General features: G+C 47.6%; 1 protein-coding gene across 1 annotated transcript; it reads left to right on the plus strand.

Annotated features, from left to right (window-relative positions):
• The first annotated feature begins 3,826 nt into the window (after positions 1 to 3,826).
• Positions 3,827 to 35,101, plus strand: LOC119386890 (uncharacterized). Its single transcript, XM_037654166.2, has 6 exons — positions 3,827 to 3,894; positions 17,878 to 18,138; positions 19,340 to 19,559; positions 26,735 to 27,099; positions 30,638 to 30,986; positions 32,466 to 35,101. The coding sequence occupies exons 1-6, from the start codon at positions 3,841 to 3,843 to the stop codon at positions 33,917 to 33,919; spliced, it is 2,703 nt and encodes a 900-aa protein (XP_037510094.1). The 5' UTR covers positions 3,827 to 3,840; the 3' UTR covers positions 33,920 to 35,101.
• The last annotated feature ends 36,988 nt before the right edge of the window (positions 35,102 to 72,089 follow it).

A 72,089-nucleotide genomic window follows, 5' to 3' on the forward strand; every position in this document is an offset into this window, starting at 1 on the left:
GAAAGCTAAGCTCTTTTAGCCTATGACCCGCCCATAGCTGCAGGCACCCATGCCTGTATAGTGCATACCTGCCCAGCGCGCCCTATGCGTTTTGCTTCTGTCAGCGCTTCCTTTATGTACATCGGCGAGGCTTCGTGCTTCACGTCACACACGCCCACTCGTTGAAGGCTGAGTATGTAATACGTATTACCGCATCGCCTGTCTTTTCTTTCTCTAAGCGCCGAACGTTCTTTTGCTCAGACTTCCTCGTCCAGCTCGTGCATTCCTCCGAGTGCGGCTGTCTGGTTGACCTGTGTCACGTGGCCTGCGCTTGCGCCGGCGTTTCAGAGGGGCCAGCAGCCGAACTTGCAGGGGAACGCGTGCCGTACGCGAAACTCCAGCGGAAAGAGCTGTCAGGTTGCCTGCTCGGCCGTGATTATTGATCTCGAATGTGAGTGGAGTCGACCGCGAGGCGGAGGCCACAATGCGCTCCATAAAACTGCAACGCGGCCCCGTTGTTATGCGGTAGAGGACATCACGATGTGACCTTATATGTACTGTCTCGCTAAAGGGCAAGAATCCCGTGCTATATGCATATATTACTTTAGTTTTACACTCCGTTGGAGCGATAGAGTAAAATACGACCTATATAACAATTGTTGGCGCTTATACGACATGCACTACGCTCGCAATTTCACGAAAACAAAGCATAACCGAACAATTTCGGGGTCGGAGGTTCACAGAGTTAGTGTTACAGCAGTTCTTGTATCAGCTGCATTTGCTTGCAAGGTTCAGGGTGCTCAGCCCCCCGCTATAAGTGCGGGTGCGATGGCGAGGTGTATGTGAGGGTGGTAGGGATGGTGGTGATCTTTATTTTTATCCGCCTTCGAAACGGATCGGTGAAAAACAATCTCATGTAGCCTGTTTGTTTAACAAGGCTTCATTAAATCTACTGCAGTCTAGCATTGACCATCTCTTTCTGATCGTTGTTGTCTGAGCTCACTCCAACAATTTCGGAGAGAGAGAGAGTTTATTTACAGAAAGGCAGGGAGGTCGGCTTGAGCTATAGTTTGCTCTGGCCTGCTACTCTACACTGGGGAGGGGGGACAGGGGAGCGAAAGAGTGATGAATAACGATGGTAAGTTAGGGAGATGATAATATAGTTCATGACGCTGGGGCAAATCTAAAGACGTGCATCCAGTCCAGTGGCTTGTAAGAAGGCTACGACTGCTTCTATGACCACACTTGTGCTGCTGACGTCAGGCCAAGGACCTAGCACAACCTCATCGGTTAATGGTCTACTATGGTATTGCCCAATCGATGAGATCAGTTTCTGTCGTTCTCGGGCGTACCCTGGACAGGCGCAAAATATATGTTAAGTGTCTCTGGTAACTGACAATAACCACAATCGGGACCTGTGTCACTGCAGCCGATCAAGTGGGCATAGCGTCTTGTGAATGCCACACCAAAACGAATGCGGTGAATCGTTTCACATTTATCTCTTTAGACTCTAATCAGAGTGATAAGTACCAGTATTGAATACATCTATCGATACAAAAAAAAAAGAATTGTCGGTTAAGTGCATCAGTCGATCCCAATTTCTACCTACACTCTCATTAACACAGCGTCTCTTCTTTAACGGTAAAAAGACCTGTAATTGCGAGGGCGCTGTTCAGCAGAAGTGACGCCATGAGTTTAATGAGTTTACTCTGGCTATAGTTCCCCCAAAGGAGGTTAAAGAAAAACCTCCTTGGTTGCGCCGAAAACGTGTGCTCATATGCTCATTGCGAAAGCGTTTGTCTGTCACTATTTTAAACTGTTAACGCCGCCGCTTTCTATCTGTAACTACCAGGCGCACGGTGTCAATTACAGCGAGTACACGAAAACAATTGTGCGGATGCTTTCCGCGGTCCATCTTCATTTTTTTATAACTTCACTTCGCGAAAGGCTGATAGATCGTTCGTGAGCTAATTCGTGTAACAGGCCTAAACGGCGATGCGTGCATAAAACGAAAAATAAGATCACCTAGAGCGCTCTCAATCAGACGCACGCTCGTCTTATTCGGCGCAACCGCGAACTGTACAACCCGACGGCCGGATGATGGTCCAGCAACACGAGGTGTATACACAATGTGCTATATAATCTTCGCGTCACCGTTTGCCGAAGACGTGAAAGGAAGTCGACTGCGCCGACGACAGACGAGCCCATCAAGTCATCACGGTCCCTCCGGCTCGGCTATAGACTCGTCTCGGCTTCGCGTTTGACCGACCGGGCACATGCCTCGTTTGGCCTCGCGCACATGACGTGGCGACCTGCCGGCGTGCATACTTGACCCCGCTAGACGCCGCGGGCACGCAGGTCGCGCGCCGAGCACTTTTGATCTTCCGCTTCAACTTACATACACGCTGACAGTGTCCGCCGTACAAGAATAAAGGTGTAGCGAAAATGTATGCGGAAAAAAGAAATGAAATCACGCGTATGCATGAGCTGCGGACCACGGCGAGCACCCAACGGTCCTGCCACGGAGTTGCCGTGCGGTCTGGCCGACAGATTCAACGGGACCGGACAGCTTTATTCGTGGTAGCGAATTCGAGCCGTCACTTGTATCCGTTCGCGAAGTGATGGGAACGGAGCTGTGACGAGTGCGCCGAGCAGCGATAACGAGGCGTTTGAATCTACTTCTCTCACAGGATGTCATGCCTGGTTGTCAAGATGCCTCAAGAAAGAAATAAAGCAACGCTTCCTAGCAGCTGATGTACTTTCTTACGTCTTATTTTTTTATATGAGAACGTGCACAGTATCGCTAGTACTGCTTCAAAACCTTTACGCGGCTCTATAGTTCCAATGGCAGAGCAGCCGAGTGTTCTTGCGCTTGAGGTTTTAGTGTCTTCTTTTCAGCTGCTTCTTTCGACAGACTCGTTGTTGTTGTTGTTGTTGTTGTTGTTGTTGTTGTTGTTGTTGTTGTTGTTGTTGTTGTTGTTGTTGTTGTTGTTGTTGTTGTTGTTGTATTCGACGTTGGTCTTTGTGACCAAAAATTCGTAGTAACGTTTTGTCAGCATACCCACCTTACGATGATGCTCTAACCTCGGCGATACGTAGTGAGGACGGTGAAACGAGATATTGTATATTCCTTCTACTAATGTCAAACTGAACAAAACGAGCGTCCCAATGAAAAAACTGACATGGTAGCTTACGCAGTCGCCTAAGACGACTCAAAGGCGAAAGCAATTCCCAGTCGATGTACTGACCCTCCACCGCCCCCTCCCTTTCCGCATGCTTTCTGCCCCTAATGTAGTTTTGCACTGCCTCCAAGATCGGCCAACCTTCCAAGCGACGGTGTCATGGGATGACCTCATCGTGTGACGTCACGTCGCGATCACTTCACGACGACGCCCCGAAATTTCGTGATCTTCGACGTCATGATTACGGCATATGGTGACGTCATCACGTAATGATGATTTCTTGCATTGCTTGTGTGGACGCCGCCAATGACGACGCCGACGGTCAATTTTCGCGTTTGTTGAGGCATCTAAGACTTTAGCCTTAATAATTCATCAGTCTTTCTTGATTAGGCATTTATATTTCATCCCTGGGGAGGTGTGGACTATGACGACCAATTTACTTTGTGTGTGTGTGTGCGTGCGTGCGTGCGTGCGTGCGGTGTGTGTGTGTGTGTGTGTGTGTGTGTGTTTGTGTGTGTGTGTGTGTGTGTGTGTGTGTGTGTGTGTGTGTGTGTGTGTGTGTGTGTGTGTGTGTGTGTGTGTGTGTGTGTGTGTGTGTGTGTGTGTGTGTGTGTGTCCTGCCTCTGTCCATAACGATTGTTTTCTTCTCTCCATTGCGCAGGTTCCCCGAAGCAACGACATGCGGTGGAAGGGCATGACCCTGGCGCTCCTCGTTCAGCTTTCTCTGTGGAAGGTGAGAGCACTTACCAAAAAAAAGAAAAGCGCATCCCCCTGTCCTCTGTTTAGCGTCTTCTGAAAAAACTTTCACTTTTTTGCGACTTGAGTGGGCCTTTTGTTTTTTATGTCATGCATCGACTCTTCATTCGTCTCCTCGTATGCTTCTATGCAACTGCGAGTTTGTCACTTGAGTATGTGATTCCGCTCAGGCATTTGCACCATTCTCTTACATACCAAATCGCATCGATACAAGAGCGCTTTCATCTATTCAGAGCCCTTTTCTTGAGATCTATGGCAAAATTACCCTTCAGAAATGTATCGTATCATCGCGCCAAATGCAGTTCCAGTGAGTGTAGCGTGGTTATGTCTGAGAGCGGTGATCTGAACATGGTAGTAATGATAACCAGGTTTCAGCCCAGATGCATTCTTCGACTACAGTTCCCTTGCCCGTTCAGGGCCTTTTTTGTTTAGTTTTGTGATATAGACTGCCTCGCTTAAAGTCACGCAACTAAGTTCTCGAAAGATGACTTCTCCTGCATGCGCATAAACACTGCGGAGAAGCAGACATCAATGCGAAGGGAGACGGACGTCGCCGAGGCGCAAAACAAAGGAAGGAAGTGTTTTATTGCGGTTCGTCATGTGTGTTCGTAAGTTAAACTGAAATATCGGCATCACTATACACAAGCCGAAGACTTAACATGTAACAATGAACAGAAAAGACCGACACCCTAGAAAAATCGCTAAGATGGCTTTTTCGCATTGCGGGATCGCAAAAAGGTGAAGACATCAGAACAATCTTAAAATGGAGATTATCGCAATGCTGCAGCGGTCGTCTTGAAGTTGCGCGTCACAATAGATGCATAAGCGATACGACAACCCACCAGACGCACATTATTCAGCATATATGTTATGTGCAGGTAGTGAGAGAGAGATAGACAGAACAAGAGAAGAAAGGTGGCGTGGTTAACCTGTTTATCACGCTGGCTGACTGCTCTTACTTCCGCTAAGGAATGATGTGCATAGCGATAAAAATAGCCTGGCATGTTGCCCATTTATTTGTTTGTATGTCGGGGTTATTATTGTACAAACCGTCAACGTTATTTACCTACTTTACCCCAACATCTTTTCGTCAAACAAACAAGAAAAATTGTAATGCAGAAGCATGGAGAGGGAACAAAATTTTCTGTATAGTTTATTGCTTAGGAGCTCATGACTTCAAGGCAGTGCTTCTACTGGCAACCAACTAGTGATATCCACTCAGAGGTCTCTTTCCCCGATTCTTACGTTAATGTTATGAAGAATGCAAGAACGTTGCAAATTAGGTTTCCTGCGTTCTAGCCAATGCAGCACATTTATAAAAACGTACATTTTCGCGTATGTGGGCTAAACATCCCCACTGTTATATCTAATTGTGTATAACAGACATGCTAGTTTTGATGGTCATTTTTCGTACTGAAGTTAGAGCGCAAAGAATGCGCGAACAGAAGAAAAGGACACGACACGTTTGTTATTTTTTATTTACTTACTGGTGCCAAGAAGCCCTGATGCCCACAAGTCGTAATTTCCAGGTTAACCACTGTTTCTTATCCTGCATTTCGGTGACTGGGACGATTTAGGGAAAGAAAGAAAGAAAGAAAGAAAGAAAGAAAGAAAGAAAGAAAGAAAGAAAGAAAGAAAGAAAGAAAGAAAGAAAGAAAGAAAGAAAGAAAGAAAGAAAGAAAGAAAGAAAGAAAGAATCCGCATCGGCGGGAGCTGCTCCCTGTCTTACACCACCAAATATCATCTTGACTCATCTCTGTAGCAGTGGCAGCGGAGCAATTTTTCACGAATGGAGGCCAAATGGAAAAGCGGCGAGAGTATCCGGGTCATCGAGAGTATCCGGATGACACCCACTTAGCGACATAGTTTATCGTTCGTACGCCTCGAAAGCGCACACTGTCATGCACTGTAATTTAAGACAATCTATACATCTTCCATAGATTGGACTCGCAGGCCGGCTAGGCGTTCGCATTAAATTTCCTATGCTTTGCACAATGAACGAACGACGCGCTTTCGTTTTGTGTCGTGTCCAGGTTACGGAATAAGCTCATGGAAAAGAGCTCTACACCGTAATAGAAAAAAAAAGCAGGGGGCTAAGGAGGGTGGTCTGATAAAGAAGGAGATTAACTCGTTAATTGCTTTTCTTTAGTTTTTACGCTTACCAAGTCGAAAGTAACATTGTTGCAAGTTTTGTAAACTGCTCTGAAACACGCTACACTTAAATATTGCCGAATCGTTTCACTAAACACACTGGTGCGAAGAGACTATAAGCCATCGTGACCTTCACTAACGTGCGTAGCAATACCTCCCGCTTTCTAATAAGTGCTCAGTAGCGGCTATAAAAATAATTGCGGTGCATGGCGTGGCGAATAAGGCTCTTCAAAAAAATAATAATTACTGAGTCACGTGCGGTTGGTAATTGGATTAAAGAAGTCGCTCTAACCTGTATTAGCCTAGCTATCGTAACTAGACACAAGGATGCTCTTTGTGTGTGTTTTGTGTGTGCTTTTTTTTTATTCGAGTGCGAGCAACCGCAAGCGTTCTGCCCATTACCAGGACTATACAAACTAAAAAAAATTAACAAAGTCGAGTTTGTTTCCGGAAACTGGCTTTTGACGGGTAGGGAGAACCCGCACGAACGCGGTCGACGCGGGTGGTCAGGTCGCGCTCACGATGTATGGGTACACGCGACGCTATTGATCTTTACCGATAAAAGAAAAAAAAAAGGAAGAAGCGATCGGTAACCGAAGGCTCGACGGTGCTGCATACACACACTGTACTCCGTACCCACCCGACCAGTGCTGCTCCCATAACGGTCCATAAAAACGAAACGGACGCAGCTCAGCGTGTGGTTGTAAGCGCGCGCGGCTTTCTTAATGAGCCCCGTTTGTTCGGAAGGATATAGACGATCAGCGTGAATCGCTCCCCTTTACGGTGATGTAAAAAAAAAAACACCACCAGCGATCGACGAACGCGGGTGCTTCGATCGCTAAGCACGTTTGCGGTCGGGTTGCCTTTTGTTCATCATGTTTCACGCAGAGCACGCTGCTTAGTAGGCGCGGCTTTCTGTTATTTCCTGTCCGGAAAGAATGGCCCTTCTCTTTCTGCACTGCGATGGTGCCGCGTTTGTTTTACTGCTATGCCACGACGCTTCTACACCGAAGCTCTTGAGATTTACTTCCTTCGACAGATTTGCCGTGACTCTTTGATTTACGTAATGTACCTATATAGGTTATTGACCTTAAGTTTGTCAAGTTGCATTTAGGCGGCGTTAAGATTCAGATTCAGAATTATTGGTTTCAAGGAAGCAGTTACAGGATCACAAATCTACACGAATGGCGGAAGTCCACGACTGGCGATCGAGGAGCTATTCACGGCTACCGATGTTAAGACAGGCGACCGCACCGCGCCTTTCGTCAAACCTGCGGTCGCTTCTTTTTACGTCCGTTCCGTCGCTTCCACAGCCCAAAGCCGTAAAATAACAGTCAACGTATTGCCGCGGGTATTCCGACGTCGTGCTCCTGCGCCGCTGATTGGTTCAGAAATTTTGCGCGTCCAGTCACGGAGCTGGAGAATCGAACAGTGAGCGACTTCCCCAGAAATGCCGCTTCGCGACCAATTTGGGCACACGACCCCTGTCAGTCACTGGTGTGAATGCGCCCTTAGATTGAATGTTTGGAACGAGATTGCACGGCTTTAATTTCTACCACCTGTCAGTGAGAATCTGGGAAGGAAGAACTTACGTTTGCGTATCGCACACTGTGGGAGCGTTGCTAACTTTCTGTGTTCCGTGTATATATATTATAATTCCAAATAGCAGAGCGTTACCAGATGGCGCTACATATATCAATATGTTAGGTGAGCGATTATTCGCATAACGCGAGCTCGTATGCCAGAGAGTCAAGCTAATGCCGAAGTGATGATGCGCAAGCAATAATGCCACATTCAAACCTTGCACAAAACCATTACAAGACATCCGGCCGACTTGCTTCTCAAAACAATGCACGCCTGCTTCACGGCTGTCAGAGCCATTATGCAGTCAACACCGGCCTCTGACCGTCATATGCATTACGGCTTAAAGGGAAGCTATAGTGCTCTTAGAATTCGGTATCTATCTATCTATCTATCTATCTATCTATCTATCTATCTATCTATCTATCTATCTATCTATCTATCTATCTATCTATCTATCTATCTATCTATCTATCTATCTATCTATCTATCTATCTATCTATCTATCTATCTATCTATCTATCTATCTATCTATCTGTCTGTCTGTCTGTCTGTCTGTCTGTCTGTCTGTCTGTCTGTCTGTCTGTCTATCTATCTATCTATCTATCTATCTATCTATCTATCTATCTATCTATCTATCTATCTATCTATCTATCTATCTATCTATCTATCTATCTATCTATCTATCTATCTATCTATCTATCTATCTATCTATCTATCTATCTATCTATGTAATATTTTCTAATATATCTAATAACTGTCTTGCAAGAAGCAAACACTGCTTCCCACTTACACAAAAGAGCGAGAATAAACGCTGCTACGGCTGCACAGGAAGGCACGGAGAACTTGGCTGACCTGGGATCAGTGGTGAACGGGACCCTGCAGAAAGAAGAACGACTCTGATGGGTGAGCGCAGCCACGATGGGGACGCTGGTTCAAGGGGGACACATGTCCCACCGATGGCGCTTCCAGGCGAACATCCGCGGCTCTCCGTTATTCCGGCGCCCTTCCTCTTCGTCGCTCCAGTGGCGGGCGCCTGCGGCGATGAAATACACAGCCTGTGCGTGCGTATTCGAGTCGGAGCACGTCCACGGGCGCGATATCGCGAGCTGCACGTCCGCGTGCGGAACGGCGTGACGTGCTCAACGTGGTATATTCGACGTGCGTGTCGCATCTTGGGCTCCCTCCGACGCTCCCGGTGACGCAATGGAGGGCACTGTGTCGCACCTACATAGCGTGTAATGGGTTCCCTTTAAGTGAGAACTAATTAAAGCGCTATTTTTTCGTCGCCGTCGTCATTGCTTGTCACGTTCTTTTCCTCCTCCTTCTCTTCTTCCTCTTCGTAGAACTTCGTAATCTTCCTCCTTACCTTGTTTTCTTGACGATGGTTATGCCCGTGGTAACCTTAAAGCGGCTGTGTCATCCGCGCCACTTATACGCATGGGAATCAGCCAAGTCTTGGATATATTTCAGGCGTATATTCGAGGTGCGCATTTATAGCTGTGTATATTATTGTAAATGCACAAAATACAACTGGAAGGGAGAGATTCCTTTTATTTCGCAGCCACTAGACAATATTGTGGTCATAATCATTTTCAGAGATAGGAAATCTGTGAAAGGTGAGGGGAATTGACCGACGAGAGTACGGGCGAAATCGGCTGGATAGGCGAGAACTATTTCATGCATGCCTGCACACACATGTTTGTAAGCGAGCGCCCGCACAGAACTCGCGAAAGACAGCAGCATCACGTGTAGCTGTCAGCGTGTAATTTAACGAAGCTTTTTTTTTTTTTTGCTCAGCTGGGGAGGCGATTGATCGGTTAGCTGCTTGCCTTTCGTTTCTTTTCCTTCTTGTTCTTCGTTTTACTCGTAAGACACTCGGCGATACTATATTTAAGATTAAACCTTAACCCGATTTCGAACATAGGACCACGTTGCTCTGATATTGTTCAGAGCATGTGGTTCGGACTAAAGCGCTCTCCAGCATTTTAGCATGCTGCGGGTCCCGTTGCCGACACCACTTGACGCAATGAGCGCCAACATCACACCCAGAAGCATTTCATGGAACTCTGGCATGCCCTCCCGTCAGTTCTCCGGGTCCCGGCAGCACCATCGGTTGAGGACTGGTCTAGCGTGCCGTGTGTAACGGTGCATTCGGCTGATCGTTCTACAACGCTCAAGAGCGCTCTGGCCACACGCGTCGCATTTGCTTGGTAGAAATAAATCGCACTGAGGATGTTCGGCTGACTCTCAGCATCGCGATCCAGATGAGCAGATAAGAGCGCTCTGAGGCACTCTCAGCTTCGACTACGAAGTGGAACCGAGATCTGGCAGAGTTCTGGTCACGGGGCCCTAGCAGATTCCGTTGTTGGCGCGACGTCAGCCTTGACACAATGCGCGGCCTATGTGCGCAGCTGTTCCTCGCGCCTTGTTTGTTTGTAAGGTGTTTCCTCTTCCGACCTCTAGTGCTCTTGCCAGTGGCTGCACCTTCGACTTTGTCACGCTTTCTTACGACTCGGATCAATATTGGGCTCCGCATTGCTGCAATCTCAGCCAAATGTACCATAAGCAAGACAGGGTACCCGATTGGTTCCACGACACACTCGTGCTTCCGAGCCCACTCAAGAACGCGGAGGTAGCTTGACTCTGCCTTCCTCCGCTCTCCAGAACGTAAGAGCGCAAATCGGTAGAATAAACATGCTGCCAGTTGAACTCCGTATTGTGGGATACTGCGCAAAAGACGTCCTGGCGCGGAATGACCTCACGGCGAAACGCAAGCACACTTTCTTTAGTCGAACTTTTGAGTGGATTGTTCCAGCTGCGCTTTCACATTTCTATCCATAGACACTTTGTCGAGAAACTAAGTATACAGGCTATTGAGAATGGAGAGGCGGCGCACGTCGGTGATGTATAATTAGAAGTACAGCGCAGAAACACAAGAAGGGCCGCTTCTGCGTGTCTGTCCCGGCCCGTCCTGTGTTCCTGCACTCTGTGCGTTTAATTAGCGATTCAAATGAGGAAATGAAGAAGTTCAAGTGCGCTAGGCTATACACGCGCCACGCCCCCTGCATGTTGTTAAAGAAGCCAAAGAAGCTAAGATAGAGGAAGAAAGGTATTCGTAAAAGTTAAAAGAAAGAGGGCTGTACCATCACACTCGGCGCCTTCCAGTACTGCACGCTAGAGTACCGTGTGTCTCCTATTAGATTTACTGTTAGGATTGTGCTAGCGTTGAACCTGCGTCTGAGCGAAAGTTAGTGACGAAGGGAAAATTACTTTAAAAGTTCGTGTTTAGTGAAAAAAAATTCACATGTTACGCACGATTTTCATTCTTCGTCCAGCGCCTTGAAACGATTCTTCAATATCTTCATAAGCGATGCGCAAGGAAATGTATGCCCGTCATTTGGTAGTATCGGGCGTTTGCCAGTAGAGTAGTTTAACGATGATGTTTCTAACAACAAAGCTGACCATCGCGACTATATGACTCCTCCTAAATTCAGTTTTTTGTTTGTGCTATCCTAAATCACCGGAACACATTACATTGGAGCCTACAATAAATGTTTGCCGTGGCTGAAACACCCACTGCCTGAAATACGCAGCCACGAAGAGGCGTTACTGTTGCAGATATACGGTATTCTTGAGAGAGGAAGGCCATTCGAGTAATAACGCACAAAAGAGCGAGTCCCGAATAGCTCTTATCCGATGGCAACGCTCGTACGAGCACTGCCGTGGGATCACGACAAAACCAGTTGTCAGCAGCGGCCACACCACCGCAGTATAACTCACTTAGTTCAGTTAAAGAACTTTTCCGAGTCGTGCCTCGTAGTCAGCCGTGCGGCAAACCACAATGAAGACGTTGCAGTCACGCTCCCGATTCGATGGTGCAGTCATGCGCCGTCGTTGTTGCATGGCCACAGCAGAGTTAGCATTCACATAGTGGGCTTCCGGCGGCAGGGCTTGATGTCTTCCAAAGGGATGCCGTAGAAGCACGTTTGGGAGTGCTTCAAGGCCTCGAGTAAGGAAACAAGTAAGCCCTCACGTGGTTGACAGCCGCTTCTACCTAGAGCCTTCCATCGCTGCCCCGTGATATCACGTGGCAGCCTTAGTTAGATCTTCGGCGACTGGTTAGTAAATAATAATATATGGGGTTTAACGTCCCAAAACCACGATATGATTATGAGAGACGCCGTAGTGGAGGGCACCGGAAATTTAGACCACCTGGGGTTCTTTAACGTGCACCTAAATCTAGGTACACGGGCTTCAAACATTTTCGCCTCCATCGAAAATGCAGCCGCCGCGGCCGGGATTCGATCCCGCGACCTTCGGGTCAGCAGCCGAGCGCCATAACCACTAGACCACCGTGGCGGGGCGACTGGTTAGTATCCGTGCATGCGTTGAGAGCCATTAGAAAGCTATGGAAACACTACTAACTCAATCTTTTATTATTATTATTATTATTATTATTATTATTATTATTATTATTATTATTATTATTATTATTATTATTATTATTATTATTATTATTATTATTATTATTATTATTATTATTATTATTATACGGTTGTTCCTGGGCACGTTAAATAAATGATTGATTAAATGATTGATTGATTATTATTATTATTATTATTATTATTATTGACGTAATGTAAGCAGATATTGCCGCACAAATAAGGCGCCGGCTACTCCTTAGCTCTTAGAGGTGTCGAACACAGAGAATACAGGATCCAGTTTCCGAACATGACAAATCTGCAGTACATACAATATGCAACTCGAAGAACACCATGACACTATAACGTCTCAAAAATACAAAGAATAATGACCCCTTATATGAAGTTCTGAAGTCATACATCGTGTAGATGAATTATCACATCGTAAAGACATAGCATAACATTCAGTACAGCAGAGTCAACAATTGCATGCATATATCGATACGGTGATATTAAAACACATAAATATGGTATTATTTGCCTTTACCAGCGCATTTAAGCATTGTTTCGTTTTAACGTCACAGTGTATATTTATGTGACTGTTGACTATTTTTGTCTTGAAGCTTATCTTATATATGTTAAATTTTATTCTTCTCTTCTTAAAGCAAATAGGCGCACTATGGGAACAAGGACAAAAGGAAGGAACCGACGACACAAAGCGCACACTCGCAACTGAAGGTTTATTGAAAGAGTACACATAAATACGTTACAAAAAAGGGGCACGTGGTGCAATTTTCCTCGCCGAAACAAAACTAAACAAGATGAGTATCCCCTTAACAGATTATGAAGGCGCATGCGTCTATACACAAAGGAAGTTCGAAGAAAACCGGACTAAAGAAAATTCAAACTGCGTGGGGAGGGGGGGGGGGCGGAGGAGAGGATTCTTCTCAATGTATCGTTATATAGAACTAAAATAAAAAATAAATAAGAAATAACAAAAATCCAAGTCTTGTAATAGGTGAAGGCGGCAAGTATAGATAGTTTATGCCAAATATTTAAAAAAAATAACGAACGCTCATTCGCGCTAACATCCAGGCCCGCTGTTACCCGGTGTAACGATCCGAGCTTGCAGACTAAGCCAGTAGACTCAAGAAAGGTAAATAAAAAGTGCGGTGCTTTGCGCTGTTTGGATGTTGCGATGCTTTTTTTACACTTTTTTTCTGCCCACATTCTCCTAGGGCCTTCTTTTCCCTCTTCATCCTATCCCCAGCGGAATAGTATGTAGTCGAATATAACCTGGCTAACCATTCTGAGCTTCAGTAATAGGCTTTCTTTCTCTCATTATGTAGAAAAGCTTCTGCATTCTAGTGCTTTGATTCTTGAACTCAACGAAAAAAAACAGGCATACTTAACACGGCGCTAATAAATGTGTTTCGTGTGTTCTCACATGAAACAGATTCATGTGTTTCATATTAATATACTGGACTTCATCTCCTTTTTTAAATTCCTTAATTTTCTTCCATTCCTCCTTCCCCAAGTTCGGGATAGCTAACCAGGCTCTCCTAATCATGCACCCTGTATTTAATTTATTCTTGTCCCCTATAGCTCTACGCTATATCGTTTTCGACATGATTTACTTAAGATATACTTAATTTTCAGGGTGGCTGCGCTAGGTACACGTTGCTTCACACGTTGGTTTATATACTCGTCTGTGTAATCGTATGCATGACACTCGAGCCCTTGAACTCTATATATCGTGTTGCCCGTTTTTCGTCCACTCTGCTACAAGCGTTCGGAACAACTTCAAGGCGTTAGGATGTTAAAATTTTCCGAACAAACAGAAGTTTCAGAGGGGCTCTTTATAATAAGGCTTAAATTTAATCTTGATGCCGGTTGCCTTCATCGCAGGAAGCGGGAGCGCAGAAAAGGGAAAGGGGAAGATGAAAATTTCCTCTTTGGTCAACAACGCGACGATCGACGTTAGAAACGAGAGAGTGAAGTGACACTGAAGGCAAATAGCATTTTATGTCACAGTAAAAAGTCAATGCTTGCGAACGTCCGAAATGTCAGTATTATGCCTAGCAGCACTTTAGTAATCGAGAAATTGTGATAAACATAGGAGACAGTTCGCGCCACCAGTGGAATATTATGGAATACAAGCGTGACGACGTAGTAGGGCGGTAGGGCATCGGTACAATTAATGACAAATGTTCAAACTACCAATGCCAAAAAAAAAAAGGTTTCAGTGCATTACAAGACGAAATAAAATGCAACTTGTGTTACTAAGTCTTAATTACGCAGAAAAGAGCTTGTTGACGTTACTTATGCTTAGCTAAAGCCACTTGCTCCGCTGCGCCGGCTGTCGGGCAGTGAAGGGCGGGCATGGCGAATGCTCCGTCAGGAGGCCGTTCTCGAAGGCCGGTGGTTTAAACTGCGCTAACGGTATGCATGCGTACCACTAAAACGTGATTTTCTTTCAAACTAAGCATTTCCTTGGCACGAAACAAGCACTACGGGGTTTCTGAAACGCTGTTTCTATAATCCACGTCGTCGTAATATTCGTCTTCAGTGTCCCTTTAAGGGAAAGGCTGTGCTGTTTTCTCTTCTCTCATTTTTCTTGTGTCGATCGTCGCGCTGCAAGCCAAAGACGCAACGTTACCAACGTTCGTCCCCCCTTGCGAAGATGTGTCGCTCCAACACCCCCCCCCCCCTTATCCTGACCCCCATTCCATTCTTCATCTTTCTAAGCTTCTCCTTTGCCGCCATATGAGGATGTCCCGAAGATGAAGCGCGTACTATCGGGTCAGCCCGCAGCACGCCGTGCTGAAGCGATCGACGTGTGAGCTGTTCGTAGGTTATTTTTGTTTATGAAAGAAAACACGCCGTTTTGCTCGAACAGGACCATAAGGAGCACAACCTCCGGAAAGCAAAGCACCCTCGCGAGCCTGCTGGGCGGGAAAAAACGCGACGCCGTGGAAGCACGCGAGGCGTGACTTGAATGGTCGTCAACTGTCGCGCGATTGCGATCTTCCCGAGAAACGATGGTTCTCGGGTGGAAATCATGGGCGCCTTGCGCCGCCGAACGCCCTGCCCCGCGGCGGCGTACTCGTGAACTACACTGACGAAAAGAGACCTCCCGCCGTGCAGCGATGGACGCGTGAGGCGCATGTATGGGCCTCGGCTTACACCTCAGCTGCGTGACCAGCACGTATCGAGTGGTTGGGGAAAAGATGACAGGCACTCGCCGCCTTAGATCGAGAAGGCCTGTGGGTGCTTCCCCTGCTCACAGCGGGTGCATCGTGGAGCTGCGGGCGTAACGGGTTAGATAAACTGACTGCCCGTAAAGGTGCAGTAAAGGGGTGTGCGCGTGCGCCCGCTATTATCGTGACGCTATCCGCGGTGTCCTTTGTGTACAATGTTTGTCCTCTCGTGATAAGGGCATCGTTATAAAAACTACCCTTCCCATTTTTTCTCGCGGCTTCGCTTCTGTTGGCGGTTGTTTGGGGTGGTTATAATGGTGTTGCTGTTGTTGCTGCTGTTCCAGTGTGTGCGTGTGTGTGTGTGTGTGTGTGTGTGTGTGTGTGTGTGTGTGTGTGTGTGCGTGCGTGCGTGCGTGCGTGCGTGTGTGTGTGTGTGTGTGTGTGTGTGTGTGTGTGTGTGTGTGTGTGTGTGTGTGTGTGTGTGTGTGTGTGTGTGTGCGTGTGTGTGTGTGTGTGTGTGTGTTTCTCGCACTACATTTATGTAGGCATCCGCCGTTCGCACTGCAGGGCTGCCGATGATGTACTAAGCTACACAGATGGGAATTGTGAATCCACGCAGCGCTTCGAAGTGCGGAGCACTTTAGGGGCCCGGGCTGTCGTATGCTGTCGTCGCTTTGTCAAAACAGTGTTCCCGAGCTCGTAAGCTCGTGGTCACCCTAGGTGGGAGGGTTCCTCAATCGAGGAATCCTCTGGCCGCGATCGCCTCGCGAGCCCTGGCGACCAGTCCTCCTTGGTCGTCTAGGTCCTTCCAATTTTTTCTCTTTCTTTCGCCCTCGTGGGAGGCCAAGAGAGAGAAAGAAAGAGAAAAAAAAAGCATTGGAAGGAAAATAGAAATAAGTAAGAAAAGAGACAGAAAAAACGGAAAAAGGGAAAAAGAAAGAAAGAGAGGAGGAAATAAAGAGAAAACCGAAGAGAAACAAAGAAGGCTGCCTAGCTTCGCACTTTCTTCAGGCTTGGCACCACTAGGGCGAAGCTGCCTTACCTTTTTTCGATGTTACAGTTAAAGAAAGCCTTGGGAGCGGACTTTGCATTCCATGAGGAGAGAAGAAGCGCGATATTGCAACAAGGTGATAGGAACGCAATGTTTGCGCTTGTCCGTGTAGGTTATGCCCGTGTCCTTGTTGCAATTTTGTTGTTGCTTATTCACTACTTGTTTTTTCTTGGGCACCATTACAGAGCGAATTTCTGGATTGGTTACTGACACGCATTAGATTTGCTTGTTCGTCTTCAGGTACCTGTCCTTACTTATACTGTTCGAATTTATACACGACTGCAGTCCGTTCAGCTTGCAGTGCCTGCTCCGTCGAAATTTGTCGCGATGACATAAACCATGGTCTTACGCGAAACACAAAGGTGTCAGCCTCAAAACTAAAGTTAGTCAGCTACCGGTATTTCCCGCGGTAATGCATCGGTGCGAACCGTTGTCATTGCGGAAATATGAAAGAAAAAAAAACTTTATTTCCTTTGAGCTATGGTGCTGGCGTAAAGTTTCGAGGATCCCATGGACAAAAACGAACAAATAGCTCGGTCACACAAGAAATCAATATAACGCTCGTTCTTTCGAGGAAAAAACTATCCTGAAACTGAAACTTTCTTATTTTAGTCATGCCATACGAGCCACCAGTTCAAGGGAGAACAAAAAATACTGCCAGCCAAAATGAGGGGAAGAAAAGAAAATCAGATGATAGCTTGTGGCAACGCACATCAGAAATAAGGACGACTCACACATACGAATATATAAACACCAGCCGCTGAAACAAACACAAGAATTGTATTTTTTATGTCCTGTGTCGTCATTGTGTCTGATTTGCACGCTGCAACAATCTATCGTGAATAATCAACGAGTACATCAGTATGTCTTAAGCGATAAAAAGAGGCTGCCAGTGCATAAGAGTGATATATGGTATTCACAATGCCACGTAAGGACGTTTAGATGAGCTCACAACAACTGCATTAAATTAAACTGACTGACGGCCATATACTACGCTCTCGGTGCTCTGCCAGTTCCGACAAGTTTGGGCAGGATGGACGACTTCTATATCCAAATTTAAAGGGAAAATAAAAGATTATGACTCCCGCTACGGTATAAATCACGGTTATTTCGAATTCATTGCAAATAAAACGAGCGAGCAGTGAGTATATTATGCCCTGAAGGTGAAGTTCAGCAAAATACACCACGGTAAGAAGCTTGACGACAAGATAGCCTGAAGGACCACTCAGTCCTGTCTGTGTCGTATAGCGACGCAACCTTCTCTGTACGAGTTCGTCAATCACTCGAGTAGTTGTTAAACCGAAACTTTTTACGGCTACAATCTGCTGGATTAGGTCGGGTCAGTCGGTCATCGTTCTTTCGCCGAGTAGATGCTTCCCCTATTAAAAAAAATCTCGTCCGGAGGTAGGATTCAAACGAGATGCGCAACGTTCTTATCGCCGTGTGTCATAATGCCTTGTATTCTCATCAAAGCTTATTGTACACAGACCCTCTCAGCGAACGTGATGTCTTTTATTAATTAACCGGCTTTGGGCCTCGTTGCTGTGGTGCAGGCGTCGTCACAGACGGAGGCCCCCTGGGAGGGCAAGGACCTCTCGCTGCCGGAGCCTCCGAGCGACCTTCCACGCCTGATCGGCGTCGAGGTGGCCTGCGGCAAGCGACACATGCGTGTCCAGCTGCAGTTCAGCGCTCCCTTCCACGGCATCGTGTTCTCCAAGGGACACCACGGGCAGCCCGAGTGCGTCTACGTGGGACCCCGTTCGGGCATCACGGCCGCCAACTTTGACGTCTTCTACGACCGATGCGGCACCAAGGTATATAATGTGCGAGACACTTCTTTGCATAAATGCGTCGAAATTTTACACGCATTGCGACAAAAACGCTCGCACGCACACATTTGTTGGTCTCTATTTGTTCACTGAGTGAAGTGTCATTGAGACTTCTTTCTTTCTTTTTTGCCACTTTCTTCATTATATTTCAGCCCAGGACCACATGAGGCATCTGGAATCGAGCTGTAAATGCGCGCACTGGGTGAATTAAGAGCATATTTTTACACGACTTAATATATCAGTTGAAGCTTTAGCAGTACTCCTTCCAACTTCTCACCAATCGTTGGGCGACAGTCATCCGCCATTTTACCATTTTTAACCCCAAATTTTACGAAACCAATCACCTTGTGCAGACTCGCTCGATTGCGGAAGCACTCGCGATCATAATCACTGAGTTCTTTCTTGCTATCTTGAAAGTGTTTTTGCTCTTGTTGCTACTGTATAGTGCACCTCTTACAATTGGAGGTCACTCAATCTCTTTATTTCATTTTCAATAAAAGAATACATCCTTCGCAACTCTAGGCCTACCTGACAAATGGTGCATTAAAGGTAGCGAAGCTTCAAAAGTAAATTTCCACACCCTTTGGAAGTATACTATAGCTGTCTCATCCCTGGTTAACCGACCCTCTCGAACGCAACCGCAGTTATCGGTAAACGTTCGAACACGGCAGCGGCTGGCTGTTCTTAGCGACGGCTCCCGAGAAGCCTGTGTTGCAGCACAAAGCCGTGCACATATAAAATGCGACGTGAGCCACTACAATATTACGAATTACTAGTCAAAGGAAACCGCGCATATAGATCTTCACCCGTACGCACGAGACTTACCCAAGCTAAACTTTGTCCTATAAACATGAGTCATTACGCTCCAAAGTAAAATTAGTGTTCAAACACGTCTTGAGTTGCGCCTCCATTTTCGTTGCATTTCCGTCGCACGCATGGCGGCATTCACCATCACACGAAAACGTTTACGAAAGTTGTTCTAAGTTGGATTCTCATTTTCGACACAATAGGAGTAATGACGTAACCGTAATCAGCAAGCGGAGGAGTAATGACGTAACCAAAGCGCGCACACGGTAATGACACAAACAAGCGCGATCCGTTGCAACTCGGTCACGTTGAACATGCAGCGTTTTACAAGCCGCTTACGCGTTCACTGCTTTTAAATGGTTTTCCTTGCGGTCCGCAGCCGGACCACCACGGCAGCTTCTACGAGAATACGATCGTGGTACAGTACGGCGTGGACATCATCGAGGCGTGGGACGAGGCGAAGCGGCTGCGCTGCGAGTGGCACGACGCGTACGAGAAGTCGGCGCTGCGCACGCCTTCCATCCAGCTGGCCGACCTGGACGTCCAGGAGCTCAACTTTCAGGGCGACAGCGTTGGATGCTGGATGGAGATCCAGGAAGGCGAGTCTCGAGCATTTATACATATTCGCTCGCGAAATCTTAACTGCGCTTCTCGGAGGAACACGTCTCGAGTTGCAAGTGACGGCAACTACAACTCCACTTTTCTACATTTGTAAACTATTGCAGAAATATGGTGAACTGAGTGAGCTGCAGCATGGTATAGGTTCATATTATAAAGCAGCGCAAAGGAAACGGGTCACAGAGAAGACAAGTTCGCGCGTTGGTACTCTCTCTTTTTCTCTGTGCCCCGTTCTGTTTGCTCTGTTTTCCTATATCTTACAGAAAATATAAGGAAGGTGTATAATGCCACATCATCTCATTGTAACAGCTTGTTATTTTCAAAAATAGTTGAAAAGCTCTAAATAAAGGTAGTTAAGCATAGTTACAGAAACTCCTGCGAAAGCAGAACAGCGATAGCTTTCACACATCGTGAGAAGGGCTGGCGGCATCGCTATCAATTCTCAGCGTTACTGGAGGAAAGGTGCGTCCGTGTTTAGGGCCTTTCAGATCGAAAAATACTGCTTGTAAATTAACTACGTGCTTTTCGGATTAACTACTGCAGCTGCAAACACTGCGAAGAGTGATCTTTCTGTCGAGCCATAAAAAAATGGGTCGAGAAAAATCAGTTGTTGGTCCCTTTAAGTATGAAGGAAGCGTGGTGCGCCATTCATGCACTGTCTGTGCTTTTTTTTTTTGGTAGGAATATAGGGGGGGGGCGGTAAAACGCACACATGAAGGGTGAACTTGTCGGCTAGTTGGTTGAACATATCGTAGGGGGAAACATATTGTTGGCTGATACGTGAATATGCATTTATTTACGTTGTTCGCCGCAATAAACTTGAGTTGCCAGTCAGCGCTACGTGTGGTTATATGTGTGCCTATTTTTGTCCTGGTCCTCGCACTGTTTCCCCCTACGATATGGGCACACATGAAATAATGCGGCACATCCCACGTACCGTGGGAATCGATGTTATATGCGAAGCGTTGCAGCGGGAAGGTGACTGCGGCGTAATTTTTTACATTGACCGAAACGTTACGAAATGACGCTAAAGACATGTGCAAATTGTACACGCATACAAATATGTTGCAGAGTCGCGCATGTGTTATGTAACCAATTGTTTACAGTTGCGTAGCGATGCCAACAGCAACATCGGTATTAACAACACCAGACGCGGTAAGCTGATATGTGATGCTCATACTTCTCCGTTATGATGGAGAACGCAGGCACGTTTCACGAACTCATGGGCATGTGTGGAAGGAGTGCTTGAGAGTTCTCAGTTAGACGGCGGCTAGCGCAATGTCTTTGCTATTGTAACTGATGTGTGCAACGCAGACCTCGCCGATTACGCTGCTTGTCTGTGTGTGTTCGGTGTCTGAAGGCCGGCGAAGTGGGATGCGGCCTACGTTGAAGTAGCGCATCGCCGTGTTCTTATATGTGCCCACGCCTTCGCACCTGCAGTGAAGCCGCTTGCTGTGGCCGACACAGTGGGCTCATCGCTCTATGTTTCATATAGTGCTAACACGCCGCTCTCAACGCACAGACTGTGCGTTGAGAGCGGCGAGCGTGAGGTGATTGTTGTGGTTGTGGCACCGAATGAAGATGGTAGCCCGGTCTAAGACAGTGTCTAGATACCTGTTTGCTAGACGGATCATGTCGTCGACAGACTGTCTGTCGATAGAGCCGGCGACATGTCGAAACCTCAAGTCACCTTTTGCGTTGGTGAGGTATAGGGCGTCGAGGCTGGTAGCCCTGGAAAGTGCTACGGGGACCAACTTTAGTGGTTGGCGCTTATCGTATCCGTAGAATACCTGGGCGTATGCGGCCTTTTGGGACTTATGTATAGTTATAGAGTTTGCTTGCGCAAGGGGAAACTGTCTCCCCTTACACGAGATATTTTTCTGGCGTGCATCGTGGCTGTGGTGGTTCGCATTACCACGGGCATCCATTTCAATTCTATTGAGGAGTGTGCGGTAGTGATGTACTTCGTCCTGGCTGGGACGATAATGCCTACCGTGGACGTTGGAAGTTCAACCCACAGTCGCACGAGGTTGCCGTGTCTGTCACGCCCGATGTACCACAAGGTGACCATATTTCCATTAACGAGGCCGTCGTTTACGTCGATGTTGGCCGTGATCATGTACGGCTTGCCGATGCTCAGGTGAATTGAGGCCGGCAGGCCTCAATTCGCCTGAGCATCGGCAAGCTGCCCATGTCGCTTGCGTTCATCTTGGCCACTTTGGTCAGGGCATCCCTGTGTCCCTGCTTGTTCTTATAGCCAGTTATCTTAACGCATGCGGGATGGCATAACACGTCCGCAGCGTCGAGGCGACGTGAGTTATAAAGGTCGACGAAAGCATTGCTGTAGTAAAGCCGTATGCCGTCAGGGCACTTAGCGGCGGCTTCTTCGCGTGTCACATAGCGGCTCTCATTCAATCTGACGTCATACTCGCTCAGCATGAGGCCAGCATCGAGCCTCATAAGAAATGCACATTCTGGTGGACCACGTTGACGAGTGGATGGCAGTCGAGCGTCTTCCAGGGTAGAGCTGCCTTCAGCTCTCTCACTTGCCTTGCGTTTCAATATGCATGTTCGCGGCTGCTGTGTTGATTGAGACTGTGAATCACCTGTGGCACATGACCGCATATTCGGGTATGTGCCACACGTGACTGATGAGAAAGGTTTCATGACGTACGCGACAGACGTTTTGCATTATGTATGTCATGATCAGTGAACCGTGTTCAATGAACCGAGAGTGTCATATTCGTTCAACGAGGCTGGTTGATTGTAGAAACAGCACTAGCGCCTTCGTCCCTTCCTGGTGGGAAGATCGTATCTTCAATAAAATTGCAATTAAGCGAGTACGTCCTTAAGTAGAAGATGTCGCTGCGGCGCACACTTGCTCAGTCTTTTTCAGTGCGACTGCAGAGAGCGCGATTGGTTTGTCCATTGTCCGTCCCGTTGGTTTAATGGTGACCACTGTCCTTGTCGACCACGGTCCTTCACCATCATCGGGGCAGTTTTCGTATTAAATGCGAAGCATTTCTTAGCGAACCTCAGGCACTTTGGGCGTTTCTATCAACGTATCTATCTATCTATCTATCTATCTATCTATCTATCTATCTATCTATCTAGCCGCCTACGCCTGGACGCTCTCCTGGTCGTCTCCATAACTTGTAATATACCAAAATTGGCACAGCAGGGGATCAGGGTATGACAAACACGATTCACTGGTCACGACATGAATAGCGCAAAATACCTGTCGCGTACGTCATGAAACCCTTTCTCTCAGTCACGTGTGGCACATACCCGCATACCAGAGTTCATGTTTTGCGGGTATGTGCCACAGGTGATTCACGGTCTCAATCAACGCAGTAACCGCGAACACTCACACCGACACGCAAGGAAAGTGATAACAATAATAATTGTTGGGGTTTTATCTCCCAAAACCACGATATGATTATGAGAGACGCCGTAGCGAAGGGCTCCGGAAATTTTGACCGTCTGGTATTCTTTACGTGCACCGAGATCGCACAGTACACGGGATCTAGCATTTTGCCTCCATTGAAATGCGACCACCGCGGCCGGGATCGAACCCACGACCTTCGGGTCAGCAGCCGAGCACCTTAACCGCTACACTACCGCGGCGGACGCAAGGAAAGCGAGGAAGCTGAATACATAACACCCCTGGAAGACGCTCAACTACCATGCACTCCTTGACGCGGTCCGCAACGTGGACCACGTTGATTACGCAAAGACCGGGGTCAATGTTTCCTACAATAAACCTGCCGAGAGAACCAGGCCTCTCATCATTACCGGTGACATCAACATTGATTTATCAAGACCCAACAACGCCTGATCTTTATACTAGCTGTGTCAAAGACGGCTTGAATGTGTACAGGGCATCAAGAAACCTCCCTGCCACGTCCAGGACAGAAGGCATCATAGATCATTTCATCGTAAGAGGCATCCAGTATATTCACCAGCTGTGCTATACCTCGCTACACTTAGACCCCTCGTAGCCGCGATCACGAACGAATCCGAATAACAAGTCCGGTCCAGCTGCTGAAACTCACTGATCACAGTGATGATGACCTTGTTCAAGAACTGTCAAGGACCTCATCTACACATAGGCACAGGTTCGTAAAACGTGCGTGCCTTCTCCGTCGAAACGGAGAAGTGTAACAACTGTAACGCAACTGTAACTGCAATTGTGACTGTAACGTACGTGCAGTGCGCCTGCGCGTGCCACTCGGCTTTGTGTATATCCAGGGAAACTTTCCTGAATGAAGCTTCGTTGCGAGTAACGCCAGTCCTGTTCAGATGTGTTTCTTTGTGCTGTTCGGATTCGCGCTATCCGATTTTGAAGAATATAAGCACTACATAGCAGCTTACCGAGTCCGGTGATGGTAACACCGATGTTGCTGTTGGCATCGTTTCGCTACTTTAAGCAACTGGTTATATAATTCATATGCGACTCTTCAACATGAGTGTGTGTATACCACTTCCACGTTTCTCTAGCGTCATTCCGTAAAGTTTCGCTCAATGTGAAAAATTACGCCACGGTCACCATTCCGCGCATGCTTCGCATAACACTGATTCCCACGGTACGTGGGATCTGCCGAATTTTTCATGCATGTAGCTTCGCCACTGCCAGAGTGCAAATCAAAACAAGTTTTCTCCGTAGCTGAACGGAGACTCGAACCCATGCCAGTTCGGCAATATGAATTTGTATAGCCTAGCACTCTAACCAATGAGCTTGCTCAGCAACGCTTCGGAACAATTGCCGCAAGCTCTTGTGAACATGCAGACAATGATATCTGAGCAACTGTATAGATGTATTTCTGTGATCAGAGTGGCGCAATACGGACGAAGGTTATACTCTAGTTATACGCTGTCGCATTCATTTTTTCACGTGACGTCGGCTTGTTTGCGTCACACAGGGAAGTGTTCCGACCTTTATACGGAACAACCAGAATCCGTCGTGCTAGCCGAAGAAATGCAATTCGAACTTAAAAGTAGTCGTTGGCGACAGCACGTTTAATTCCTATCACGTGCATACCTGCATAGCGGCGGCACAAGATCGCCGACAGCACGTCGCCCATGCCTTTGTGCGTGGGAAATTCTGGACGACCTGTTTCGCGGTGTTGTTACTCTTTTAATGATGTTCAGGCAGACCCTTCTCGTAATCTTAGGACTGGCTTTTCCGCAAGGCATGTTTGCCCTGCTAGTCTGTTTTGCGAGTCGGCGCGTATGTGAACGTTTTGTAGCATGTTTTACGAGGCGCAAGACGTGTACACTGGATACTCAATGAAGCTACGTTCAAAATATAGAGACAAGCGTTTGCACTTCTCGCATCGGCTTCATTTTAGCGACGGCGTGGAACCACCGTTGATTGGGTCAATGTACGCATTGCAGAGAAGCGCCCTAACTGATTAGAAAAATAGTCCTACGAGACAGTTTTACGAGTTTGTAAAAGTTGTGCGGAAGGTTATACCGAATTTTTCTCAGTAACTATTGGTAATTCAGAAACACACGAAGTTTCTTCCTGTCTTGATCATTGTTATTACCTCTCGCACGCGATTCGCATATTTTCATAAGAACGGCGAATTCGCTGCCTGCATAGCGGTACGAATTCTACTGCAGGTCATCGTCTTCCCATGTGAACAAAATTAAAAGGACAGCGTATACAACATATGCTTATATCCATACGCAGAGAGTTGCCTTAATGACCGACTCTCTAGGGAATTACGCATTGTTAGGCGTTTGGTATGGACTTAATTCATTGTTTTATGGTAAACATACTCAACTGCGATCATTCTTTAGGTATTGTTTATTTGTCATCATTTCATTGCTACTTTTTCTTCCGGGTACAAATTCATAGATGATTTATTTCAACGAAATTCTTTGATTTGGGTAGCAGAGGTTTCGGTGCAATATACTTAATAACACTCCGCGACCTGCACGCTGGAAAGTAACTGTGACGGTAAACATTGCTCGTATTTCACTTCTTGTGAGGCAGCAAAGTTCTCGACACCTGCTAGACGGGGTCCTTCGTTATATTACAAGAGAGACCCTGTTTGACGGTAAGCGGTCGCTCATGCATATATTGAAAGGGTTTGCAGCGCAAGCATGGTAGTGCTGAAGGAAAGGCGTAAAAGCGAGGAACGGAAAGCCCAACTAACCCAAGTAGCCGTTCTTCTTCGCTGATGTATACCTCGGTATGGAAGCACCCAAAATGTACGGCTTTACGGCGAGTTGGTGCGGAAAATGAGAAAAAAGTAATTTTTTTTCTTCGTTTTGTCTCTTAAGGGGCCCCTAAACAACCTCTCAAAACACGAAGAATGAGCACATTACCCTCTCCTGGCGTTTCCCGTCTTTTCGGCCTAATTCGTGACGCCAGCAGCCTGTTCAGGTGACGTCGTAAAGAAATAACCTCTCGATTGGTCCACGTACAATGCATATCAGCTGTGAATAATAATAATAATATCTTGGGTTTAACGTCCCAAAACCACCATATGATTATGAGAGACGCCGTAGTGGAGGGCTCCGGAAATTTCGACCACCTGGGGTTCTTTAACGTGCACCTAAATTTAAGTACACGGGCCTCAAACATTTTCGCCTCCATCGAAAATGCAGCCGCCGCGGCCGGGATTCGATCCCGCGACCTTCGGGTCAGCAGTCGAGCGCCATAACCACTAGACCACCGTGGCGGGGAAGCTGTGAATTGTCTCCTACTCTACTTTGCCATGAAGTCGCACGCACGTTCTGCCTTGTCTCGCGTGACTATCGCCCTCGAGCTACTGATTTCACTTCGTTTTTAATGTTTTTTATTGTTTTTTTTTTCGACTGCACAAGCGGAGATAAAAGCGTGTAACCAACAAGCGCGTAATTCTGATTGGTTCAGCGCTTAGTGCTGACGTTGTACACGTGCTTTATGAAGAAATAAGTGGAGAGGAGGTGATATCGCGTGTAGGAAGGGCAGCGAAGGCGAGAAAGAAATCACTCTCTCGTATTTGAACTCGGAGTGGCTTAGGGGCCCTTAAAGGTCTACTAAGCATCCTCTAACGGGAAGAGAACTTGCTGCGGCAAGACACAAATGCAGCGTCGTCTTTAATCTTTTACTGCCATGCCACATACCTTGATCTAAACCTTGACTTTGCTTTCTCCCGTGCAGGCAAGGGTCCGTGGGCGAAGCAGGTGTCCAGCATCGTGCCGCTGGGCAGTCCGCTGACCATGGTGATCGCCATCAACGACCGGGACAAGCAGTTCGACATGCGCGTCAAGTCGTGCGCCGCGCACGACGGCCTTCGAGGCCCGATCCAGCTGACGGACGACCGGGGCTGCGTCCTCCGGCCCAAGATGCTCACGGCTTTCATGAAGGTGCGCGACTTCAGCGGCAAGGCGAGCGTGGTGGCCTTCTCGCACTTCTACGCCTTCAAGTTCCCCGACACCATCGAGGTGCAGATACAATGCGTGGTCGAGATATGCCGCCACGGATGCCCCGACGACTGCCCCGGACACGAGCAGCACCCGCCTCACGTGCGTCCTCGTTTTGATTGATTGATTGATTGATTGATTGATTGATTGATTGATTGATTGATTGATTGATTGATTGATTGATTGATTGATTGATTGATTGATTGATTGATTGATTGTATCACTTAAGTATACGTACGCCGCGAGTCCATGTCTGTGTACGCGGCTCGAAAGGCTTGATTGGATCAGTAATCACCTGATTGACTGACCGAGTGATTGAAATGATCTTCTGTGCACGTGTTCCACTTCTTGTCCGCGTGCATTCCGCGTTTTGTTTACTCATTTATATATTTGTTTAGTTAGTTAGTTAGTTAGTTAGTTAGTTAGTTAGTTAGTTAGTTAGTTAGTTAGTTAGTTAGTTAGTTAGTTAGTTAGTTAGTTAGTTAGTTAGTTAGTTAGTTAGTTAGTTAGTTAGTTAGTTAGTTACGTCATCCGCTTGACTTGATCAGTTGGATTCATTTTTGGTTCTGTCAGAAATGTTGGCAGAGACCTTCATAGGCTACTCCACAAAGTCTTGTTCCGGGAATCAATAGGCATCACGAGGTGAGGTTGTGTCCTTACGGTAATTACGGTAATTATTTATTAATTGAACGTGTTTTGGCTAACTGTGTGCGGGAAAGGAATAAACAATTTATTTGGATGTTGTTTTAAACGCGGCTGTCCACTGCAGCCGGCGTCTAACGAACTCCAAGGGGATGGATGGATGAATAAACTTTATTTCGGTCCCTCGGAACGCGCCCTAGCACGTTGCGGGCCGCTCCCACGTCGGAACAGAAAGACCAAGTCTCTGTGCTGCGTCGCGGGCCCGTTGGACTGCCCATAGTTGTGCTTCGAGTACGGAGCTTGTGATAGCATCTTCCCATTTTGACGGAGTGATGACTTCGCCGCCGTGTAACGCGGGGCACCGCCAGAGCATATGTTCGAGATTAGCGATATCTGCGCATAATGAACATGCATTAGTTGGCTGTATTTCAGGATAGATTTTGTGCAATAGCGCGGGGTTAGGGTACGCCCCGACCTAGTAGCCTGAGTGTCAGAGCCTGTGGTCTGCTTAATTTTCTGTGTTGTGGAGGGTACTGTCTCCGCCCCAGGTAAAAATGCTTGGTGATTTCGTTATACGAGGTGGGAGGGTCCCGATTCTCCAAAACCTCAGCGCGCCCTCCGGATCAATAATTAAACAATAATATACAATAATATAAGCTGAAATAGGCGTGTTCCGGCGGTAAACTTATTTGTTTAGATTTGAGAAATGTTGACAACTCTGTTTAATTGCTGATTTTACTATTCAATCATTCGAGGAATTTTCGGAAATGCGAGTACCGTAAAATCCCGAGCAAGCCTCCCCCCCCCCCCCCCCCCCCAACCGGTGAAAAATAATCGAACAAGATTTAGAGGGGGCCCTTGCTTGGTTGCGTACCAAATTCAAGATGGCGGCTGGAGAACCTCAAAAAGAATGCGCACCTGTGCTTCTCATGAAATGCTTTATTGAATAAGCATGCATTTAGTGTTGTTATTGAACCGGAGGGAATCCTCGTGTGAAGTTTCATGTGTCATGACGAGGGGGGAAAGACGTTCTTCAAATGTTTTTGACAACTCAAAATGCAAACCCGAGGCACCGCACTGTAAAACAACTTATATATCAATCATGCACATATCTAAAGACTTTCAGAACTTGGGTTCCTAGGAAACGCTGCTGCAAGATTCTATAGCGGAGAACAGGTTTGAAAAAACAAATGGCAAGAGGAGAGGGGGGGGGGGTGCGCTTGCTGGGTATTTTATGGTAATCGACTGAAAAAAATCACAACGAGAAAACTGCACCTTCACCGGCTTCTATCATCAGACACAATTCGCAAAAAAACTAAGTCGGAGGAAATCATATTTTGTATCATGTAAGCTAACAATAAGAGCGGAAAACTAACGCAAAGTATAATTGAGAATATACAAGAAAATACTAAAGAAAGCTGCAATGGTAGATTCCCCTTCGGGAGAGCGATTTATGAAGCACTATCGAGTGGTTTCTGTGGCCACACCTCGGCAGTCATCGGTGCTGCACTTCTTATCGAAACCGGTTACACAGCCTGGGGCACACTTGTGTACTTCATCTCACCGCTTTCATGTAATGCAGTGAAGGCTTACGCTCGCATCAGCCAAACTGTAAAGAGCAAGCTGGCTACGTGTTTAAGAGCCAAGAGAACGGCTCAATCACCCATTGTGTGGCACTAATCTTTCCGTGGAGTTAAAATTCCGGCGGCATCGTTTAATATCGCCATGCGGGGAGGTATCTCATTCAGAGCACATGCTCTAGTGATGCCCCTCGTTACTGGGCAGCGATCAGGCCAACCGAGCCAAGTGGTGCTCCGCCATCAGAAGGCCCAACAACGGGTGTAAGCTTTGCGCCGTCCAGAGGACTCACGATGTGGCGGTCAGGCTTAGCCTGCCGTCCCAACGTGGGAGGAGCCCACTGCGCGCTAGTCGCGTCTCTCGGGACTACTGATAAAGTTTGACCAACCAATCAATCGTGCAGAGGGCGATCAGTAACGGGCAATGCAGGAAATTCCTACTATTGCGTATCTTCCTTGACTGTTCAGATAACTTACTTAATATCCGAATACTAACGACAAATAATAATAATAATAATAATAATAATAATAATAATAATAATAATAATATAATAATAATAATAATAATAATAATAACTTCTTTATCTCCATTGCGGGTAAAAGTTGCTTGAGACACAAGCAGCTTGACAGAGGCCGCAGCCACCTTTACAATGGAGGCAACGATAGCATACATATTCAGAATAAAAAAAAAACATTCAAAATTAATGTACTTTCATATCAAAGAAGGAAAGAAGATGGCTTTTAACGGCTCGTTTTCCTTATTAGACACGATATTAATCAGAACTAACAGACAATAATGCCAAAGAAAGTATAGGAGATGTTATTTGTAATAATTGGGATATAAATGTGAACAAAGTCAAGTGGACGAAAAGATAACTTGCCGCCGGCAGGGACCGAACCTGCGACCTTCGAATAACGCGTCCGATGCTCTACCACTGAGCTACGGCGGCGGTCATCCCCCCGTCCACTTTATAGGGTATATATGTGCATTTAAACCTAGGAGTAAGGTAAAAAGTTGGGCGAGTTGGTATTTTTCATCATGAACCTAGGAGTATTAAGGACTCTTTTAAGGGCTCGTTTTCTTTGTTAGACACAATATTAATCAGAACTAACCTATCAAAGAGTCACAGGAGTTAGAGAAAATGAAAAAAAAACAAACAAGATAATACGCTTATTTATGACGTGAGCATGAATTGGAGCAGTGTTTACGCAGTGCTCACGCAGATGTTATTCGCAGCTCAAAATATAATTGATGAAATGAATTTAAAATGGTTGGCAGCGCATATGATATTCCCTGCGAAGAATAATTTGCCCGCGCAGTGACCACCTTCCGCTGTTCGTTGCAACGAGCGGCATAAGAGTGCGCGCGTTTTTATCAAGATTCACAAACTTTTTGGCCACCTTAACGCATCTGCTTGCAGGGAGGCGGTGGTGACTTGCCCCCACCAAACCACTTGGAGGAGCACCCGCCACCGCCCGAACACCACCACCACCCGAGACCGCCGCATCACCAGCGGCCGCACTACGCCTCCTCGTCGTCCCAGCAGGAGCAGAAGCTGGAGAACCCACCATCACAGCAGCAGCAGCATCGCCACGATCCCCAGAGGGAAGGGGTAGCCGCGGGCAGTTCTCTGCACGCGATCAAGCGCCAACCGCAGCCGCCACCTCAGCAGCAGCCGAGCAGCAGCGCCACCCAGCCCACGGTACAGCGTCAAACAGTTCCCTTCGGTCTCCCTCTACTGTCCGTCAACGTCCTGCCCGATCATTACTGTAAGCACCCAGTGTTTTTTTGTAAATGAAAAAGTGTAGAAAACTGGGCGAGTTGGTAGGAATTCATTATGGAACGTATTCAATACACAGACACAACAACAAAGACGTAAGGGAAGAAGACAAACAAGCGCCGACTCACAGCTCAGTTTATTGGTGAAACGGAAGACATATATACGTATATATACACCCACACTAACTCAAGAGCGCGTGTGCAAGATATTACAAAAATTTCACGAACAAAATGATCAAATAGTGTGCGCAGAAAAATGAAACCTACACCATGCAGCAGAGAGTAGAAAAGGATCAAGTAGCACTCAAAAAGGCGAACTATTTGTCAGTTAGTACTATCGATGGCTCGCTTACGCAGTTATCTGCGCATGTCTTGATGTAAAAGGCTTCGGTGATTTCGCGTGCTTTGTGAACGCATCATGTAAGCTATACAGAAACGATGGGTCTGTTAAGAGGATTTTAAACACGTGGCCTCTGCGTTTCTTTGCACCATATGCACAACACTTATGTTACGTGAGTGACGTCCGTGAGGGTCTCAGCTGGGATTTTATTTCATGGCTGGAGGGGGGAGGTTGCGAGTCTAACCACCATGTGCGTGCATGTTCGTGTGTTTGCATGCCACTGCCCTTCACACGCGAACGAATCTTCCGAGAACATGTGCTGAAGCGAGACATCATCGGAGATTTTGTGCAGTAAGGTCCCGCAGTGCCAACATGGCACCTGGCGGGCTCAGAACAAAGCGTGAATAAATCAGTTTTATAAGGAAACAGTGATGAGCAACACAGACAACATAAATAAATAATTTGCGTTATCAGTTATTCTCGGCCTTGTTGGTACGACATACTTTTTGAGGTGTGTGACGCAGAATATATATCATAGACGAGAATAAAACATGACACAGCCAAGCGCTTGAGGAACCTTGCTTACACCGAGTCAAGACAACGACACGTGCACAGATGCACCTCGATGTCTTCGTTCCGAAAGACGCGATGTTCAATCGACAGCAGTTCTGGTGTAGAGTGCCCCATCTCCATCGCGAACTCGGGTCCGGTTGAAAGAACGTGTCGAACGTTACCGAATACGTCCCAGTGCTGTGCGTGAGCGCGCCTTTCTTGCCTTATTCACATGTCTGTAATGGATATGGCGCGAAAGACGGCAATTTCTGTGCACCAAAAGTACAAAGAAAACCGTCTTTCCGGCATAGGTGCGTGCTTTAACGCCATCCTTAAAGAGATTAATTATTTTCCTCAAGGATGCTTTGGTCGCGCCTACATACGTTGCAGTGGTTCAGCAGTCCCCGCGTAGTGACCATGTTTTGTCTGCACCAAAGCTAACACTGTATCTAGAGTCACTGCACTTGACAAGCGTGGTTTCACTGTGTCAACGTTGCAAATCGGTGCGAAATACATATTGCATGTTGGCTGATTCGGACATATCGATTCACAGTGTTGTCTCCTCGTCTATTCCCAGATCCACCGACGCCGCCGGGTGTCCACATGGGTCCACTGCACCCTCACAGCGTGGCCTCCGTGCACCAGGCTCCTCCGCCGCATCTGTCGTTCCCTCAAATGAACCCCCATCTACAAGTGATGCCCCGACGCCCTTCGTATGAAGAGGCGGATGAGCAGTTGCTGCAAGAAAGCCCACACAAAAGCGTCATCACAGACCCTCCTCAGTTTTCTACGACACCTTCGCAGCACGAAGGCGCTTCCCACACAACCATCGGGAATAAATTCGAGTCGATCACCCTGAAAGAGTCCTCGAGAGATAAAGAGCTACCACCGCCGGCCACTGCTCCACCCGAAGAAAAGCCCACCGTGCGGCCCCTTTACTACGAAGCCCCCAAGTCCGCGGGAGTGCAGTCGTCGCGTTTCGAACAGCCTGCCACCACGACGAATCCCTCGCTGTCGCATACAGAGGTCGAATACGAAGACGAGGACGAAACGACGTCCGATGTGCCGGCCACAACGACGACAGCGACCACAACGACCACGAGTGACGGATCGTTTACGGCCACGACACGGGACACGTTCAACATGCCTCCACCCGTGCGCCCGTACCCGCAAACACCTCCGCAGGAAGGGTCCATTTCTGAGGGAAACAAGCTCGACGCTCCCGACCCTAGTTCTGCAAGACCGGTGTTCTTCACGTATTCGCCACCTTCCAGGGCCCCAGTCCACATCCCTATCAAGGAGGACCCCAGTGACACCGATGGCAATGACTCTAGTGGTGGCAAATTCAGCGCCATCAGACCGCGGCCTCCGGCACCGGCTGGCCCTACCGGCGAGGTGTACCGACATCCGAGACCACACTTCCCGTACCCGATGTCTAAGATCGGACTGGTCGGCGCACCCAACGCTGATGTCTTTCAGGAAAGAATCGACATGGTCGCCGAAACAGCGTCGGATCATCCTTCTACTGTGTCACAGACCGAGACTACTCACGACGCGAACAAGTCCGAGACACCAGCGACCGAAACGTCGTCGACGACGACAACGACGGCGGACCCAACGCACGTTCACAAGGTTCCCATCCAGGCCTCCGTGACGCTCATGAGTGGTCGCTTTCCCAACGGTCCTCGCTCACTCAAGACCAAGCGCAACGCCGTCGGCTCGTCCGACCAGCTTGGTGTCCGCGGCTCGTTGCGAGTCATCGCGGGCGTCGACTTGGCTTTCCTGCCTAACGTGACCAGGGACGACGCTGCCGTATTCACCGGTCGTTACGAAGAGATTATCTACGGCGTCTGCCTCCCGGCCACGGGTCTGGCCGCGAGCGTGGGCGCCTTCGTGCTGCTCATCCTGTGCACCACGTGCATTGCGGCGTACCTCTACTACGTGCTCAGGACGTACGAGGCCAAGTCGAAGCAGTCGTTCGTACTGCGCAGGTTTCTCTCGACGTACAGAAACAGAAAGATGAAGCACTGAAAACTGCCCAGCCGAGGGCGTAGATTTATAACGGTGTTTTTCCTTGAAAAGCCCCGTGAAACAATCTCAGGAAAGGAAAACTTTGCGCTCGTGACGACGTTGCAACCCTTGCGTTCCGACAGCTGGATAGTGTGCCGAAGGTTGTTAGGTTGTGAAGCGTTGTGTGAACATGCATCAGCGTGGATTGTGGATGGTTGCGGCTGTCGTTACGGATTGTGACGTTGCGGTCATGCCAACAGGACGTCATCTGCGAGCAAAGACAAAAGTGCGGTGGTGTCCATCGAACAGTTATCGACTGGTGCGTCTGTACGAGCTCCCGTTTAACAAATGACCGAAAGCTGATGGAAAAAAAATAGAATGGGCAACTGTGGCGCAGTCGCAACGAAGCGTGAACACGGGCGTTCGGCGAACGTGAAGTCTTGCGCCCGCCTAAGTATACACATGGTCGAGCTCCGGTAACTTATGAATAGACCTTCCCACCGAGCACATTGTCATCGTATACACGCGATCACCCCGCTTCTAGTGCAGAGTGCTCCACCTTATCCAGTGCATTACGATACCTGGATTAACAAGACGGCCGGCCGCCGTCGGTTCCTCGAAGCAAGGTGCTCCAAAAGACAAAACCTTCCGTGTGAAACGGACATGTGTGTGTATGTGCGTGTGCATGCTTCTTTTTTCGCAACGAGGCGCAGTGTTGTTGTTTTTTTTTTATCTGTCCGCGTGTACGAAAGGTGCGAGATGCTGGGAGTATCTCACCGTGTGATGTGAACTCGGAAGCACTCAGCTTTCCGTGCCTCGGTGTTCTTGTTTGTGTGTGCGTGTGTGAACGGAACAGAACATTCATAATCGCCGCAATTAGCGGACGCTTTCGCATCCGTGTTCTCGACACCGCGGTAATTGGACGCAACTGAAGTGTTTTCCTAGCGATGCGACGCTAACGAGCACGCGCATGTGCTTTTTAGAAACTGCCAACGGTGTCATGTGACTAATGCTTGTGAAATTGCTCGCAATACTACTGACCTACCGACCTATTTGCTTTCTCTCTGCACGTTTGGGAGGTAACCAATTAAACGACTACGCTTGTCTCTCGGAGCAGTGCTAGAGAGAAAAAATATATAGTAGCAACTAACCTGAAAGTGTGTATACGTCAACGTAGGTACGTAGCTTGTGTACAGCCTCGTTTCACTTGCGCGTGGGAATGAAGCGCCTCCACGACGGTGATGTGAAATATGTGCAGCGCTCTACCGCAAGAAAATAGATGCGAGCTCCTTCCTACTACGATGATGCCACCGGTTCCCTGAATAGCCTAAGGCGCTGCAATTAAAACTCGGTGCCATTTAGATCCTACCAAGTTTACGCACGTCGCTGAATGTAGACTACGTTTTCTACAAAAAGGGGAAGGCTTAGAAAAGAGGTTAACCTGCTGTAAGCTCTCATGGTTACCCTACGCGTCGATAAGAATTTTTTTAGAAAATAAAATTTCTGCGGAAAGGCGGTTTGGGAGGGGGTGGGGGGATTTGGGCGCTGAACAACCCGGAACCCACCCTTTGGCTACGCCAATGAGATGTACCATGCTTTAAAATCTCCCACACAGGGGCAAACTAAAAACTGCTTGACTTTTTTTTTTTCCGTGACCTGTGGTTCCAAGACGCTAGCTAGACTTCTTGAAAAGTACCAAGCTTTACTGTTTTCTTTCTTTCTGACTAGGGCATAAATGCTATAATACAGTTCGCGAAACCTGGTTATCGGTGGTGACTGCATCAATGGAACATCGATCTGAAAGTTGAATGATTAGCGGCATGATTAAAAAAAAACGTGTATGAGGCATAAACAAAGTAATGCTGGTTTGTGTTGACCGTGAAATTGCTTGGCAGTGGTCTTCCTTGAGAAGAAATTCGTATCGCAGGCGTTGATACTTAGACCGTTCAAGTGCGCATTTTCGGTGTTCTTCGTGTATCAAAAAACCTAATAGGGATAGGAAAAGAAGGAAAGGTGGTCAGTGTTGCACAACTTAACCTTACTTGTTGGTAAAAATGCGGTATTTCTAGACGGAGCGACTGTGCCTAGCCTCATCAAGTAACCGGGTCAGTCTGGTGTCATCTTACAGCGACTGAGTGACATCTACTTCTGTGAGTCGCCTCGCTTTACGCTGTCGTCTCTGCTGTCACCACTATAGATTACCCACCGCATACCTCGTTCATGCCAGGTTAACGAGAAGTACAGCTCTGAAGCGATCTGGAACACGACGAAAACGACGAGAGAAAAAGGTATCTCTGTAGTTATATGTTCAAACACGAGGGCTTATCATCGTTAGATGCAGGTGATGTTTTCTTTTCTGCGTAAGGAATTTATTGCGTTAATTATTTCGCTGCGTTGCTGTGAGCTTCTAGGGACGTTAGCTGAGTAAATTCTTGCGCAAGCGAAGTGAAAACAAACGACCCATGTGCGTTGTCGTGTTTCCTGGTTGGCGATTGACTGTGTACTGCGCTGTGAATTAACAACGGCGAAAGCATGGAGAAGAGTCATTTAGGTGATATATTCTGCTTTTTTTTTTGAAGAGGACGATGGATACACAGAGTGAAAGTGCGAGAGAGAGAGATGGGGGAGGGAGAGAGAAATCTATTATGGTTGAAAAAGCTGAGTGGTCGGCCTGAATAAATGTTCTGACCTGGTACTCAGTGTTGGGGAAGGAAGGCATGGAAAAGAGAAGGTGCTGATTATGAAGACGAAGGTGGCGGTGAAGCAGTGAAAATACGGTTTCTGCATGGAATACGCTAAATATATCATGTGGGTGGTCCACAAGAGTGCTCGATTTATAGATGGATGCAAGGGAGGATACTGTAAACGTCCCCTTATAAGCGGGGAGGTGGCCTCTGAGCCACCAAGCTCAGTTTCTAATTCAACTCAATACCCAAAAGATCGAACATAATGAAGTATCGAATCGCTCTGTTATTCAAGTGATCGACTTTCCAGGGCCCACCCGAAGTCTGCCCTGATTCGCTATAGCAAATGCACTATGTTTTTAAAGAATGCTGCCGTGTATGTTAAGCATACCCCATGACAGGACACTTAGCTACGCGAAAGAGAAGCTGTAGTACCATCGGCGTTACCGTGGTAGAAAGCTGGGCTAGTTGGTATGGTTGCATAATTGTTCTTTGTGTTCCGTTTTGCTTTTTTTCGCCCTGTCTTTTAATGAATTGACGATACCGGCCAAGAATAAGGTCTTTGGATGTAGACCCACATGCACTTTGACTCAAAGCGAGTGTGAAATGTTTCCGGCATTCTGACATTTTCGTGGTGTAAGTTAACTTGAGAGGCTCGAGATGCAGATGTATACGGCAGGCATTTTGTGCAAGCCATCTTTCGGCCGTGTTCCCGCTCACGACTTTCGTTCGGCCATGACACACACTTGGTGGCCACGTGTTCGCATGTGGCCAAAAGAATCGAGCCAGTTTAGCGACGCTTTCTGTTTGTATGCTGCATTACTGATGAAGAGTGCGCGTGTGCATGTTTCAATGCTTGTTTCTTTGTACTTGAGTGACTCCAAGGAGGAGTATTAAATAAATTCAGTTTCCTGCCTTTTTTTATTTCACTCGTGCAAGTGTGTACTAATAATATCTGATGGTTTACGTGCTAAAACCACGATGTGATTATGGGGTAATCCGCAGTGAAGGGCTCCGGAAATTTCGACCACCTGCTTATTAGTACCTCAATAGTCCCGAGGGACATTACATGAGGGGTGGACAAGAAACATGATAGATAAAAAGAAAGCGAAAAAGCAAAAACAGCACCAACAATAACAAAAAAAATAGAAAAACAGCAGCAGATCACATTTACAAGGATAAAATTTGTCTTTTTACCGCAGTTTTAAATTGGGCAAACTGAGATCACATGGCGATGTGGGCGAGAAGGTCATTCCACTCTTGCGCAGTCTGAAGGAAAAATGACTTCTGAAAGGTATTTGTTTTAGAGCGTACGGGATAGATGGCGTTGGGGTGAGAATGGCGCGATGTCCGATGGGCAAGTCTGATGAATGCATTGCCTGGTGGCAAGGAATGGAAGACCTTACGATACATTTTCCTTATGATGCATTGTCCTTTAGCCTGCGCTGACATCGCACAGTACACGGGCCTACAGCACTTCACCATGCGACAGTCGCGGTCAGGATGGAACCCAAGACTTTTAGGTCAGCAGCCGAACCCCGTAACCACTGTACCACCAAGGCAGACTGTGCGCGTATGTAATCAGACATTAAGCAACAGTGCAGCCGGAGCAGACGTGGCCCTGTTCGGCGTGCAACACAGGAGCATCGTACGTCCCGATTTCAGCGGCCTACGCATTTGGAAATAATGCCTTAAGCGACGCTTTTTTCGTTAAAGTTGCGGCAATGCTGACTTCCATAAAATCCATCAACCTGGACTAGTGCTTAGTGCTAGCCAGCTACTGATCATGTGCAGATTTCATGGTCTGATCTGGTCTGACAGATGCACATGAGACAAATAAAACAAAAAAAACTCACAGGGTCCCTTATGCATTCACCTAAGACGACTGGAAGGTGAAAGACATGTGGTGTAGCTATCTTGCTGGGCACTTTATATTACGCGATCATCGCTTTTTAATATTTTCTTGTCACGCGAATGCCCCGTAAAAATAAGCTATTTGCTTTAATTCGGCACATTCAAAACACTACAAAAGGGACCAAATTTAAGGAAGTATTCGAAATGTAATGTGTCGGTACTAGATTTATTACTATATTCGTAATATAATAATTCACAGCCCAGTTCTGTGCGTTAAATATTTTCCTCAAATTTTATCGTCTACACGGCCAGCGTCATAATCACCGTTCCCGCCACGTTGTAGAAATTCCAGTTTCTTCTGGCGCAGGAATATGGTAGAGCACACGTCTTAGTTTGTCGGGCTGTTGCGTTTCTGGACGGTAAAGGCGCTCTCTAGGTGGAAGACGTGCCGGCTTCACTAGTCCTCCGAAATATCTGCGAGGAGTCTGCCCTTGAGCTCGCATCCGCGTTTCGTTTGTGCCCGAAAATGATGCAACGGCGCCTTGCGATGACGTCGAAACCAAGGATCCTGTACTTTGGTTTTTACCGACGTCGGTAGGGCTACGGTAGGACATCAACCAACGGTCTTCTACCAGTGACCGCACCGGCTTGGTCCAGTTGTCCGACACATGTTCGTCGACCCATTCGTGCGTCCGAAGCTGATTTGCCGCAGTTAGAAGGACGGCGACGAAGCAGGTGAGAACGGCCAGCCCGCAAACGGTCACAGTCGTCCTACGGAGGAACTGCAGGTCGGTGACGACGCGCAGCCATTGAGGTGTCCCGGCCTCGTCGGCGAGGTCGGCGTGTAAGTCAACTGCTCTGCCGCTACTGGACGGCGCGTGGGCTTGATCGTAGCCCCACATTTGGAGAAGCAGTGAGGTCGTGGGCGAGGACGACTCCGAGTGCTGGACGCACAGCGAATCGATAGGCGTGTTGATGCACCCCGGACGAGTCGCCGGTGCTGGGGACGACGAGCCGAGAGAAGGCGCCGACAGACTGTAGCGAGGGAGCGATGAAACATATCGCTGGGCGTACATTCCTGCGATGGTTGTTGGTCGGTTTGCTTGCTGGCTTGCTTTTCCTTAGAACCCACTATGGGGCATGTGCACTTTTTCTGAACACCAGTGATTTATTTCGCGTGAACGGCACCACGTGGCGCATCGACCTTAAAGAATTAAAAAGCCCCGCCATAACGTATGCAGTGAGGCGGCACCGTAATGAGGTCACATTAATCACCGTTCTTGCATAACCAAGTGCGCCAAAAACACGAGAAACGCCAGGAGAGAATAACGCGCTCTTTTTTAGCACGAAAGCGTTTTATGCCGGGGTCCACCAAGACTTCAGTGACGTATTTCCGTCAAGGAAATGACGTCGAAAAATTTTACACGATCAGATGGCAAAGAAAAAAAGTTGCGTCAACGGGCATCGAGCCCACGACCTCCCAGCCCGCAACAACACCTGCCGGGCACGATATCCACTGCGGCACGGTCACTTTTTTTTTTCTTTATTGCACTGCGGCACGGTCACAGACACAAGAGGCTTTACAAACGCGCCTTTTATATCTACCACTCTCCTGGACGGCGGGGTGGTGTTGACCTTTGGGAGCGGCAAAGTAAATTCGTCATTACTGTGTCCTCCACGATTAACACCTGCAACGCGTTACACGTCCGTTCCATTCGGCGCGTTTTCAACAGAAGTTCAATTTTTAAATGCCTTTACACACCGCGAGGTGGCGATCTTAGCCCAAGCGTCGTAAAAGCGTCGGCCTCGCTCATAGCATCACGCTAATCCAAACCAAATATGGCTCTGCGACGCGCGCCTGCCTCACCTGGCTGTACACCGCGTTCCCCGCCCACGTGCTCGCCCCGAGAAAAATCGCGGCCAGGCTACCGGGGCGGCACGACGCGCTTTGCGTTTCCCTCTAGTCCGGCCGTGGTCTTCAATCACATTTTAACATGCCGCGGGATGGCGACCAAGTTCTGCGTCCAATATGCGACGCTCTTCTGGCTATCACACCTCGTTCTCTGATTACGCTTTCACCGTTAACTACTACAGCTACCACAAGAGTTTGTTTAATCATTGAACGTGTACGTTAGTCGTCGGGATGGAGATGAACCACTAAGCATCAATGTGGGTGCATCGACGTTAAACGTTGCTACAGCTGCTAGACATCTATATACATTGTGCAAACTCTCTCATATAAGTGTATAACAAACATTCAACTAATTCTGTAAGGTCACCTTTTACTTTCCTGTTATTCCGATTCCCTTGAAGGACGGATCAACCATGTTTTTTTTGTATTTTCAGAGGCTGGTGACGGGTCCTTTAAACTCAAAGATGCCTTCTGGCGTGAAGAATGCGGTTTTCTCCCAAACCCTCTCGTCGACTTCAATTTGCCAGTAGCCCGTCTTCAAACCCATCGACGAGAAGTACCTTGCGTTGCACAGCCGGTCGAACGTGTCGTCTACCCGGGGGAGCTGGTACGTCCTTATTAGTGATCTTGTTCAAACGAGGATAATCGACGCGTAACCGCAAGGTTCCGTGCTTCTTCTTCACTAAGACCACCGGAGACGCCCATGGATTGACGGATGGCTGGTTGATTTTGTCGTGCAACATTTCGTCGACTAGCTGCTTTATGGCTTCTCGTTCTTGCGCTGAAACTCGGTACGGGCTCTGGCAAACTGTTCTAGCACGCTCTTCGGTTATTATCCGATGTTTCGCGATCGGTGTTTGATTTTTTTATGACGACGAGAAGCAGTCCCTGTATTGCCGGATCAGTTATTTTTAGCTGTTCTTGCTTATGTATGGAAACACTCGGACTGACGTCAAAAGCTGGTTGAGGAGCCTGGATCGTCGGAGTAGGTTCGGTAGAGTCTGTTAGGGCAAAAGCGTCGGTGGCTTCCACAATTTCTTCTGTGTGGGCGATCGTCGTACCTTTGTTGACGTGCTTGTATTCGTGACCGAAATTGGTAAACATCACCTTTGCTTTCCCTCCCTGTAGTTCAGCTATGCCTCTGCGACGCATATCTCACGGTTGAGCGACGGGTGCTTGGCGCCCTCGCTGACCCCTTCTATGTGTGCTGATTTTTCTGTGCTGACAGATATGATGACGCTGGAGCGAGGTGGAATGGTGACCTGATCTTTCAGCTCATTAAAGGCATAGTTTCCTGGTGTCTTGTTTGACGGTAACGCTCCTTCTGAGGATAGCGTTATCGACTCGATCTCAGGTCGATGACAGCACCGTGCTGGTCCATACCGAGAATTGCCTCTCGTGAGCAATCTTTGAAGATGACGAATGTCGCAGGATAAGTGCAGTCATGGACACTGACTCTTGCGGTGCACAATCCTGTCAGCGTTATTAAGTGTCCTTCAGCCTATAAGATTTAGGGGCCTCTCCATGAAGTCCTAACTGTCTTTATCTTGGCGGCGAAGGATCCGCTCATGACGGAGTAGTCAGCTCCGGTGTCAACTATAGCAGTGACATTGCGGCCGCCGATAAGGACGTCGAGGTCGCTAGTTCGTCGTCTTCCGTTGCTGTTAACTAACGGCGTCGGATCACGGCTGCGTCGGCTTAGTGTGCTACTGCTACGTGACGTCATGCGGTTTTCCTTCGGTGGCGAAGTTTCGTTTACAGGGCTTCTTTGGACTCCCGCCGTGTTCTGGAGATTGCGTCGCAGCGGAGTCGTCGGTGGTGGACCCTTACAAAAATGGATTTAGACAGTCTATAGAGTGTCTGTAGACTTCTTGTAGTCGAGTTCGCCTTTATGTAGATTTAGTATTTTGCCTAAAGAAAATCTTTTGACAATCTATAGACAAAAGTTTATAAATGCGTGTCATCTTTTGTCTAATTGCGTTCTATAGATTGTCTATAAACAAAAGTTTTAAAAAGCGTATGGTTCTTTTTTTTCTATTGTTAGTCTATATACAATCTATAGACAAAAGTTAAGTTGATGAAGTTTGTGTTTTGTCTAATCCCTGTGTATAGATTGTCTATATACAAAGGTTGATAAATTGGTGTTATTTCCTATTGTCAAATCCCAGTCTATAGACTGTCTAAAGACAGAAGCTAAAGTGGAGTTATTTAATTTCTTGCTGAAAATAAGGTTTTTCATTGAAATTTTATCAGACGTGTGTACTTTATGCAATTTTGCTACCTTTTTGTTTATATAACATCTAAGCATGCACTCCTTATTGCCCCATTGGGCCCTAGCTGTAAGGTATGTTAAAAAAGAACTAAGGGGGCTCATTAATTAATTGAACCACAATGTGAAATTGAGCAGGATTGCGTTTTTGTATATCTCATTAACACATTCTGGCGCACATGGCACATATATATTTCCCCTCGTAACTCGCATGCTCACATTAGTGCTAAAGATGTTTCCACTAAGTATGTCGCACTCTATGGCTCACCGACTGGATGTACTGCAAGGACTGTGTGGTTCTTTCCGCCTTCGTTGCTACAATGCAAAGGGCAATGTATTTCGTCGAACACTGGAAATCGCAGCTTTGAAGCGGGATGATGGGCAAACAGTGAACAGAGTACAACAGCTCTTTTTCAAGACACAAATAGCAGGGCCCACTGCAGTGCTTTCATTTTTGTTACTATTCAATATACAGTATTTCGCCATTCTTTTCATATACGAAGCACTGTGCCCAGAAACCAATTTTGTTAAAAATATTTTGCGAATTAGCTGTGGCCCTTTCGCTAGCTCATTATATTTGTTCATTTTCACGACATTTTCAGAAGGTAATATGTTAATTAAGATGTTCTTCAACAAATATGCATTTTTCCGTTTTCATTACGACGACGTGCAATGTAATATTAAATCGTGTTTCAGTAAGCGATTTCAAATTGATAATGTGTGTATGCACTTGCTTACATCTCCCGCTTAGAATATATTAATTTAAATTAACAGGGAACATCAATAAGAAAGAACTTGCAACTGAATCGCCCTAAGGGCGAGGCATCGATGGTGACACTGGCTCGGTGCAAATTTGAAAGAGATATCACTCGGCACTGCAGACACTTGCTGTCAAAGGCTCAAGTTTTCCACATGCTTGTGATCATACACACAGACACGGCCGTGAGGGCAACAGCTGTTACAGATAGTAGTAAAAACGGACCGTTCGTTACATATCCTGTACACGAATGGTCCACGAACGGTATGTTTAAACAGCAAGCACTGGAAATACAATTGAAGAATCGCTCAGAAGCGGCCTCCCCACTAAGAAGTTGCTTTTTCGTTCAGGCACTGCCGTGAAGGCCAAACCCCATATACGCGAAAATGCACGCGACAGCGACGAGCGACGCGACGTAGATCGTCTTCGCGCAAGCGGTCGCTTCGATGGCAAACCCCATTCACGCGACGCCCTCGGCGAGCGATCTCCACTGTTGCTGGCATGAGGGCGTTCACTCGTACCAAAAGTGGCCCGTTCTCAGCGGTATGCAATGTAAAATACGATGTTTTGTTGCATAATGGTACATAAAATGTTTATCATTGTCTTGCAGCATTTTTTTCGATCCCATCACTGCTGCTACGTGCCGCCAAGCCGCGTCACAGACGGCGCGGGTCCCGGCGTTGGCGTTCAACAACGTCAACATTGCGCTCGTCGCCGTTGGTCATGTTGATGAACGTTGTTGTTGATGTGCGTCGATAAGAAAGTGGCGGCAATCAGCAATACGTCACTGATGCATCTTATTCCGGTGTTTTGCTATTGGCTGCTTGAGCACAGCACTTCCGGGCGACGAGCGACGGACATGCGACGGTTTCCAAATCTGAAAAACCGAGCGATCGCGCGAAATCGACCACGCAACACGTCGCGCGAACGACTTCTTTCGTCGCTCATAGCATCGCTCGTCGCTGTCGGGGGGGGGGGGGGGGGGGAGTGATTCTTGATAATAATAAAAAAACAGGAAGTGAAGAAAATTGAGAGCCCCGCAATTGTCTATCTCAGGGGATGACACCACAGCAGTAGCTCTCAGGGGGATGGGATAAGGAGGGATTAAAAGAGTAAAAGGAAAGAGTAGGAGTGGGGGATCCTGTCAGCGAAGTTCATGGACGGGGCACGATGAGCAGGTGCACGAAGACATCACGGAAAGGCGAGCCTTAATCGGTGAGAGGTGCTCGGCTGGCTGACGTGGGAACCGTCACGGCACGACGATCGGCCAGAGGCACGGACATCACAGAGAGTCGAAACTCAATCCGAGAGAGGTGCTGGGCGTAGCGGACGACGCAACCGTTCGCAGCGGCACGACGATCGGCGAGAGGCCGAGTAAACTCGGCATCGCGGACGACGCGACCACCACGCATGAAATCCACCGAGAGAATCGCGCTGTCGCGTGAATTTTTGCGCATATGGGGTTTCGCCTTGAATCGTGAAGGCGCGCGAGCGAACACGATAAGGAAGGGGAGAAAAGCGAGAACCGGTGCGGCAAACGAACGGAAGAGGGCGCGCAGCTGCAACTCAGTTTCAAATCGCTCGCTGAGCGAGAGCCAATCAGTTCAAACCAGGGGGCGCGCAGGCGCACTGACGTTTAACTGCGTTTAAGCGTTTAAGCCGTTCAGGCAGTTGACGCATTTGAGGGTCGTTGTGAAAGAAGTTGTTGCAGCGCAGTGTGTAATGCCGAAATAAGTTTGTTGCGCGCCTGTATTTTTACCACGTTGATTAATATTACGTGCCGGTATCGTCGCTGGAAGTCGTGGAATGGACACGTACTTACACCGCGTGTCGGGACGGACGCATCGTTGTTTGACATGGAATCGTTGACGGCCATGTGTTGTAGCCCCAACGAGCGCGAAGCTTTGAACAAGATCACAAGCGCGCGTCTTTTGACGAGACTGTCGCCACAGCGAATATCGCTCTTCGGTGAGTTCAAGAACGTTGCCAAATCGCGTGACTGTGCATGACAACTTTGTGTAGGTAAGATTGCCCGAGCGGCGAGCTGCCATAATAGAGATGGTGTGCAAGAGGAAGTGTTTGATACGAAAGTATGCCTTGTACTAGTGTCTCTGCCTTCTGTGGTGTTCGTTATACGCTTCCGCGGAGCCGTTGCCGTGTGCGTCGATTAGAGCTAAAAACAGCCTGAAGAATATGCGTTGCATTGCGCGATGCTATGCTTGTGTTATGCAGGCCTTGTGTTGTTTTGCCCTTCTTCCTTGACTGTATGCAATGCGGCATCCTTTCATGAAATGACGTGCACATGCCTTGTCACTATAAAATTGAGTCTGCTTTTAAACATTACTGGTCGCCCCGTACCCTTTCTGTGGTGGAAATGCAACAGACATTATCGTTCAATAAGCATAGTTACCCGCCACGGTGGTCTAAATATATAGTTGTTAAGGTGCTCGACTGCTGACCCACAGGTCGCGGAGATCGAATCCCGGCCGCGGCGGTCGCTTTGCTTGAGGGCTCGCGAAGTGCTTGAGGCCCGTGTTCTTAGATTTAGGTGCCCGTATAAAGAACCCCGGGTGGTCAAAATTTCTGGAGCCCTCCACTACGGCGTCGCTCATAATCGTGGTTTTTGGATGTTAAACCCCATCAATTATTGTTATAAGCATGGTTATAGTTAACTAACGTGCAAATCAACTTTATAAAAGTAGACGGGTGTGCAGATAGACACATGTACACACACGGCGCGGTCATGCATACGCCATGCTGCTCAGAGGCTATGTGTTTGTAGCTGCGTCGCCGTCTACGGTGCCGCGCTCGTTTTTGCAAAGAATGTACGTAATTGTTCTAAATTAAATATTTTAGTCTGTCTGTCGCAGATCGTAGCTCTTCGGTGTGTACAGACACAACCAAATCAATCGATTAGCCAAGGGAAAGCATAGCGGACTTTAATTGTTGGCTTTAACTGTAGTGTAGTAATAATGGCCTAAATTGAAATGGAATAAAGTGAACGGAAAATCGCCCTTTGCGTTGATGGTATCTAAACGCCCGATGCTCAGCCGATTGAGCTACGACGGAAAGCGCTTCGCCGTACGCTTTGCTGGGCATTTATGTATGTGTAGTCCCTTGGAGTGTTAGCCAGTGCCACTCGTACTCAAGGCGGTGAGTGTGGAACACTCTTCTTTGCCAGAGTTTGTCACGTGGCACGCGATCTTTTCCATGAGGCGGCAGCTGACCGATAAAACGTCGCATGCGAACTTGAGGCATAAGTCAGCCGGGGCAAGGACTTCGCGGTGAATGAAAGAAAAAAAGGGGATTTTTGGAGGGCCTCGTTTCTTTTTTATACACAACCAAAACGATCGAAAAGATCCCCTTCTTTCGTAGATTCAGCGAGCAACGTTACTAGAACAAACTCAGTTTAAAAGCTCCGCCGGAGAGGCGGTCCGCGTGGCGGTCGTGAGAACTAGTGGCGCTGCAGTCACGTCTAGCTCTAGTCTAGCTCCCGCGGCTCGCGCTCGTTGTGATCGGCGCCGCCGATGTACGAGCGCACGTGGGTTACAGCGTCGTCTGCGCTTTGTTAGCTCGTTATTCTTGCGATTGTTCTTGACCAGGCTTAGCGTCTTGTACGAAGTGATGTACGAAGCGTAACGAGGGCGAACAGATTCACAGTGCGGTATGCTGACTTGCTTTGCGCCGGGCTGCAAGAGCGGCTACCGCAACGACGACTCCGCTTCACGGCACTTCTTCGGACCTGCAAAAGACCCTACGCCATTCAAGCTTTGCATCGCAAAGATAGAAAGCTTACTGCGAAATGCAAGGTCTGTGACGTTCATTTTGAGAGTGACGACATTGTAAAGCACTATCGTCGTGTCGTTGCGGGACAAGACGTTTTGATCCCACGTAGAAAGTGGGAACTCGCGCCAGGTGCCGTGCCGCGCTTGTTCCCAACACTTCCACCCCACATTTCAAAGCCAAAATGTTCGGGGTTTAGGCGCAAATCCCCCCCAAAACGCACGGCGTCCCGCGAAAGCCCAGTGCCCAGTTTGGAGGAGCCGCCAGAAATAGAACAGCAAAACGAAAGGCAGGCGATTACCTATATACGCTACCGAGACTAAGAGTTGCATCACACTAACATTCGATCAGTTGTCAGCTGTCGCTATGCCTTCGAAGCAGTGGATTTTCGAGAGATTTTACGACGAGGTATTGAACAAGATGTGCGGAATATTTTACACTCGCCGGCTCGGGAACGGGCTGCTCAGCGCAAAAATTTGACACGGTATAGAAAAGACGAGGGACCAGCACTGGTCCTCGTCTTTTCTATGTGTACCGTGTCAAATTTTTTGCGCTGAGGACCAGCACTGGTCCTCGTCTTTTCTATGTGTACCGTGTCAAAGTTTTTGCGCTGAGCAGTTTAATAATGGAATACCAACTAGCCCAATCCCACACTTTGCTTCGGGAACGGAGACTTACTTGTGCAAAAGATAATTGTAGTTGACGAGCAGTTTAACCAGGTTTAACTGCGTAGTGAACGGCTACAGCACGGAAAATACAACTATCCGCTGAAAAAATTGCTCAGAGACGACATCTATTCGATGTAATCGCACACTGAGATTTCATTTACCGAGTTCTCGTAAAATTTTCCGATTTTGGGTCAGTATCCCCATCGCGAAAACGTGTCTTGTAAACATTGCAAAGCATTGGTGATGTTTCTCGAGAAAGTTTTTTTCAATAAATTGTAGAAACATGAGTACTGTTTTTCTAGAACGTTTTTGTATCTCGAGTAAGTACGCTTCTTTGTGCACTATAAAAGCTTTTACAAACGTGTTGGGTTGTTTTTGGTCTAGATAAGACGGCAGCGGCTAAAATTGTGGTGGTAGTTATAAAAATTACTCTGAAAACCCTCATTCGCTTAGAAACTCCTATGCTTGGAAGTTAAGCGCAATGTAGACATCTCAAATATTGTCACAGGGTCGTGACGTCGACGAAGGCAGCAGTCAGCAGGTCTGAGATCAAACTCTTTATTTGGCCGAACTTGTGGCCGGGAAACCGAAAGTCAAACTACAGCAATACACTGATAGCGGCGAACAGAGCGTCGACCGTCGATCAACTGACAAGCGGTCAAGCGCGTCGGCTTTTATACAGGCGCTATCGAACTTTCCAGCGATATCGCTGGTGGCGGCGTTATCTCTCGACAAAGCTGGAACATTCGCGTGCAGCGCGCAATCTTACCAAAACGATCTATTACAATCGCGAAGCTTCTCGAACACTGCTTCGCGGACAGCGTCGAGCGTTGATAACCGTCCTTGCTGGTCAAACCAGAATACGTCAAAATAAAACAAGAAGTGGGCGTGGCATTATAGACCGAACATCGATTCTTAGCCAATCAATGAACAACGCACGCGGGCCAATGCATACAGACGACCTTATGCATATCCACCTAACTAGTACAATAAGAAAGTTGCCGCGCAGTTGCCGCGAGCAACTGCGCGGCGGACCGCAGCGTTATGCCGTGGCAGCAGACGACGCGCCGATAGTGGAGCAAGACGGAACTGCAGCGCCGCTAGTTCTCGCGACCGCCGTTCGGACCACCCTCCTCCGCTGGCGGAGATACGGAGCTTTGAAACTGAGTTTGTTCTAGTAACGTTGTCAGCGAGGGCGTCGCCCCGGTAGACTTAAAGCATCAAGTTAGCATGCGAGGGTTTATTGGTCAGCTGTATGTGGTGCTAAGACCCCGCCGCGGTGGTCTAGTGGTTATGGCGCTCGACTGCTGATCCGAAGGTCGCGGGATCGAATCTCGGCCGCGGCGGCTGCATTTTCGATGGAGGCGAAAATGTTTGAGGCCCGTGTACTTAGATTTAGGTGCACGTTAAAGAATCCCAGGTGGTCCAAATTTCCGGAGCCGTCCAGTACGGCGTCTCTCATAATCATATCGTGGTTTTGGCACGTTAAACCCCAGATATTATTATTATTACGTGGTGCTAAGATCAAGTGCCACGTGATGCCCTCTGTCGAAAATGAATGTTCCAAACTCGCCACCTGGGCTACGTGCGGTGCTGGCTGAGACTCCTAGGGATAACAAATACATAAGTACCCAACGAAGTAAACGGGGAAGCGCCAGACGTGTAACTAGAAGGTTGTGGATTCAGATCCCACCGACGGAAAGGGTGAGTTTTCGTCCACTGTAATCAATTTCAACGTACGCCATTATTACTACACTACAATTAAAGGGACACTAAAGAGAAACAATGAATCGGTTTAGATCGATAAATTGGGCTCTGAGAACTCTAATGTCGTTAATTTCGCCGCAATAGGTTTATTAATAGAGGAGAAAACCAACGTCAAAGTTTCATTTTTAAATTTCGCGCCGAAATCTTCCCGCGTGACGTCACTGATTTCAAAGTGTATTTATCTTATTTTGACGCCATTTGCTCAATAAAATTACCCCAAACTTGGTATGTCAAGTTTCTGGCCCCCTCAGAGGACAATGTACTTCATTTTAACACGAAAGTGTTTTATGCCGGGGTCCACCAAGTACATCCGTCACGGATATGACGTTGATAAAATGGACGCCAACGGGTGAGAAAGAAAAAAACCAAGAAAAGGATACCCCACTGGGAATCGAACCCACGACGTTGCGGCCGCGACGGCAAGCACCCGACGCTCTACCGACTAAGCCAACTCGGGAGATGCTAGGCACGGCGCGAACGCGCCTTATATCTTTCACACCTTCACTTTCGCGGCGGGCGGAGCGGGGCGGTGCCGCCGTCTGTGAGAGGTGAAAAGAAGTAATGCTTCACGATCGACGCTTACTAGCGCTTACTCCGAGATTGCACGTGATATCGGAGGTCATGGTTAAAGCGTCTCGATACCAGAGAGGTAGACTGGCCGCGCTGGCGTCGCCGAGGCACCCTTGACGCAGTTACGTTCTTTGCCTTTGGATTCGTGTTAGCGTGCGTCGGCTCATCGGAGTAGTGCAGCTTCCACATGCACGAACGGGATTTCTCTGCCGCCGACTGCTTCAATTGCGAGAGCACCGACTAACAAAACTGCTGCAATATGCGTTGCAGAAAGGACGCGATTTCGACGAGCGAATGTCGTGCCTTGGTGGAGCGAGAGCAGCGCCTGCGAGACAGAGGCCAGCGGGACGCACGCGTTTGCGGCTCAGGCTACGAACCTCTACCTCCCGCGTTGCTGAAGTGCAGTGTGTGTTATGTATGCATGAGCACAGGCGTCGGCTACCCATTACTAGAAAGCACACACCGTGCCGTTTCTCTCCTTAATTGACGACGCTTTGAAGAAGTGCATACCGGGTACCAGTGTTGATTATGAGCTTGTTGATATCATCCTTACGCGGGATTCACGATTCGCTGTGTCCAAATATATGCCCACACCGTCAGCTACCACAACGCTTTACTCATGATCATGGGCGTTAGTCGTCGCGATAAAGACATGCTGTCAACATGGGTGCATCCACGTCAAACGGTGCTATAGCTGCCAAACACGAATAGACATTGCACATGCTCTCATATATCATAAGCACTACTTCTGTGAAGACACGTTTCACTTTCGTGTTATACCGATTCCTATGACGGAGGGATCAGCCACGTTTTTTTACCGATTAGGAACTACGCAGTCCCTAGTAGGCGCCGTCAAAACATGTAACGTCACGGCGAATGGTGTGGAAACTTCAAGGTGGCGTCGCCACCCACATTTTGTTTTTGCGTATTTTCGTGCTTACTAAGCATCTTCTCGCAGCAAGCGTGGTGGTTTTGGTATCGTGAAAGAGTAATTTACTAATATGAGAAAAATCGTTTTGCTCTTCAGTGCCCCTTTAAAGACGACAATTAATGTCCGCTATGCTTTCCCTGGCTTAATTGTCTGTTCGATTAATTTGGTTGTGTCTAACAAAGAAACGAGGCCCTCGAAAAAATTTCCATTCGCTCGTTCATTAGGTTTGTACACGAGGCTCACTGTAAGGCAATTCATTTGTCTGAAACACGTTTTGAACTGGTAATAACATTGAGTACACACATACAACTACAAACTTATTTCATTCGAAGTAGCACAGCACGTATATGTAAATTATCGTTGGTGGATGTGAGCTTCAGTTCAATTAAACTTGTTAAGCGAGTGCATGCTCTCCTTGTTGCTGTATCTGTGTGAGAAAAACTGGGGCAAATATTGGTCCTGCCACTCCATATTTTCATTGTTTGATGAACCATAAATTGTCTGTATAGTAAAAGTTCTATTGACGGAGAAGTAGCTTCGTTACATTGTATGCAAAAATGGGTCTGCATTTGTTTTTCGCGCATGCTTTGTCGTAAGTTTTTATATTTTTGTATCTTTTTCTGATTAAAGCTCTGTTGTAAGTCAGCGCTTGTGCTTGTCATTCTTTTCTGTGTGCTTTGCCTCGTTTTCTTTTCCAGAATTTATTGGGATAAATTTACACATCACTAATCTACAGGAACTGCCTCTAGGCAATCTGTAGACCACAGTATATTTGTGAGGTAATAAGTCCGTAGACACTCTATATACTGGGTCATAGGAATAGCCTATGGATAATCTACAGACATTTGTCTGTGGATATTTTATAGACAAAAGTAAACCAAAGTAGATTTATATGAGCCTATAGACTTTTGTTTATAGACATTCTGCAGACATCGGTTTAAACGCATGAATTTTTATCAATCTACAGAACTTCTATAGCCAATCTATAGACTTAGACTTTCTTGTAGACTGGTCTATAAAAACGAGTGCGGCCACTATTCCATAGACAGTCCATAGACCAGTCTAAAGAATTCAGCTATAGAACGTCAATTGATTTTATAGACAGATGTCTACAAACTTTATATGGACTATCTAAACATATTTTTGTAAGGGGAGGACCTTCGATCTTTCGACGGACAGCAACTGAAGCTCCATCGGTTGTGTTTAGTTTTCCGGATATAGACTTACCGACCGACCCCGGGCTCGGTCAGTGTATGGTCGTCGCTGAGGAAACAGGGAGCGCCCTCGCGACGGCTAACTCGGCAGACATCGTGTTCTTCATTCAGTGTCGGCCATGTAGTCGGCAATGTCGCGTGGCCGCTCACCACGCTATAGAAGCGATGCGTTGACGGCGAAGCCACGTAGTCCCGCGTGGTGGTACTGGCAGCGGCGCCAGGTGTGGCCGGCTTCCCTGCAGTGGTAGCAGAGCGGGTGGTTGTCAGGGGCACGCCAAACGTCGGTTTTCCTTGGCGAGTAGCGCTGGCCAACTGGCGGACGGTATGGTGTCGGTTGCGGCGGCGGTACTGCGGCGGGGCGGCGTCTTGACGTGGGCACGGATAAAGCCCAGATAAAGGCACGGAGACGCAGCGGTACGGCGGACTGCAGCAGCGTGCCTCATCGCTTGTGGTTCAGGCTGCGCTGGTTCAGGTGCTCCCACAAAGTGCTGCATTTCCTGTCGGCTATTGAATGCACCTCGGGTAGCGATCTAGGAAACATCTTGCGCAGCTCTTCGCACACGACCGCTCTGATCGTCGGCCCATAAAGCCTGGCCTTCGGCGAAATTAGGCGTCAGTAAACTGCGCTTCTATTACTGCGTCCGCATCTCAAGCGTCTTTTCGATTGTCGACGCTTCCGAAGCAATTCAGCGACCGTCTTCGGCGGGTTCCTGATAAATCCAGCGAAGAGTTCTTGTTTTACAACCCGCATAAGGAAGCTGACATTCTTTTCTTTTCTTTTCTTCGATCATGCTAGGGTCAGCGCGATGTAGACCGCGATGTTTTAACGCGATAGCGTTAAAGAGCTCGATCGTTTTGCATAACTTCCGGTGTCGGCGACGATGTCGGCGCTGTTGGTTGTGAGCAAAAAATCAGCGTTGTGGCGAGCGAAAATTCGAGCTACATGCAAATAAATAAACAATAAAGAACTTCGACTCGAATGGGAATTGAACCCAGGCCTTCTGCGAGACAAGCAGGTGTCCTACCACAGAGCCACGCCATTTTCTTTCTTTGTCCTTCTTTATTGTCAGTCCTCGACATTGCTTGTAACTGCTCACGAATGAAAACCTCATACGAATGTCATGCAATACTAGGAGTCTCCTTATCGCATGTAATGTTGCGTGGCAGAAGCGTAGCATCGTGCCAGGCGTCAAGACATCTAAACTGCACAACGAGTGAGGGCTTTAGAGGCCAACCCATTACTCAGCGCTCATACATATTTGATTATCAGCAGCAAATAAAGCATCAACAAAGTGAGCAGCTGCGTAGGTTAGCAAAAGGAAGAATTATGGCGTAGTGGGCACTTTGGAGTAGGCATTGTAGGATACTTTTAAATGGCTAATGTTACGCGTATAGTCATTCGTTTCCTTGCAGCATGGTTGGAGTGTCCTCCGCGAAGCGAATCAAGGGTAGCGATTGAGAAAGCGACGCTCAAGTGTCCTCCAAGTTTGTTTGTTTTAACTCGATAGCGTTAAAGAGCTCGTTTTGCGGAAATTAAGGTGTCGGCGTCGGTATCAGCGTCGTTGGTTGTGAGCGAAAAATTAGCGTTGCCTGTGACCCAAAAATTGGGAAAGGCGCAAATAAAATAAATAATAAAAATCTTCGGTTCGAGTCTGAATCGAATCCAGGCCTTCTGCGTGGCAATCAGGTGTTCTACCATAGAGCCGCGCCACTGCTTGAATCTGCTTCGAAAGAAAACACTATATGAACGTCATGTAGTGGGATGAGTCTCCTTAACGCATGTAATATTGCGTGGCAGAAGCGTAGAATCGCGCCAGGCGTCAAAACATGTGAATTGCGCAACGAGTGGGGATTTTAAAGGGGCCCTGCAACACCTTTCTTAGTTATATTGGAATAGTCTCATTATTGACGTATGACTCTTCACGAGTCATATGCCGCAAAATTTTTTCGAATCCGTCAAGTCTAAGTGATGTTACCAAATTATAAAGATCACGTTCCGCACCTTTCTCCCTCCACTCAACGCCGCGAGCGCGCGGAAAGCTGTGCGGGGCGCGAAGGGAGGGAGGACGGAGGTGCGAGGAGGCGCCGAAGAGTTACGTCAGCGCCGGCGGCATTTTTTGCTTCATTTTTTTCTCTCTGGCGTCTCGGCGCAACCACGTGGTCTGTGGCGCCACTTCCGGTCGGCTTGCGTGGTCGTCGTCGAGCGGAGCCCATCGCACCGTGTATCGTGCGTGCTTGAAAACTGCGAGTCAGCTTGGTAATGTTGGGTGTGCACCTCGAACTGCCGTAGTGTTGTCATCGGTCTGCCAACCATGGACGCAAACCTGCGTGCGCGTTTGGAACGAATGACAGCTGAGATGGGTTTCGACCCACACTCCGATACACCGCCTCGTCGCACTGCTCGCGCTTGAATCGTATTCAACACGGCAAAGCTGCGTGCACCCTTCTCCCAGTGGCGGTACTTCGATGCTGTTTGCTCTTCGAATGAGGGCGCACAGCGAGTGCGGGCTGACAACAAAGAACTAAAGACTAGAAGAAAGGATCGTGGGGCATCGGGCCGGCGCGGACCCATCCCCCGGCTGTCTGCAGCTACCGTGAAAATGCGAGTCTGCTTGGTTGCTGTGTCGCGGTTTCTCGGGAACGTGAGACTACGGGGAGCATACGCCGAGGTACGGCTCGATGACGTACTGGACAGACAGCGAACGGGACCCTCACCATACAGCGAACACAGGTATCCTAAACTAGCCAGCGCCAGCATTGTTATCGGAGAAATGCTGCACAGCTGCCTCGGTCGGTCGTGAGAACGTGCCGACGATGCAGTTTCGAGCTGATGAGGCAACACTCGAACGGCTGCCACTCTCAACGGCAACCGGCGATGGTCAAAAGCACAGAAATATTCACGATTTCGGCACTGCGCATGGTGTAGAAAACGCAACCACGCAACTACGAGCAGACGAGCTGTCGGTGAGACCGGAAGTGCTAATATTAATGTTTGTTCGGTGTTTTAACGGCATAACACAATATAAACATACATATTATCTACTTATTGAACTCAAGATTAACAACGAAGGTAATAATGAGAGTGTTATCGTGATTATAACATCAGCCAATAGTGCAACTGCCGACAATCGCGTCATATATTGCGGACTAATACATCATTTGTCGAGTGAAGAGGGAGTGATTTTCCAGGCCGCTCGCTTCGCTATAATATTTGGCTCGCGTGTTCTCGGGAGCCTCGACTACCGATTGGCAGCGCTTTTTGACCCTGCTCAAAAAGTGTTGCAGGGCCCCTTTAAAGGCCCACCCATTACAAAGTGCTCAGACATGTTTAATCATTGTCATCAGTAAAAGCAAGAATATTGTGAGCAGCTGCGTAGGTTCGCGTGTTGCCTTCCGGACACGTAATGGGCCCTTGGCTGATTAGCAAAAGGAAGAACTGTGGTGTAGTGGGCACTACGCAACTGTACGTGCAGTAGGTATTTTAGGATAGTTTGAAACGGCCAATGATACGCGCACAGACGGCCGTTTCCTTGCAGCGTGGTTGAGGCATGCACCGACAACCGGAGCCAGGCTGGCAATTTAAAAGGCGATGCGCACGGGGCCCGATTACGCTATCGCGTTCTACTCTTCAAGGCAAAGCTCAAGCGTCCTCCAAGTTTTCTTTTTTTGCAGGAAAGTAGTAATCGACAAGCTTTCGCAATGGTAAAAACACGGGTAATACTGGCAATAATTACGGAGGTACTAGGATAAAATGCACTTAAAAAGAGCTGCGCATTTCTTGGTGGCATATTTCGAAGAAAAGGAGTTACATAATATAAAGCACAGAATATTACACCAAACACACGCACACAGATGAAAAAGTAGTGAAAATGAACACTTTATTAAAATACGAGTAAACGAACTTAAGCATCTAGTAAAAGACGCATCAGGGCTGCGTGGGAGCTGCGCCCTCTTAACCGCAGCAAGCCGAGCTTTACTTTGTTCTTTCGTGAGGTGGTGTCTTCCCTTCCTTTCAGTGCTTGTCTTCAAGCTCGGCTCTCGGTTTTCCAAGCAGCAGCTCCACGACGGCGCTAAACGTCATCCCAGATAGACCACCCAGAGAGTGGCGCAGGTGGTCTATCTTGATGCGTATCTCGTGATCAGGAAGCTCTGGCTGTTGCTTCTTTACAAAACGCACTATTTTTGATATCTGTTTGTCCATATTGCTCTTCGCTGTTTCTCTCTGACTCGACCGCGTGTATTCGACGTCTGTGGATAGATTAGCAGCCTTTTCAGAGTCGGGTACTTCGAGAAACTGTGGCGGTGACTTTGCGGCCCTGAGAACTGTTCGTCAGCCTATTCCAGTGGCCAGGGTCTTGGTTCAACTGGAGGCATCAGCAGCTTGTTTTCCGGTCTGGGGCGGGGTGGTAGATTCCTCTGGCGTAGCGGTAGCCGTGGCTGTGGAGTATTGACCTCGTCACCTGCCCTGTTCTTGTCGACCGGCTTCTGCTCTTCTGTCTCAGTGCGGTTCTTCAGCTTGACCACGTACTGCGGTGTTGCTGCTTGAGGTCTTCTGAGCAGTTGTTCGGTCCTCAGCTGCTGTACTTCGCCGACCTGGTTCTGTCGGAGATTTTCCAGCCGCTCTTTCATCTGCGTGACGTCTGCGCCGCCACCTTGCGGTGTCGACCGCAACTCCACGAATCGAGAAGGGCCGAACTCCTCTGTCTGTGCTTCGGCATCTGATGTGTGTGGCACAGCTTGTAGACCTCGCGAGTGGCAACGAGGAGAGGATGATACTTGACAAGAGGCGATCTTGATTCCGTTATTTTCTTCTTCGTGATGTTCTTCGACGGCCGACTCGTAGCAACTGCTGCTTGATGAGCTCGAACGTGCACGCTGACGTTCGCAGTCATCCGATACCGTGTACTGGTGGCCACCATTGCCGGAAGCAGTTGAACGCGCTACGTCGTCAGCGTCGTCCTGGAGATTTGATGATCCGCCGCAGTCATATTCTTCACCGTCGGGTTCTTCGTAATACACAAATGTGTACAGGTCCTTACGAAGTAGTATAAATCCCGGGAGCTGCTCTATAAATGCAGTAAGGGTCCCGTATAGTTGGAGGACATCCTGAGCCTGCGAAGGCCTCAATGCTTTCAGCAGCTCGCCCTGGTCGGACGGGCCATGAACTTGCAGCATTCTTCGCAGCTTATTCTCAATATCTGCTACGTCTGACTCGGTGAGGGCTCTCGGATGCGATTTTTCGACCACAGTGGCGTCCTCCTTTGCATTGAGGATGGTTGCATCTTCGACAAATGGCCTGGCACTGTCTTCCCGTTCGCTCTCTTCCACTGTCGGAATGCTGTGCGATGTCAGTTCAGCTTCGAACTTGCGGCTTAGCGTTCTCTCTAGATTCGCCTGAATCTCATCATTAGATCCGAGCGCGGAAGCAGCTTCCTCTGTCGTACCTGCAGGATCGTCAGATCTTGTATGCATCTCAGGATGGGCGAACAATTCAGGAAGGTTCACCTCCACACGAGACGGCAGGTAGCCAAAACCGCTGTTTGTCGAGTCGGAGGACGGCTTCGCCCTGACCACGAACTTCCTTTTGCTGGCGCGAATAGGAGCTGCAGCCGGTTGACATCTCCTGGAGCTGGCGATGCTTTGGTGGAAAGGCAGAAGAGCGTTTCTTGCGGTGGCTGAATTCCGATGGCTGACGTTCACCGCGAGCAGAACGTGCCGCTCGCGCACTGGAAAGCCTACGTGCCGCTCGCTCGCTTGCTTGCTCGTTCCTTGATTCTTGGCTCTTACCCACTACAGGGTGTTGGCCACGAAACCATCGGTTAATATAAGAAGAAATTTTCGAATTGAATTCAGACGAAACATGAGGAATAAACCGATCGCGTAGGGTATACAAAAAAATTAAAGAACGACTAGTCTGTATAAAATAAAGACAAAATTATTCATGAATACGAACAACAATTAACTAGTGAGAGTAATTCCAAAGTACCAAATTTTAATTCGGAACAACAGTAACAAAGAATTCTTCTTCTGTCGCCAAGAAATGCGCATAGGGCTAAGCAGACGTTCATGTTGCTGTAGCCCAGAGAAGACACCCCAAGGGAAATAACATTGTGACAATTCAGAGTAATTCTTAAGTTCCTGATTAAAATTTCGAAATCTTTTTTCAATGGCTAGTCAAACGACCACAGGTAAATAAAAAATGATCAATGTTTTAAGGCTCTTGACACTAATAGCATAGAGGAGATGGCGCTAGACTAGACCTGTATAAATAACAATTAAATGGTGGTAAAATACTTATCGAAGTTTTGTAATAGACACTTCCAGTTTGCGAGAGGGACACCATTTATAATCCCAAACAAAAAAATGATGACCGTATTCTTGAAATGGTAATTTCATTGTCATGGGATCTTGAAGTAAGGAATATTTAAGGAATCTATATAGACTCAGTAATAAAAGCTGTATCGGGCACAATGGACGCGCCCTGGAAAGCCTACTCAAAGACTCTAATGGGGATTGTGACGATGATGACGCATATTTATAACTTATTCACACAAATGGGATAGGTGATATGTTGAGCAGTAGGAAGTAGCCTAAAGAAAGCCTGAACCATATTGAGCTTTTTTTTTTTCACGAACATAAAATAAACAAGCTCATCGCGTTCAGAATGCCGCTGCCATCATTTATGGTGAATGACACCCACTACAGTTTCAGTATGGTAGTTTTAAGCGGCTTTCATAAACACAAATCATACGCATTGAGGTCTGATTAGCACTTGTTACTAAGTTTGTACTTAAATTTCCAACAAAAGATAATCTGGTATCATCTACATGAATTATAAATTTGGCCTTGTTATCGCTGCTTGCGATCTCATCAAGGCATATATTAAGCAGAAAAAATCCCAAAATGCTTCCGCGGGGCCCTGAACATTTGACCTGTTTTTCGACTGACCATTCCATCTGCAAGCTACAGTCCGACTTCGGCGTTGTAAACAGTATGAGTCCGAAGAATGTGTTACTCTTCTAATACCTTAAATTTTCACTTTCTAAACAAATCATGCGGTTGACAAAGCAAAGTGCTTCAGAGAAGTGTTAAGAATAAGCCGAGTGCCAATTTTTACTGCAAGAGTTCGCTAATATTAAGTCTTCCTGAGGAGGAACACCAAGTTCTGTGAATTTATTTTTATCAGAACCACACTGAGCGGTTAGTATAATGTTCTGAATGACTACGAATATACATACTGGGTGTCGTTTGTGACCCTCTTACTTTTTACAGTGGTGGATGCGGTGTGGTGAAAGAGGGCAAGTGTCCCTTTACTCCTGCCCCTCCAAGTAAATAAGCCGTAGCCAAGACGGCGATTACGTGAGTGAGTGATTGTAAAGTTAAACTAGTCCTCTTTGCTTTGTTTGCTTCTGCGTTGCTCGTTAGCTGTTTATGATTGGTCGAAATTTGCTTGGTCATGCCCGCAACATCTGCTCGTAAAGCGATGTAGCAAATGCCGTGACAATGACCGATCGCGTAATGACCACTTATGGACGACTACGTAAAACGTAAGAAAATAAATTATCTCCAATACTGCATATTGATTCCTTGCTATTGGCAAAAAAATATTTTTGGTGTACCATAAAATCGCCTGCTTGTTACGCAAAATCAGAAATCTGCGAACACTCGGTGCGTGAAAGTTATGTGGGCACACTAAACAGCGTATTCTTGAGCTGAAGCTTTTTTTTTTTTTGGAATTGCCGGACAGTGACTCTTTCTGAGCGTCATTCAAGAAGGCTGGCCGCGGATCACTTTGGCAGCGACTACTTATAGCAGTTGGCGAGATGGATTAATATGCATATAATGAATATTTCCAGTTGTAGTATAACGATGTTGAGTCTCTTGTACACATACCTGCAGCTCTCTGTGAACTCTTTGCGGAAAGAGAGAGAAATAAACGTTATTAGGAACAAGTGAGAGCCTTCGCAGGTGGGCAGTCCTCTTAGCTCAGATAACTCCGAACTCTGACCATCTCCCTGATCAGGTCGATCACGTTGCGGGGAAAGCTTGAAATCTGTGTTTCCCACTGTGCTCGAGTCGACAGCCTTATTTATCGCATTGTTTCAAGCCGCCACGATCGCTGCAGGCTACCATTATATAAGCTGTATGCGAGGCAGGTAAATTGGAGACTAAAGCGGAAACCATTTTTAGCTCTCCCGACTCGGCCCCCCTCATACACTTCTGCGCACTCGTCGACTCGAGGCAGCTGAAATTAGGGCAGCAGAGATTCTATTCGTGTTCGAAGAAAAAAATTACAGCATATCCACGGGTGAACGATGAAGAGCTTGGGCGAAGCTCCTGAAGCAATCATGATTACACCTTGAAATGTTCAGCGGTTTCGCCCAGCAGTAATCGAAGCGATACGCCGCTTTGATTACTGCACGCCATCTAGCGTGCAGGGTGCCGCTGCTTTTTTTTTTCTTTTTTTCTTTTTTTTGCACACATATTGCACACATTTCTATGGGACAGCGCCATCTTTTGAATGATACGGGAGATGCGACGGCGGGGACACGCCGCATGGAGCGACGACCGAGACCAGGTGATGCTATAAGGAGCTTCGCCCCTAAAATATAAATTTCTTGAAGCAGAAAGAGCGTTTGATCGGTCCATAAAGCGTTTGCTGCTTCCCACCTGCACTTGCGTCGCCTGTGATGTAAATTTCAGGTCAGCCACAACAGAATAACAATGGCAGAGTGATCTAACGTTATAGAGCCCCTGCTCCGCGGTAGCCTGCTCTGCAATGCTCCCGCGCAAGGCGCAAAAGCGCCGCATAGGTGGCCCGCTGCACAGAAAGCCTACAGTGCGTGGTCATGAGACACGGAAGGCAATCTTCACAACAGAAGTCTAGGACAGATATGTTATGACATTTCATTATATAATTACGTGATTGCTACATTGAATGAAAATTTCGTCTCAATTGTTCGTTTGCCAGTGTGCAGCCGACAATGACCACTGTCGAAATTTTCTCAGTGGGGGGGTGCCAGCGCCCCCCTTGCCCCCCCCCCCCCCCCCGGTATATACGCCTATGTTTCCATGCTAAGTTCACAAATATGACTTCTAATGTTAAAAATTGGCGAAGCTTCCACTAAGCCGCGCAAGGATTGACACAGCGAAACCGCACGGTTCTGAAGACTAATCTGGTTGCTGGCTTCTAAGTTGTTTCAAGGCCTTAGCTAGGTGATGAGTGTTCTTTCTAGGTTGCTTCTAGGTTTAGAAGTACTTGTTGCTGGGCTAGTTGGTTCATCGTAATTAGGGAAAAAACGATACGCCTAAAACACCGAAAGAAGGACGAAGAAGCACAGGGAAAGAGCGTCACTCGCAACTTGCAACGGCATATATATTTTCTGCGTTTCTTCTGAGAATGAACCAGTTGCGAGTGACGCTCTTTCCCTGTGCTTCCTCGTCCTTCTTTCGGTGTTTTAGGCGTCTAGGTTTTTCCCTCATTGCTTCTAGGTTGTTGGTAGGCTTTAGCTAGGTGATGCTAGGTTGTTTCTACGCTGATTGTCAGCGCAGAGAGGTTCGAGTTAAACCACAGACAGCCACAGACACGACACACATGTCCAAACTCCAGAGGCAGAAACTCGCGCTGAAACCAAGCAATGGCACCTCTCAGACAGTCACAGTCACGACACTGATGTCTAAACTCCAGAAACAGAAACTCACGCTGAAACCAAGCGTTCACAGCTACCGTCATGTCGTCGTGGCGTAGGCCTTCCATCGCTTCGGGGTCTTCTCGCAGCCGCCGTTGCCTTTCCCGTTCCCTGGTGTTGCGTTAACTGTGGCCCTCTTCTGTTGCAGCGGACCAGTAGTGAGTAGTGGGTTCACCCAATTTCTGTGGCACATACCCGTTTATGATGATGATAGTTTTCTGATAGGCCGCATAAATTTTTTGTGGCACATACCCGTTTAGTGGGCTAACTGTTGTCTTCTTCATTTTTAGTGGACCAGTGGTGTATAGTGGGATGTACCCAATTCTTGTGGCACATACCTGATAGGCAACACAGGATAGGCCGCACAAATTACGGCTGCCTTAAACAGCTTCCCTGTTAAAAGAAATAAAATTCAAGATTCGCGCCGGTACTTCACCCGGGCACTCTGAGTGGCAGTCAAGTGTTCTACCACAAAGGCACGACAGTGCTTTGAACTGCTTCTAGAAACGACCCTCTACATGTATCATATCGGACGACGAACTGCGTTAGCAGATGTATTGTTACGTGGTGCAGGAATATAATCACACCAGGCGTCACATAATGTGAATTGCGCTACAAGCGGGAGGTTTAAAGCTTTCCGCTCATTAAAGGGGCCCTCCAACACTTTTTTTTTAAGCGCCTACATCGCTGCTGACAGCATCAACGCGTAGTGGCGCTCGCCAGAACTATTGCGGGTGGAAATGACGAAGATGAGCGCTGGCCTATGATTGGATAAATGTAACGTTTGAAGTAATAGCGGCGTTGCATCACAAAAGGGGTTATTATTGGGTTTAGTTTTCCTTCAGCATGCGTTTTTCACTGAACACCAACTAGACAGACGATCTTAGACATTTCAGCTTTAAATGGTCTCGTTTAAAGGTCGCGCCCGGCAAAGAATCCGCCGAACGCCACGGCGCTGGAGGGAAACGCGCTCGGGACGCTCCAGGCGCCGTTGTTTGTAGAAACTAAAGGGACAAAAATGTAAGAGCGTTGATATAGACGCCGTCGCAACAAGAAACGCGACTAAAACTAGAAAACATGATAGAGGCGTTCACGATCTGCCTCGTTTCGCACGCGCACTTCGCTCTTAAAACTCCGGCGATTTTTTGGCCATGTCAAAGTAATGGTGATTTTATGTTCCTGAGACGCTCCTGTTATAGGCCCGATAGCAGAAATACTCGGCAAATTGGAGAATAATTTTAAATAAGCAAAAAAGCGCAACACCGAAACCGAAACCCAACCGAGTGTACTGTCTACGTATGACGTAGACGTTGTTACGAACGAACCGGAAGTCGTGCAAGGCATGCCGGTCACGCCGGCGCGGAGTATGAAAACTGTGACAGCCGGGACGACCAGCGAAGCGCCGGCCAAACTAACGCTGTCTGTCGCCTTGTGCACAGCAGACGCTCGCTGTAGCGGCCGAAGCGCCGAAGTTAGCGGTGCCCTCGGCTGCGTCACTTCCGCCGCCTTCCCAATACTGACGTCACAGACGCAATGTTGCCAATAATTGTGGGAAGCCAGTAGGGCGTTTGCAGACAATCTTTAAAATTCATTTGCAAACAATCTGCGCATCTCTAAAGCCTGTAATTTGGCATAAATGATGGAAACGTGCAAAGGAACGTACCCAGCTAATTTCACTGAGATCCATCGACGTCGAAAAATCGCCGGAGTTGGCCTTTAATGCACCACATTGTTTGTTACTATCGCAACGGCGTCATCAATACGTTGGAAAGAACGGCCAACATTGTATGCAAGCTTCCCGTACGTAGGATCTTTCAGTTCATTTCATTGGGGCGCCATCAGACGTCACAGGGCGAGTGAAACGTGGTCAGGTGACCCCGCGAAAATCGAGTTGAGGGTAGGCCTCCATTTTATTGTATTTTGAGTGTTCTAGGCTGAATAACTTCGGACTGCGTGACCCTACCGCTGCCGTTCTTGCTGCACTAATATCTTCAGCCTCCAGTCTACGCAACCCGAAAGTAAAAACTGTAAAACAGTGAGGTCAGCAAAAGTGTTAGAGGGCCCCTTTAAAGAACGCTCAGCCATAATTCTTCACCATCTTTTTTTTAAATGCGAAGCATTTCTTAGCGAACCTTTGGCACTTTGAGCGCTTCTGTCTATCTATCTATCTATCTATCTATCTATCTATCTATCTATCTATCTATCTATCTATCTATCTATCTATCTATCTATCTATCTATCTATCTATCTATCTATCTATCTATCTATCTATCTATCTATCTATCTATCTATCTATCTGTCTGCCTAGCCACCGTCTGGGTGCTCTCATGATCGCCTCCTTGACTTGGTGTAGACCAAAATCGGCATGGGAGGGTAGGAAGATTTCACGAATATGACTGTCGGGTCATGACATGAATAACGAGAAAATCTTGTCGCGTATGTCGTCAAACCCTTTCCTCCGGACACGTGTGGCACATATCCGTTTACCACGGGCCGCGGTGTACGGGTATGCGCCAGAGGCGGTTGACAGTTTATATCCACCCAGGAACGGCTAGAACAGACATTGGGAATTCGAGACAGCGTCAATAAAAACCGACATCGGCAGCGTTGACCCGACGAATGGAAAGAATAAAACATAGGATCCCAGCACGAATCGAACCCAAGCATTTTAATTGGCAATCAGGTACTCTACCACAGAGCCACGCCAGGTCTTAAGTTGCTTTAGAAAAACAGCCTGTACAGGCGTAATGTCGGTGCAACGTCAATTTTAGTTGTGGTGCTGGCTATCTAATTTTACAAGAAAGCAATAAACACTCATATGTATTCCTACGATATAGGTGTCATATCAGATTAATGAATGTGGTTCCTGTGTTGGCTCCACTTGTATAGCAGTGTAATAAACATTACATTTGTATTCCTGTGATTCGGCAAGCTATATTGAAGCATTGCTCGACCCGGGACGAATACATTAACGAAAATGGCAATTGCAATAGCACGAACTCAGGACAAAGACAAAAGGTACACGAAGACGAGCGCTAACTTCCAACTCACATGACCTACCAACTGGCCGAAGCCGCCTCCCCTCTAATTTACATTAACGAAAGTTACGTATGATATTCACATGATTACACCACAAAGCGCAATTAGTTTCGATAATCCTGAGGCATATCTACTCTAACGTCAGGGCTGACGTTACGTCGCGCGATAAGTTACCCTTTGAACGCCACTGTTGTCGACCTGCCTGGTAAGCCCACGATGTGCACACAGCTACTACACTTACAAAAACATGTCGATCTACCTCGTAACGCTTAGCTCAGAGCCATGAAATACAGCATAGAAGTACTCGCTGACTGCTTCGCATGAAACCGATTCCCGCAACGCGTGGGATCTTCCGTATTTTTCTTCGTCATAACATCTCCATCACATTAAAGCTTCCCACCGATCACAAAGGGCCCGCCATAATTCTTCATCATCAGCCACAGCACAGTGTTCAACGTCGGTGCGCGTACAGCCTTACAGACGTGTAGTATGCACCTCGCTACTTCGCAAAATGATGATTTGTGATGCAACTGTACTCGCTCTATGAAGGCAGCTCTTCCAGCTTACTCTGCGACTGTTGTTATACAAGGCATCGCTGCCGACTACAGCGCCATTACATGGCGCCGCTGAAAAATGCGGAGTCAAGGAACCCAACTTCGTTTTTGGTGATCACATACGGCTCAAATTATTAGAAGTTCATAGAAAGCTGTCTCCGCATTTCTCAGCGCACAAGAAGGTCATTGAAAAGCGTGAACCGGCCTTGTACCTGTAGGAAGATGGGCGAGTGTGGAAGGCGTTTAAGTTAGCCGCCGTTCACCCTGCAGCTGTCCGCAAAATGAAATTCGGCATCTCTGCTTTCATGAACTGGTCAACCGCATCCAATCAATCAAATAGCACAGCTGTGAATCATCCATCACAAGCTGGCACGTCAGGAGTGGATAGCCCTAAACCACCTGCTGCAGAGAGTATACGGAAGTCCCAACCTGTCGGGATCTGAAGCGCGCGTAAAAAGCACGCGTAAGAACAAGACACCAAAGAAGTGGGACTACATTACACAGAAATAAATAACCGTGTTTATTTTTTTTTCGCAAGGGAGGATACGTTAAATAAGGTGTCGCTGCCGACTATGGGGCCAGTAGATGGCGCGTGCTCGGTGGCCGCCTCAGCGGGTAAAAAGAGGATGGAATAAACAGCGACGGAATGATGTCTCCATTAACTTTGTCGGAATTAATTTTGTCGTCATACCTAATAATCCACCTTTCGTGAGGCGCAAATGACATGGTGTCTCTCGGATCTCAATCTCAGTGAGGTCCGGCTGTTGCTTCCTTGCCTTACGGATAATTTGATACATTTGTTTATCCGCACCTCTCTTCGCTGCTGTTTTTGTCTGGCTCTACATCATGGATACGACGTCTGTGCATGCATTAGCCGATTTCGTGCAGCCGGGCAGTTCGTGCATCCCTTGCGCACGCAGAGGTGTTTCCTACCTCGAATACTGCTTGTCACCCTGTGTCAGTGGTCGGGGTTTTGTTTCTACTAGATGCGTCGGCAGCCTGTTTTCCGGTCTGAGACGGGGTGGTAGATTCCTCTGGCGCAGCGGTGGCCGTGGCTGTGGCGGGCGAGCCTCGTCATCTGCCCTGTTCTTGCCGATCGGCTTCTGTTCCCTCGTCGCAATGCGGTTCCTCATCCTGACCACATACTGCGGCGTTGCTGCTTGAGGCTTTGCGAGTAATTCGATCTTCAAACACAGCTGCTGTACTTCGCTGACTTGGCTCTGTTGGACATTTTCCAGCCGCTCTTTCAGCTCCCTAACGTCTGCTTCTCGACTTTGCAGTGTCGACTGCAACTCCACGAACCGAGAAGTGTCCAACTCCTTTGTCTGTGCGTCGGCATCTGATGTTTCTTGCACCGCTTGTAGACCTTTTGAGTAGCAGGGGGGAGATAGTGGTACTTGACAAGAGGCGTCCTTGAGTACATGTTTTTCTTCAGATTGCTCTTCCATAGCTGACTCCAAGCAGCTGCTACTCGACGAGCTGCAGCGCTCGCGCTCTGGTTCGCGGTCGTCGGCGTGCTGGCGGCCGCCATCGCTCGAACTATTTGAATAGCGTCCGAGGCTAGCCTCGTCCTGGGTATGTGATGACCCGCTGCAGTCAGATCCTTCACCGTCTAGGTCTTCGTAGTACGCAAGTATGTACTGACCATCTTGGGCTTGTTCGAATTCCGGGCGATGGTCCATAAAGGCAGCCAAGGTCCTATACGCATAGATCACATGCTGAACCTGCGATGGGCTCAGTGCGCTCAGCAGCTCTTTCTCGAGGGACTGTCCGTTCTTCTTCAGAACTTTTCGCAGCAGTCTCGCAATATCCGCCGCATCTGAGCCGGTGAGAGCGTGAGACTCTGCTTCTTCACTCGTGATGAGGTCACCCTCGCGGTTAAATTGGCTTGCGTCTGTGGCAGATTTATTTGGCCTGTCTTCCCATTCATATCCGTCCATAGGCTTGGTGCTGTGTGGGGACGATTCATATGTGCGCATTTCGCTCACCGCTTTCTCTGCGGTCGGCACAATCTCATCATTGGAGCAGCGATTGGAAGCTGCACCTTTGGTCCGGTCTTCAGAATCGTCGCTACGATGAACACCTTCCTCACCATTCCGCTGCACCTCGAGACGGGCGAACAGGTCCGGTAGGTCCGCCTTCATGCGGGATGGCAGGTTGGTGGGATGGCTGCTTGTCGAACCGAAAGAACAACTCGCCTTGGCCTTGAACTTTCTCGTTCTGGAGCGTTTGAGAGCAGCGTCGGTTGGCATCCCCAGTCACTGGTCAGGCTCTGGTGAAGAAGACTGAGCTTCGGCAGCGCTGGTTCTAGCAGGCACGTTCTGGAAGTTTTCGTGGAACGATTTGGACACGAGCAGCACGCGCAACTCGCGTCTGGGCTGCCCAATGGAAGGCTATAATGGTGATGATGATGGCGCGTATTGAGCTGCAAGATGCAACCTAAGAGAGATTTTTATTGGAATGATGTAAAAACAGCGCTATTATGCAATTATACCACTTGGAACAGGGGCGTAGCCAAGGGGGGGGGGGTTGGGGGGGTTCAAACCCTCCCCGAAATTTTTCAATTTTGCTTGCGTATATAGGCACGCACACATAAAAACGCACGCACGAACATACATAAAGTATGGTTGAACCCCCCCCCCCCCCCCGAAAAAAATTTCTGGCTACGCCCCTGACTTGGAAGAAGACAATGAAGAAATGTGTACAGTTAAACAGGGACAAATGACCCTAAAATTGAAAACTAGATGACATAAGAGAACTTGAACTGTAGATAGTTGGTATGAATGCATCGGGGAAATCATTGCTAATAACACAGACGAGACAGCAAAAGTAGGGCGAATGCTGAATGCCAACAATTTTGAACATGGGCTATGTTCGAAATTTGTGATGTGTTGTTTCTGAATAAGCTATTCATTTGAAAAAAAATCAACTGGAAGTTAGCGCTGGTCCGTGTTTGTTACGGTCTCTTGCCTAGAAATCTTTTGAACTTAGTATTGTCATAGTCCCTCAATGAGGGACTATGGTATTGTTAAGGCGAAAGCTTTAGATGCCTCATTAAACGCGAAAATTGACCGTCGGCGTCGGCGGCGTAAGCACGAGTCATGCAAAAATCATTATCGCTTGATGACGTCACATGATAACGTCATCGCATGTCACTGTCGCTTTGTAAATTGTGGGCCGATCACGGAGGCAGTGCAGAACCAGGTGGGGTGCTGAAAGCTTGCAATTCCTCCGATCCTGGAGACAGTGCATGACCACTTTCGGGGCAGAAAGCTTTCGGAGAGTGGCAAGGGAAGATCAATATATCGACTGAGAAGAAAAAAAAAAGCGAAGCAGATGGTCTTCGTTTTCGAGTCGTCTTAGGCTAATGCATAAAGGACCCTGAGAGTTTTTTTTTCTTAATTGAGTATGGAGTACCAATTAGCTAGTACCAACCAGTGTTGCGGAGTTGCCATTCCGGAAGGACTCCGGAATCATTCCACATTTTCGCTACCCCGGAATGGAATGGGGACAACGGTTGGAGAATGGAATGGGAATGGAATTAAGCGCCTTTTGCACGAAATGGAATGGGAATGGAATTAGGTCTTTTTCCGAAAATAGAGCACGTTTTCGTCTACGTGCTGTTTTTCAAACTTCAAACATTAGTAAGTCAGAGCCTCGAATTTAACAATAAAGCAGTATTTTTTAAATGGCTTGGCTGATTAAAAGCACGGTACATTTATAAGCAACACGCCTACCACAAACCGAGGCATAAGTTAGTGTACAAACGAATTCAATATCCCAGCAGATACTGAAGGGAGAAACAAATTATCCCTTCGCGTTGGTTCCCATTGATACCTCCACATGAAAGTTGCGAATACTCTATGCACAGCCTGATCTTTGTCTCACGAGCAGTACCTTGCAGCCTCACGAGCAGTACCTGTTTAGTACCTGATACACGTAAATAACCTTTGCGACAAGGAAGACATTGCATACCTGCGCACATGCGAACACAGAAAGTTATCCTCACCCCATCCATGCATGCGAGGCGCGCTTGACAAGCGTGAGTGCTGACGAGCAGTGCGGCCCAGTGTTCCGTATTCGATGCAAAGGCACAAGGTGCCCGAGCGGTGCACTGTTCCAACTATTACCAGCAGATATAGAGGGTTTTGTTCCCCATTAACCAAATCTTAGTTTTCTCCATATTCACGACCGTTCCAGACGCGTGGCAAAACTGCTTAGTCTTCTTGAATACTACTTTTGTCAGCATAAAAATACGCTATGTCGTCATTTTAGCTTTAACACATTTAAGCTTAAACAATATTAAAACATCACCATTCGTTCAAACATGCTGACCATGCAAATACTATAGGCAGCGCATTCTTGCTATCGCATTCGTTGCTTCGCCCTTGCGGCAAACTGTGACTCTTTAGAGGCACTCCAAATCTCGTAGGCACTCCAAATCTCAGCTACTTGTTTAATATGTTTCAGATTCCAAGTGAATTCCACGCAAGGAAATTTTTGCGTCGAGTCACCATATTACCGTGCACAATAACTGGCACGTACACTTCCTTTGACATGAGTCACTTGACACGCTAAAGTAATTGAGGATCCGCGTTTCAAATTTTGATAACAAATTGCGTCGTTTTATAGAGAAACCGATTGTCATGTGCTTTTCAATGTTCTTTCCAAAAGAGATCTTCGCCTTCAGGCGCACTTGCTCTACTGTAAAGCCAAACAATGCAAATCACGTTTGCAAATAAACTGAGCACGTGTCATGTGTCAGTATACATTGCAAACAAGCCAATTAACCATTTTCCTTCTTCTCTGTTCCTTCTTTGTTCCTTCTTCTCTGTGTATTCGTCGTTTGCGCTGAAAACCACTCATCATGTTTAACGCAATCCAACTCGCCCAAATGTCGGTTCTTCTGCAGTAGGTCACAGACTGACTTAGTTTGCACCAATACGCCAACATTCAGTGTGAGCTTTAGAACAACCATTGGTATGCAGACGGCGCACCAAACAAGCCGTACATAAAGTGCTTCTTAATGTACTTATCTGCGCTTGCATTCAACCGAACGGCTCCTTGAATACACTCTTTCTGCGTTGGGGAGAGGCGCCAGGCGTCTCAACGTGATGACTTGCGCAAAGGAGATTCTCAAGAAACGCCAGTGCTGTGAAGAAATCACAGTTCGCCTCGATAGCAACAAATGATAACTTTATACGAAATAAGGCTGGCAGCTAATTCTTTTGGATTCGATCTCGCGTAACTCTAAAAGACCGTGGTGTAAGGGAATACGGCCGCTCCAGGGAGAGAAGTGGTGTGCGTGCAGTCTGTCTTCTCAACGCGAAGCGTTAAAAGCACAGCGAGCGGCCGTATCAAAGCACGTAGAAGGGCATACGAGCTGTTTGCTGATGTCTCCCGAGATAGCGCGCGCGTCAGCCATCGCGACCGCGCCCTTGTGATCAATGTTCATGGTTGCTGCTCGAGCGACACAGCCTCCACCCTTCCCCGGTGTTCCTTCGTGCTCCTTCAAGACGGGCGGGTCGTTTCCTCTCTACTTGAGGAGCAATCGAAGCGTGGCCTCTCACACGGGGTGATATCGCATGCGTCCTCCGCGCGACGGAGATGGCCACCTGATTTCATCTCTGCTTCAGCCGCATTCGTCGACAGCGCTCACGCGCTTTTACTGCAGGGTTGAACATACGATGCGCGGGACGATGCTATATATTTGGACTCTATACTAAACATGACGGCCACAGCTACGGCAAAAACCCGCCGAAAGTGTCCATATAATTACTATCACAGTGAAACGCGCTTCTCATCAGCCAGAATTATTAAATGCGAAGCATTTCTTAGCGAAGCTCTGGCACTTTGAGCGTTTCTGTCTACGTATCTATCTATCTATCTATCTATCTATCTATCTATCTATCTATCTATCTATCTATCTATCTAGCCGCCTACGTCTGGGTGCTCTCATGATCGCCTTCTTAACTTGGTGTAGAGCAAAATTGGCATGGGAGGGTAAGAGGATTTGATGAATATGACTGCCGGGTCATGACATGAATAACGTTAAAATCTTGTCGCGCACGTCGTCAAACCCTTTCCACTAGACACGTGTGGCACATACCCGTTTACCACGGGCCGCGGTGTACGGGTATGCGCCACAGGTGATTGACAGTTTGTATCTACCCAGAAACGGCGAGAACACACATTGGTAACTTAAATCCTAGAGCGTTAAGAAAAACCAACATCGGCAGCGTTGACTCAACGAATGGAAAGAACGGAAATTAGTATCCCAGCCGGAATCGAACCCAAGCATTCTGCGTGGCAATCAGGTATTCTACCACTGAACCCCGCCAGGTCTATAAATTGGTTTGGAAAAACAGCCTACGCAGGCGTACTATCGGTGCAACGTCAATTGTGGCTGTGGTGCTGGCTATCTAATTTTACAAGAAAGCAATAAACACTACATGATACTCCTACGATACAGGCGTCATATCAGATGAACGTCTGTTGTT

Source organism: Rhipicephalus sanguineus, chromosome 3 (assembly GCF_013339695.2).
Source record: "Rhipicephalus sanguineus isolate Rsan-2018 chromosome 3, BIME_Rsan_1.4, whole genome shotgun sequence".
NCBI lineage: Eukaryota > Metazoa > Arthropoda > Arachnida > Ixodida > Ixodidae > Rhipicephalus > Rhipicephalus sanguineus.

Bases quoted from the DNA above. Each gene is read 5' to 3' on its own strand.
- LOC119386890 (XM_037654166.2), top strand. From the start codon at position 3,841: ATGCGGTGGAAGGGCATGACCCTGGCGCTCCTCGTTCAGCTTTCTCTG. The intron at 18,139-19,339 runs GTATATAATGTG...TGCGGTCCGCAG, and splicing joins ACGACCGATGCGGCACCAAG to CCGGACCACCACGGCAGCTT. The intron at 19,560-26,734 runs GCGAGTCTCGAG...TCTCCCGTGCAG, and splicing joins CTGGATGGAGATCCAGGAAG to GCAAGGGTCCGTGGGCGAAG.